This window comes from Amblyomma maculatum, chromosome 5, assembly GCF_055883805.1.
Source record: "Amblyomma maculatum isolate TAMU_Amacu chromosome 5, ASM5588380v1, whole genome shotgun sequence".
NCBI lineage: Eukaryota > Metazoa > Arthropoda > Arachnida > Ixodida > Ixodidae > Amblyomma > Amblyomma maculatum.
The window spans coordinates 59,413,537-59,474,484 of record NC_139348.1 but is presented as its reverse complement, the minus strand read 5'-3'; the positions used below and the strand labels follow the sequence as shown (position 1 = coordinate 59,474,484).

At 46.4% G+C, this 60,948-nt stretch overlaps 1 protein-coding gene and 2 pseudogenes across 1 annotated transcript; 1 reads left to right on the top strand and 2 right to left on the bottom strand.

The window, feature by feature from the left end:
• Positions 1–524: 524 nt before the first annotated feature.
• LOC146188383 (BTB/POZ domain-containing protein 2-like) lies at positions 525–4,705 on the bottom strand. Its single transcript, XM_084603100.1, has 2 exons — positions 4,492–4,705; positions 525–1,276 (listed from the first exon to the last, which is right to left on the bottom strand). Exons 1-2 carry the CDS (start codon positions 4,626–4,628, stop codon positions 685–687), a joined length of 729 nt encoding a protein of 242 aa, XP_084459226.1. The 5' UTR covers positions 4,629–4,705; the 3' UTR covers positions 525–684.
• A 34,796-nt stretch (positions 4,706–39,501) lies between these two features.
• Positions 39,502–41,212, top strand: LOC146188382 (uncharacterized; annotated as a pseudogene).
• Positions 41,213–42,207: 995 nt separating this feature from the next.
• LOC146188381 (uncharacterized) lies at positions 42,208–43,103 on the bottom strand (annotated as a pseudogene).
• Positions 43,104–60,948: the final 17,845 nt, after the last annotated feature.

Here is a 60,948-nt window from a genome sequence, read left to right as displayed (position 1 = left end):
TTAGTAAACGTTATGCCAATGCAGTTTTTTATCATGGCGGCTGTTCTAAAACTGTATCAGGTAAAGAAAAATTGCGTCAGAACTACAAGCTCTGGAGTGCCGGTATTTGTTATTTGTATTGATACGTTTTTAAAGCCAGCCATATATTTTATAACGAGGTCAGTTGGCTCGAAGTTATGTTGTTCCTTCTAAAGAAAGTCTCGTTTTTACTCAGCAATCCAGCTGGCATCAATGCAACTTCCGTTTTCTTAATTTGCTGCAAAACGCTGCAAATTTTTGCAGATTAGCTCGACCATGCAGCACGTTTTCGTGCCAAAGACAAACATTACGTCGTTGAGAACAGTTTTATTTCAAAACTAGACAACAAGAAACACCACACATTTGGCAGTGCTTTTGTTTGGGTGTGAACGAACAAATATATGTCTATTAATAGTGTCTAATAGTGTCAAATATATGTCTATTAATAAGTGGGCAATTAGCTGAAGCCTTCTTTAGATCAGCGAAGAATATAGTGAAATATGGTGATGATAGAAGGTAATAGTGAAGAAGCAGGAATAGACTAACGGCTTGCCGAAAAGGAACAATATCCGATCTGCTTGAAGTACGAGAACATTGGAACGAAGTATCTGTTCGTAGAACAGCAATGCAGCAACTCGGTACCGTTGTCGCATATTGCGGAGGCCTTTACTCACGCGGCTTGTCGACCTTCGAAAAGCCGTCAGGCAGAGGCATTGAGCCTTTCTCCACAATGTTGTTCAGGAGAGCGCGCGCCTCGTGGTCGTTTAGGATACCCCACTGGTTCGGTCCTGACGCGAACTCCTTCGCCGTAATCGCGAGGAAACGCAACTTGGGAAAGAATGGCTGCATTACTTTGCGGATATCCGCATCTTCACCGTTCGATGCTCTGCGAAGGCACTGCTCCTGGGACCAGGCGAACACGGCCCGAAGAACGGAAATCTCGGGCACTCCTACAGCTTTTTTAAGGACGCAATGAATCGTCTCCTCCAAGCACGATTCAAGCCTTTTCGAGGAGAGCACAGATAGACTGTCCTTCCTAAGGAAATCTATAGCTTTGGTGAAAATAGGATTTTTGTGATGTTCACCCATGGTAAAGAAATAATCGATGAGTGGGCACACGTCCATCACCGTCATTCTGAGTTTTGCGTAATCGACACACTTTTTTTCCAGTTCGGGCACCAGGTACTTGTTGGCCGCGCTGCGAGTGTAGACCGCCTGGAGCGCGCTTTCCACTTGGAGGTGGCCGCTGTAGAAGTACCTGCAGTGAATGGCCAATAAATAAGAGTAAAGACGTAGAATATGCACAAATAATATGAATACAGCTATTTATTAAAACGCCACTTTGCATTGCATTTAAGGTAACTTCATTTTCCCGCTGATGGATCTGCAGAGAAAACCATGGGCGCGAGCGGCAAATCTGTTTCACCATATATTTAAGACGGAGTATATGTGACCACCCCTCCGCCCCGTACTTCATGTGAAATATTAGTAACCATTTCAGCTCCTTACGTGAAAAAAGACAAGACAGCGATTTCTGAAGGCTTACTAGCATCTCAGTAACCAATAAACGCCGAACTAAACGCTGTAGAAACCAAGCACCGAGTCGCAGTTAAAACAGCGCGTAGGTAAGCTACAAAAAGATTAGCGGACCGTAGAATATCAGTGGATCAAAATGCAACACCACCTGACGGCAGTGGGCCTTTCGCCGAACTTTTGCATGGACTCAAGGGCCTTATCATCGCTCTTTCTTGAACTTTATTCGAACAGCTAACCTTTTTTCTTTCATTTATTACCCCCTTGATTTTTTTACATATTCCATTATGCCCTGAGGCAAAAAACAACGTTATTAAAAAAATGCAACACAAAATGCAAAATTACAGCAGCATTCCGCTAGAAGCTACTTAGGTGCATGCAGGCTAAGAAGGAAATAGTTAAGTATTCTAATATTTATCCTGTCTTTTAAACAGCCAAAAATTTAAAACGTCCTCTTGATTCTGCTGACGTATATATAACACCACTGGTTCAATTTTGCGCAAGACCTATTTCCTGTTTAAAAGAATGCAGCTTAGAGCAGACGGGCAATTATAAGGGCAATCGTAGAAGACCAGCACTTCAACTGTTTCCTCTAAAATTACGAGTAGACGTCGTCGCAATGCGTGGAGACAGCCAGCTGAGGCACGGCCACCCCCATATATTTCCATCCGCAGAGATAGTTTCTAGCGCAACCTTATGGACGTGAAACCAACAGATAGGTCTAACTTCTCAGGAATGGTTCCCAGGTAGACATCCTGAGGTCCTCCCCTTTGCATCTGTACTTGAGGTCACCAAACCTCCTCCTCTGCCACTCGAACCATTTGCTAACTGTGTTTTACAAGGGGCTTAATTTAACAAACCTAACGTATTCCGTCGACAATGTTACATAAAACGCGCATCGATGCAATTGTTGAAATAGTAGCGATGTCTTAAATAGTGCACGGTTTTTCGCGCTTTGAGGCTGTGAATATGGAAGATCATCAACTCGCCCGACAACTTGCTTTGATATAGGTTAGGCTTCAATGCGAGCATTCAAATTTTGTTCAAAGCAGGGATTTAGATGCAAAACACCGCAACCGACACGTGGCGGATCAAATCCCTGGAGCACATGCAATAATCAGCACTTAACCTTCAACCATAAATATATCATCTGAAATTTTAAACGATCGTCGACAAAGTCATTTATCACCCCCACTATTTCGTTACTCATTGCGCGAATCAGCTAGGACAGACGGCCGTCCCGATGCGTCATGTGTTCGGTAGTATAATATTTTTTTTTTGTAGCGAGAGCTACCACTACGCCCACCGCTTCGCCTTTTCGCCGTTATCGCACTTTAGCCGAGGTCGCACTGTCCTTGAGCCGTTGCTTAGCAACTGCTAGAAGAAGAATAGGTCGGGGAAGCGGTAGCTGGTAGCTGGCATGGCCGAGCACTAACTGGACGTAGGGCTTCTCGACACCAGGTTTGGCCAAATGCCAACTCAAACCCCTGCTTTCATAAATAGGAGGGTGTTATTACAATCCGTCTGCCAAAACTCTTGCCCTCACGCTATCGCTAGGCCACGCAGGCACGTTCATACCGCTCGGTTAAAGCGGGGCTTTATATCCTGGCTGGTAGCTTAGGCTATCGTGTCATCGCGAAGATGGGAATGAGAACAGAAAGAGGTGCCGTAGCGGAGGGCTTCGGACCACCGCGCCTCATTGCACTTTAGTGGTCAAAAGGGCCCTCTATAGCAGTAATAAGCTGAAATTATACAGTAAACTACTATGCGCAAAAGCCATGTCCTAAATTTAAAGCCGAACCTAAGCGTATTCATGCATATAGCTCTCGCATAACTCCGGGTTTATTCACGAGCTAAACTACAGCAAATTCGTTTTGCATAGGTTTTGCCAACCGTATTCAACGAAGGGTGTGATTTCTTTTCATACATTAGAAAAAAAAACACCACATATGGCAGCAATCAAAATTAGGGGCATAATAGTCGTGGTAAGTGCAACATGCCGCGCCATAATGAATAAGGTTGAAGGGGAACATGAGTTAGCAAGACAAACCAAAGATTCGATAAGGGAACTAGTATTCTCCAGCATGGGCAGCGCGATAATCATTGGTAAGTTTCAAGTCTTATTTTGCTTCCGAAGAAGGAAAGCGAGAGGGGAAGTGAAAGAGTGAAAGAGGAATGTACCATTTTACGATTCGCTACCACCGTACGCGACCGCCGACCCGGCTGCAGCGAAATGCACCGAACGAAAGATCCTAAGTCAAAGCAGTGGTTATTTCTGCCATTTCAGCACCGTGCATTCGGACAACCGACGCTTCCTGCTGCTGGTGTGTTCAAGCTCAACGTGTCCTCATGCGTGTGCAATCGCTGGCCGAACCCAGCGCTCTAGGGAGAGACCTGCGCCCTTGGCCGGTACCAGGAGTCATCCACGCCGCCGTGACTGAGTCAGCAAAGCTGTCCTTTTTCCTTTCCCTCTGAACTGCCGAGTGTATCGAAAGCCGTGGCTGCTACCGTCGCAGGAGACGACGCCGAGACACCCGCTTTGTGAGCGTGTCAGTTTTCTCTTCGGGCCTGCCTCTCTGGCCGTCCCTACGTGATGCAGTATTTAACGTTGTTCTTGTGAGCCGACGCCTCGTCATTTGCCGTGTGCTGATGCCTTCCGCTGGAGCCGCAGAGCCAACGCTACCCTTGGGGCTTCGAGCCTCACCTAATAAGGCGGAGCCGAACCTCACCTAATAAGGGGGAGCAGCGTGAGGGGGTAAGAATTGAACAACAAATATTTCGTTGGGTATACAAACCTATGAAACTAAGACCGGTGCTTCCATCACTGAAAAAAGGGCGGCAGCAGCAGTGATTCATAGTGGTGGTAATGTATTCCTCAAGTGCACAAGGATACTCCAGAAATGAATAGATGAGATCTAAAAATCGCATGAGTGAGCTCACCGGAGAAGACCAAGAACTCCCTCCGGGTGTAAGTCGGTGATGACTACACGGTCCTCCTTGGCGAAATCTCCGTAAAACATGGCCTTGAACACTTCGTTGTGCAGTGCTAAGATCACTCGGTGTGCCTTGATTGTCATCCGGGCGTCGGGAAAACGGCCGCTTTCAACGACAATATCCACGTCTGAAAGCTCTGGTGTCTGCAGAAATCTAATCAAAGAGTACTGAAAGTAAAGATAAACGTTCATGCGGTCAATCCAAGTAACGCGGAATTGGCACAAATTTCTTATTCCTTTAAAAATGTCTAATCCTAGAGGACGCCTGTTCAGTTTTGAACCCTGCTTGTTGTGCACACATTCGAAGAGCTTGTAGCGCGACAAATAACCCACAAAGCACGAGCAGAACAGGAAAAGCGTTACTCTCAACTGATTTTATTCACCGAAGAAACATATTTATTAAATATTTCCATGCGCAGAAACCGAAACGCAGACAATCTTTAAAAGACAAAAGCTTTCTGTTATTGCCGTCATTGATGTTTGGAAATTCGTTTTCTTATTTTTCATCTTAATTACCAGTAGGTAGTTCTGTTCAAGAATTGTCCGTACTGCGACTCTTGCAACTCTTGTTTTTCTGGGGATCATGGATTAATCAACCGTCTGAAAGTTTGTGATTTTGACACATATCCCTTTAATGGCCTTCGGGCGCCGCCACTATTCGTAAACATCCAAATTTTGACCAATCAAAACCGCCATTTTTTAATACATGGGCCCGGTGGGAAGTTTCGCAACCGGCAATATTAAACAGCTTTGGTTCCACTGTGTGCGGTAACCCTTTCCAGCGGTCTTACCCGCGCAGAGGATGCGCAACGGAGGATCCGGGTCGGGGTTGCCCTCACACCTGCTGTAACACGAACGTGGTCTCAATACCGACATTTATATCCACCTGCAGGGTATCCTGTTTGCAACTCACGAAATAATGACACAAATATTCACCGCTTGGAGCTGGTTTGCCCGGCAATGAAGCCAAAGAGAACTCGGCACCTCACAGCGGGGGGCCTTTCTCCCTGTTAAACCCATCTTACGTTGATCGGACGCAAGTGCCTTATAATCGTTTCCTGTTGAACTTTAGTAGAACAGCCAACCTTTACTCTTTTGTTTCAACCCCTTTTCAATTTCTTGTCACATATTCATGTATGCCCTGAGGCAATAAACAACGATATTAGAAAAACATGTACGCGGCGTCGAAAACACGTCGGCCTGACAAGAACGTGAGAACTTCTGAAGAGTGTCTACAACGTCCGCGGAAGAGAGAAACGATATGAACTGACGTGAAGCCCAGGGACCAATTTTAATCGAAATGTTCAAAGCGCTTCAAGCTGTTGCCACCTCGACCGTCGGCGTCTGCCAAGCGTTCTGCACGACAGTGTGTGGCACACCGGTGCCATCAGTAAGGGGGGCGCGAAAGCCTGAGAGAGGCATCCTCGCCGGCGCAACGTGTTCACCCGAATGATGGAGAATCGATGCCCGAATGTTGCCTTTCGGTTTTATCTCGACGACCCCTCAGACAACGGGAGCTAGATACATTTCGTGCTTAAACACTCATAACATAAGGGCAGGGTACCGCTAAAGAGGCTTACCTCATGCAGATTCTCAGCCTGAGTAGAAGCACATACCCCAGGGCTGCACTTGGTGCATTGGACGTAGCTGCGGCAGTAATTGCAGTATGCTCTTCGTGCTAAAGGAAATAAACGAGCAGGGATGGAATGATGTGAGGCGCCTGATACAGCGACAGACCATGCACAGTCGCCAGTTTTCAATTCATCTCCCCCTGCAGTTCGGTTTGTTAACACAGATGCAGAACGTTTAAAAGCTTAATGGAGGTTAGTTATTTTCCACACTCTGAATGGGTCTCTCATGTAGCACTGCATAATTTCTCCAAAGATGAGACCACTGGGGGCACATGGGGAGCTTGAGGTTAAGAGCAAAAGCTGCTGTCTTATTTTTGCCGCAGTCTTATCAAAGCACCGCCTTTTATTGCGGCTGGTACGGTCTTTTCCTTCAACATTAAGCCAAATATACATCTAACCCTATTTGATTACGCCTCAAAAATCTATTTGGTACTGCGAATCTACAATTGCAGCCCAAGACTTACGACGCTTTATGATTTAAAAACAGGTCAGACAATCTTCGGAGTTGTGTAGTACCGAGCGCTAACCTAAACTTCTGGGATGATAGGCAATACCTGTGAGGCTCTGCCCCAACATCTCACGCTGGAGAGACGGATAAGAGTCCATATTTAAATGGGAACGCGACGGGTGCCACAATGCTCTAAGGCCTAAGCCATTGGTCCTGAGTGGTCAAGATGTCCAAGCCAATAGGCCTGACATGTCATTTCGGCAGTATAATTCGAATGCAGAGTGAAAAGATGAACCCTGATGACTTAGGACGATAAGGCTGAAAGGAAGAGAAGGGAAGGCAGTTATGTTAACCAGAGAAGCTGAACCCTGGCCAATCACCTGTCGTGTGTATGTGCCATTTACCTTTGAAAGCTGGAAAATGGCGTTTCGCACGGCTACGCTGCGCTGCGGAAGAGGAATTAGAGGATAAGAAGGGCAATAGAAAAGGGATGGGGAACATTGTCGCAATCTGTCACTCAATTCATTATCTTTGAGGAAACTAAGCAGCGAGTTCCATGTCTCTTTTTTTTTAAACAATATTTATTACCTCGGGGCATCAGTAGGGTAAGAGGTGAAGGATGTATATATGATTAAATGAACGAAAAAAAGGTCTCTTCTTCCTCTCTGCTTCACACCGCTGTTAAAGCAGACGAACATGAGCTGTGATTATTAAAGGGCCCCTGATATGGTACTTGCGGTAAAATCTAATGCAAGAGATCCACATAGGTGGTCTTTGTGAGTATTCGAGTGAAGCTTTGCGTGCAGCCAATAATTTACAAATAATTTTCAAAAAGTGCTCCTCGCGGCCGCTCGCAACCGATTTGGGCGACGCATCCTCTACCGCAAGCTCCCCGTTGACATCAGCGGTGCTGCTGTGTGCGCTCGCTCATTGGACGCTCCAAAGCTACGCGGGTCGGATGGGGCTGGACAACACCCCCTTGAGAGGTTTTGGGCTGGTGGGGCACCATCACGACTTTTCTTTTCTTCTGCCTCGCCGGCGCGGTTGGCGTTGAGAGGGGAGAGGAGGCGCACCATTTTTAATGGCCCATATGTTCGGTGCCGATGTGGCTAACTTAAATATTCGCATTGCGGAGATCAAGATGACTGTAGGTAGTGCGCGTTTTTTAATTTTAGTAAATAGCTTTTAATGGGCCCTTTAAGGCAAAAGTTCTTAATAGGTACGCTGGTGAGGCGAAAACTGGTACTGAAAAAGTGGACGCAAAATATGAGGCCGCGAGGGTAGCGCGGGTCAGGTGTTTACAGAGAAAGTGTAACAGATACTGTGACTTTCTTTAATGATATTATGATAGCGGTAAATGAAAACACTAAACTGTAAAACCTAACAAACATAACAATTAAAATAAATAAAATAACAGAACACAATAAACACAAATTAACATAAAAGTAAAATAATATAAAATAAAAATATTATTAAGCGAAAAATTAGAAACATCGCGGCAGCGCCAATTTTTTTATCGCCACACATAATTCAGCGTTATCAGAGACAATGACCTACTGTGCGTAGACGCCATCCCCTGTCCAGAATAAAAAAAAAAGCGACCATAGCTACTGCAGTGGACTACAATTGGAGAGGTGACCAGCTCATCCGTCTTGACGAATAACAATGTAGAAGAGGCCGAGGAAATCGCAATCGCCCTTGCAATTAAACACGTCATCAACAAATGACGGAAACACACAGCAGTGCACATGGATTGAAGTAGGAAAAAAGCCGCAGGAACGATCAAAGAGGGAAAGAAGTGGGAGAGGATACGATAATAGCTAGCATATATGTCGCAAGTGGTGCATATATGTTGGTAGAAAAACTGACCAGGCTGAACATAAGACGTGTTATACGTTAAGGGTAAAAAAAAAAAAAAAAACTGAACGTTAAAAATAAATTAATTTATAGCACATAACATTGATGGCGTTAGAAAGTTTGACATAGCAGCTTACTGTTTGTTGCATACGGCGTCGCAAAAGAAGGTTAGATTGATGCCAAGTTCCATTTATTGCACTATTCCGAAAATACGGAGATGGTCCACTTTCAAATGTTTCCACGCGGAGCCGGAAGAAGCGACGCAGATGCCCAGAAGCCTCCAGAAACGGCGATAAGGTGGTTCAAGCGTTGCATCCCACTGCATGCTCCAGCCTGTTCTCCCACTGGGAACGTGACGAGGCAGCGGACGCTGACTGTGCTAGAAAGCGGGGTACCTTCTGGCAGACCAAGGGCGAGGAACATATGCGCTGCGGTGCTTGAGCTCCTTCTACGCGCCTGTGTCAGTTGGTACAGGCCTATACTTGCATCAGCACTGTGACCTTGGAGATTCAGATTTATCCGCGTGGAGCGGCAGATGCCCGTGTCTATGCTAAGACGGATAGCTGCGAAGTAGTCATCGCCGGCTCAGCCTTTGTTGCAGTCGATTCTCTCTCGTGCCGTCGTCTAGCGGCGTGTGCGGTGGGATGCCATTGCTTTTTCAAACTCCGTTTCTGTTTTCTGCTCGGAGTGTCGAAAGGCAGAGTGAGAAAGCATTGTTGTAAGTTTTTGGCGGGTAATTACTGTGTCGGTGGCTTCCAAGCCACAAATGGTGGAATTAAAAAGAAATTTTCAAGGCACCTTATCATCGTTCAAAGAGGCTAAAATAATGGAAAGTGCTTCAGACCCATCACGGTCCGATGATGCAACTCGTGCAAATTTTTATTCTTCAGCCATTGAGGAATTGAATAGGCTGCCACATGAATTCATGGACGATATCTGCCTTGATATTTTTCTTTCAAAAAGGCAAGTCATTTTTAGACAAGCAAATGGCATAACAAAAAGATAGTTCCTAAGATGTCTCTTTAATCCCTGCGAGTGTTCAGTTTAGGATTTTGTCTTATTAGTACCCGTTAACTAACGAGTTCTTTTATAGTGTCGCTTCGTGGTTCCTTTCAGTGTTTCATATGCGACAAATTTATTGTGTATTATTGTGTCGCAGTGTGCATGTTTTTCTTTTTTTTGTGTGTGTTTCTGATGTTTTGCATTCTGTATAAAAGCCCCTCTAGTTTGCCCACTCCTGTAGGAGCCTAACAAGGCGTACGGTACGCTAAAAGAAATAATAAAAAAAACCTAACATCTCCGCTTCTCGTCTGTGCACTTCGTCAAATTTAATTTGGCATGATTGCACTAATGGCTATTTTCCCCATAAATTGCATATGAGCTTAATAATAGGTAATTCCAGCCAAGATGTGCTCAAAGATATTTGTGTTGGTAGCAGCTATGCTCTTTAATTCTGGGCTCATTAGGTTTTTCCCACACGTATTTGCCCTAAATGTTGGCGTTTGTTCGCATAGCTTGGCGCAAGTCTCAACGGCCCCAACACGACCTTCAGTGTATTCATTTAAAGTTATCAGTGCTTTCTTTTGAGCCCAGAAATGGCGTACTCAACGGAGGGGCTCGGGGTGAGATCCGTTCTGTTCAGTCGAACAGTCATGCCCAACTCTTCGTGACCATATAGATTATATCACGCCAAGCTGTCCGGTCGGCAACTACTTTTCGAATATTTCGCAGATTCAGCTGCAATGCCTCAAATATGCTTTTTCTACTTTGCCCCTCAATCTTTTCTAGCATTAGAGTTTTTTTTTTCTAGTGACTATTCTTTTCGTATGAGCAGGTCACATCGAGCACAAGGAAAAGTGTTAGCATGAATAGGCTAAAAGAAAATGGAAACCTAATTTTGCTTTTGAAATGCAGTTCTTCGTTTGCACTCCGATCATTTTGCCAGTCACGTGTTTACAGAGAACCTCACCACTAGAATCCCCCACTTTTTTATAGCTCCAAATATTTAAGCTTTCGTTAAGATCAGTTCTACCATTGAGTGGTACTACTGCTGCGCCTTAGGGCGCCGTGAAAATTTCCCTGTGCCATCGGGTTCTATATACAACAAATTGCGCCTTGAATAATTTATGGCGTTATTCTGTGCCACGCAGAACTCTGCGCAACATATAAACAAAACCAACTGACAACTTCGGTTTCTGTTAGGCTATCAAGGCTCTGTTCTTTACTGCGACGAATCAGCTACCAGTGACGCCACATCAGCATCTGCAGATGCTGATGTGGCATCACTGGTAGCTCCAAGGTCACAGTGCTGATGCAAGTATAGACCTGTACCAACTGACACACTACGCACTGAAGGAGCGAGCAGCCGACATCGAGAACGCACTTTTCAGAAAGCGAGCGCCAGGCACATGCAAAATGCATCTAACTTAAAGTCCAGGGTACGGAAGCCACAAACACTGGATGGAGATCGAGGCTTCCCCGAAGCGGGATGCCGCAGATAAAGAGAGAAACAGCGCTCAGAATAACGACTCGATATACTGTTAAAAAAAACTGCGTCGAAGTGGACCAAAGAATAAGATATAGGATGGGGAAGAAGGCGCCGATAGGAACACCGCTACAACACGTGCGAGCAGAAAGGCTCGCGAGAAACACTAGGCGAAAGTCCTTAAATAAAGAATATTCCGTAATTGCACGATAGGAGAGTCTGTTGGAAGAAGAACCAAGCGTGCAAAGACATTTGCACGCAGTAGCATGCCTTGCAGCATTGGTTAATCTCCAAACGTTCTGAGAGTCTGCTCGAAGAACCGTTCCAAAAATGGAGGCTGGAACGAAGGCAAGCTAATTATGTAATCGGCAAAAAAAAAAAAAAAAAAAAGATATGGTGTCATGGCGCATGGAACGCGCACACCGATAGTGAACAGGTCCAGCAAAGGCTTATCCAAAGGTGCGCCTCTACGGGACATTCGACGCCACTGACGTCGCGGCGCGAGAACAGCCATGGCGGCGGGCGCTAGCGGCCAGCGCACACCACCGAAGCGTCCGCCCATCAACGACTCGGACAGAAGAATCGTCGAAGCGCGGCTGAGTAACACAAACCGAGCCTGAGAGAACAAAGGGAATTGTACGGCGCGGGTTCGCGTAGCCAGAAATCTCCTGTCCGATCACTAATGAAACCACAGTCATTCTCCGTGCCGAGCCTGAAGCCCTTGTGCAAACGCTGGCGTAAATCGCAAAAGCTCCCTGTGGCGGCGTATAGCTGGCGCTCGGAGCGTTTGGTCTGAAGCTTGCTTGGTCGCTACGACGTTGCATAAAAGCGGCCATACAATGCGGGCTCACAAATGTAATCGCCACTCCAGGGGAGTAGAGAACTCACTTGATCGACTACAACCGCTGATCTAAGCCTTTTTGCGAAGGAATACAGCACGAGAACGACGTGGGTTCAGCAGCGCGTATGGCTCGTACTACACGCACGCAACATGCCATCTTAAATACGCCAGTGCTGGCATACTTAACACAACAACTAAGCTCACGAGAGTAACGGAGAGCAGCTTAAGTAAAGCTAAAATGTTAGAGCACAGAACGTCGAAGTACTCACCCATTTTTAACAACCAAGTCTGTAAAGCACGACGATAGAACACGAACGGCACCTCGTGTAACACACGCTGCGGCAAGCCCGGCGAATGACTGAAGACAGAAGTAGTGAGCGCACAAACTCTCTAAGCTACTCTAAGCTAAAGTCCCTTGATAATTTGAAAGTAGCGACACTCTCCTCCGCGCCCCGCTTTCCTCCTCGATTCTCCTCGCGCGGCGGCGGCGAGCGCTGCGCACGACACGCTTTTTCCTCCTGACGCCCGCCGGCCGGCCGCAGCAGTGAGTGAAGCGCGAGCTTTTGGGCCAGGTCTGCGCTCCAGGAGTGCACAAAATTTTTGAAAAATTGCGAGAAAAGCATTGAGAATGCCGATAGTAAAGTTCATGAATTGATTGGTTTCTTCTTAGAACTGTTTGAATGGGGAATACTTATAAACAAAGCTTTCAGGCGAGTTCTGTGCTACAGACGCTTTTTAAGTCTCATGATAAGGTTTTACTTTGTGCACTTAATCTAGTACTGCCTCTGACTTTGTGTTTGTTTTTTTTAGAGCGTGAAATCTGTCACCGCGGTAAAGCTTCAGAAAACGATCCAGGCTGGTGCTTTGAACTTCAAGATTAGAGAAGGTTAAAGCAGGACTTAGTCTATTTCGCTACTGTCAAGCTATCTCTCTAAGCATAATATATGTCACGTGATCAACCATGAGATTGGATTATGGGTAATTGTACATGTATTTCAATCAATTACTGGGCCAAATTAATTGATATTTAGTAAATTGCAATTAAAATCTAAATTTTAGCTGCAACACAGAACCGTATACCGTTGGAAAGCTTAGGCCAAGCGTAATGGCACTGTGCTAGATAGCGATGCGCGATAATCTGCGTTCATTAGTTAATTTTGTATAAAATCAAATTTTGAGCTGTTCATTGCTGCTTCGAGGCAAGGAACAGGTTTGCCATGGCAGTCTTGATATGATGCTGATGGAGGAATTAAATAATTTTATGAGTACATGGCCCCTCACTGACTTCGCGTGTGGTTAAAAGACAGCAGGGTACACTGGGAGAAGTGGTGGGCCCTATTGCCGATACACTGAAGTTCTGGGGCAAGCATGTTGTGGTCTCATGCGCTCTGTAAAACAGCTTGATTTCATTGAACGCAACAATCAAATAAAAAAATTACAAGGTGCACATAGGTCTTCAACGTGCGGAAATGAGAAAGCATATAACTGCCAATTCATTAACTATCGCTATACTATCTATCACTATATCTACTAATGCCAGAGACCTATCATAACTGTCACTATCCGCAACGAACACTATCACCTCACTATCCGGGCCTATTAATATAATTTACTATTATTATCCGTAACAGTCACCATCATTACTTATCACTATTCATAATCATCACTATTTAATCTGATGCCGTCCCATGACCCATTGATATACTTCAATTTTCATTGACTTACGTTGTCAGTCATATCTCTATTATCTCATAATATCTGACGAGACAACTATACATTGACTTTTAATTCTTATACTTTCTTGTTTTCTCATAAATGGAGGTGGGAAAAGAGCAAGCCGCAGAAATAACTGACTAATATCAGCGCGGGGTTCATGTCTCTGTCGAGGAGGCTTCCTTTACTTCAGGACAGGTCGGTGAGAGAAAATTGATGGAACTGCGTTTGGTCTGTTCTTTTTTTCGAGTTCGTGTAATATTGGCGGCTCAAACTGGTCTTCATGAAATGTAGCTAGAACATAGAGCGATGAGATAATTACTCAGGCTAGGTGAAAAAAAAAATCTTGCATACAATTGAAATGAGCAATATGTTACAGTGTTAAGAATTGTTGCTCGCAAAATGTTCCCCTATTTTTACATAATAACTATAATCATTATTGATTGTTTAAGTTTCGTAAATACAGAAAATTGATGCAATGATTCCGGCTGATTTGACATCGATGGGATAACTTTTCTCGCAATAAATGAATATGCGGAATCGCGCTTTTAGAGCTCCAGCTTTCAAAGCGAAGGTAACCTGCCAACGCCTAGTAGTCATGGTCAAAGTGAAGCGTGTGTGATCATATGAACACCTCCTGCACATTGGCCGTATCCCTGATAAAACGAACGCATATTTTTTAACCCACGCGTGCGTCAAAGCATGGCAAGACACATTCAAGAATTGAAAAAAAAAAAATGCCATACGACCTAACTAGTGCAGATTACCCGCAATACCTCGGGTTTACTTGCCAAAGAGTTTTTCAGGGCCAGCATTCATTGCTCCCGAGTAACCGACGCACACTACAAGTAAAAGCTGGAAAGGCTAGCTCCTCTACAAGCCCGAATTTTGATTTTTAGTGAAGGAGGCCAGGGATCCTAGCATAATCGCGACAAATGCAATCGAGAGACTGTAATTTTCCAGTTATTTCTGACAGCAAAAAGCAGATTATAGCGCCCTGTTTCTGACTGTACAGAAGTCGAAGCGTGTTAAATGATGGAGCCTTGGAGCCTCGCAGAATATTCAGCATGCTGCAGAGGACAACCTTATTTTTATACAATGAACATGCTGCCGCCGCAAAAATATTGAGCAGCAAGCAGGAATAAAAAACGCAGCGTCAGGTGACGCGTTATTACGGGGAGTGAGAAAGGCACTCGACGTCGCAAACAACTCTGTTGTTTCTAGGAATAAACGTCTTTCGACTAATTTTGTGAATCCATTGACTCGTGCGCAAGCCGTCACGCTTGCCTTGAGATATCATGAATACCGCATAACCATCTTCAGGTCGCTTGCTGCAGTTGTACGCGCAACAGCACGGCATAGAGCTTGCACGCTGCAATAAAAGCATAGCGCGCAATATTCGCTCGCCGAGACTAGGGGAAAAATGGCGCGACGGAAAAAGAAAACACAAGGAAAACGCCGGACGCGCGTCGGTTTCTAATGGCAACGGCAGGGAGACCAATCGTCGCTCAGGAAATCGGGCGGAGAGCCGGCCTTCAGCGAAGGGGCGCGCAAGGGGCGAGGGGGAGGCGAGGAGGTAGCGCGGCGGCGTCAAAGTTCAATCGTTGGCGTAACTTTCAAAGTATCAAGGGGTTTTACTCTAAGCAGACTAGGGGCGCCATCTAAGAGACTATTCCTGCACAAGCAGACTCTCAGCATAGCCTCCCAGATCGCCCCCGCTGGGTTGATCTCGGAAGCCATGCTGTCGGACAGCCTTTGGCTATGTAGCGAATGCTATGGCGGTGGAGTGTACTATATAATGGGTAGTGTGTTCAGACGCCGCAGCTCTCCATTCATTCGCCTGAGAAGTAAATCGGGGTAGCTTAGCTGGAAACGCTGATTGCTGGACAAAAAGCGGCCTGGCCTGAGGCTTTTTTGCGTCGCGCTCAATGCTTAACCGGACGTGAAGAAGTCGAATGGTGGCTTTGCTCGTTTTTTTTTTTTTTTCTGCCCAAGAGGCTCAATACTGTGTACTTCGTGTCACAGAATATCTGCAGCTCTGCGAAAGGCAGAGGAGACCTTGCAATCGTCCTCCTCAGTGCCTCTCGCCCCTGCGCACTATACTGGAGAATTGTGCTCCTGCTGTCATCCCCGCTAATTTGGGGGGGGGGGGGGGGGGGGGGCGAGAGGCGCGTAGGAGCACAATTGCCTATTGTAGCGCGCGTGATCCTGATTGGGCCGGAGTGTTTCTGGCTTTCGCAGTTCTGCAAACATCTTGTCAAACGATGTATAGGGAATCGCTAAGCGCCTCCGCTCCAGCAGCGTGCCCGGTTCCAGCCTTCGATTCGTGGATCTCGATGTGGCACGGCTGCGGCGCGCTCGGTCACTGAGGCGCTCGACGATGGCGGGCCAGCGCGTTTTCGCGGATGCGCTTTCGGCACGCCGATCCGTGCTGTACGTTGGGCGGAATGAGGTCGGAGGTCGATTATGGTGACGACCTGCGGGAAATCGCTAGCACCGTCAAGGTAAGAATAAATTGCGCAAAATTGTCTCACATTTCGCTTTATGAGGCTGTGCCGCTTGTCTCGCCCCACGTGCTTCCATGACCTCGTACAGTAGCAGTTCGCGGCACAGACCCTCCTTTCCTCAAAAAAAAAAAAAAAAAAAAAAGAAATACTGCCATGGCTATGAAGACCTCCACGAAAACATTCGCCGTCTGCACTTCACTGCTATGCTGAGTCGCATGCCGTGCGCATTCTCAACCCCTACAAAGGTAAGAACGCAGCTTTCGTTGTTGAAAGGTTTTTCATTTGTTGCGCATTCATCAAATCGCTATGTTCTAAGTCAACTTTTTTTCTGCACACTTTTACAGCATCGTTACTGTATGCTGCGAAGAGGCCGATTCTTTTTTTTATACGCAGCAGCCGATGTAGTGAGGGATCGCGGCTTCGATCAGCTGTCCAAGATCGTCGCGACCCCCGTAAATGTCTACAGTGCAACCATCGTTTCAGCATCTAGGGCAGCAGAAGCAGGCGCTGTGTACGATGTAGTGCACCATTGTTGACTGTGCCAGGTTAAGGGCCGTGGACCGTGCTCGCGCGCCGTAGTTCGCCATGAGGGTTACCGTAGAAGGCATCCCAATTTCTCGAGAAGAATTAGCAGCCAGTGATTGGTTGACTAAAGTAAACAAGCTCCGGGAAGCGCGAACAACATCAGGGCCTGCCGTGCCAGATTTCCCTGGATACAAAGCGGGACCGAACCAAGCGTCCCAAATCGACAATGGGCTACGTGCGAAGACGGAAGCTGAACGCACGCCTCGGCAGCGAGGACGCTTACTAGCCAAAAAATCTGTAGCATCGAACCAGCCTCGCTTACCCAGCAACGCTCTCAAGCTAATTGTGCGCCCACGGGGCGGACTGCTACTCTCTAAGATTACAACCTACCAACTACTGGAAGCGATTTGCACTGCTGCTCACTTCACCAGGGACGCTGTTCGTCACGAAGACCTAATACAAGCTAACCTGATCCAGAATACTTTCGCGCACTGCACCCCAGTCGTTGAAAGAGCTGAACGGGTGATGCAACTCAAAGAGATCGCCATTGACAACAAGGCGTATGAGATATCCGTCTACTGCGCTCCAGATGATAGTTCGAGCCGTGGTGCGATTCGCGGCGTCGACCTCCAACTGGATCGAAATACAATCCAAGCAGAGTTACAAGACAACCGTAACCCACCCATTGTGGACTTTCGGCGGCTCGGGAACACCACCGCAGTACTCATCACATTCGCTCAGCGCCAAGTGCCTACCTGGGTCTACTTTTGCAATAGTCGCCACAGATGCAACTTATTCAAGAAGAAGTACGAGGTGTGCTATCGCTGTGGCGAGCTCGGTCATCGAGCCGATGTTTGTGCACGCACAACTACCAACTGCAGAGGTTGCGGATTATCCAATCCTACCAACGACCACACGTGCAAACCAATCTGCCGCCTGTGCGGCAAAGAACATCTCACGGGCGATAGTCGCTGCAGGGAAATCTTCAGGATTCCTTACGAAGTCAAGCGCAGGAAGTGGGAGAAAATTCGAAATGCTGAGGAAGAGAAACTCAAGACTCAAGAGACCGCCAAGCGGATCACACTCCAGCGCACCAGCCGATGGGACCGGCAACGCTCTGATAGCCAGCAGCGGCAGCTCCGAGACCGCTCGAGATCTTTTCCACCGCTCAAGTCTCCCGCTCCACGGATGGGTTTTCAGGGGACCTCCTGGACTAATCCCGGGCCACCTGCAGTCGTCCAGCAGACAGGGGACTCTCCTCATACTTTGCAGCAGCCATCTGGGCTACCACAATCTCTACCAGATCTACGAGAACGTCAAGAACCGGTGAGTACGCAGGAAGGGACTCCCACTACTCTAGACACACACAAAGCGATTATGGAACTGACAGCAGTCATCCAGCAACTTATACTCAGAGTAGAGGCTCTCGAAAAGCCGACGGATACACTCACTCCGTCTCCCCCGCATCCGCAGGGATCATATGATTCAGTACCTATGGATATTGCTCCTCCCAACCGATCAGCACAAAAACGCAAAGCAACGTCCAACACCGACTCACCCGCGGAGGGTTGGCAGGCGCGTTTTGCCAATGTTGAGGAAAGCTGCAACCTAAGTCAAACTCGCATCAAGGCTTTAGAAGCACACATCGAACGCTCACTCCACACAATCGGCTCACAAGTCACGCAACAATTTGAGATGCTGAGCAAAGCTATAGAAGCACAGGGCAAACTCCTCGCTGCCGTTGTACCCGCGGCCCCTGCGCCGACACCCGTTCAAACCCCACAATTATCCCAGCCTAACCATGGCGAGCAGCTCGGGTAACACCACCATCTGGCAGTGGAACTGTCGTGGGTTCGCGCGTAAGCGTCCGGTCCTCCAGCAGTTCCTCGCCGCGAGTGATCGCCCCGAACTAATAGCTCTCCAGGAATGCGACAAGAACACGAAACTTGCCGGTTACAGTACATACCTATCGGAACGAGTAAAACCTCGAATAGCTACTCTCGTCAAACGTAATCTCACTGTCCTCCAGCACAATTTAGATCCAACTTTACCCGAATACGTCTTCTTAGAAATATTACCTCGACCCTCGCGTAAACGTTGCACTAGTCTGTTTATAATTAATGTCTACAGCCCTCCCCGAGCTCATAAGGATATTTTCGGTCTGCTTTTCCTCACAGCCCAGCAGCTGGCGCAGGGGCAACCCCTCCTCATTCTCGGTGACTTTATTGCGCATCACCGCGCTTGGGGCTACCACTATGGCTCTGCTAAAGGTCGACGCCTTTGGAATGACTGGCATACGCACCAGCTGACACTTATCACGGACGTGTCCTACCCCACTAGACACGGTACGGGCCTACAGCGTGATACAACGCCGGATCTTGCCTTTACGATCTCCGGAGTTAAAGCGACTTGGTGTCACACTCACGAAAACTTTGGGAGTGATCACTTCGTACTCGAAATCGTAGTACACGAGCCCACCAGGCAATATACGCGGCCGGCTCAGGTGATTGACTGGGACTCCTTCCGGACGCACAGGAAACAGCAGGACAAACCTCCCGCTATTACTGATATCAAGGCGTGGACAACCGAAATTGTCAAACAAGTGGCCGACGCCACTCAAACCGTCGAGTTAGAGGACAGTGTTTCACACTGCGACCGCTACTACGCCTATCTGTGGGAGCGCAAGAAGTCGCTCGAAGCTCTACTTGCCACTCGGAAATGGGACCGCAATGTCCGGCGTAGACTGGCGCGCGCACATATGAATATCGAGAACTATGCAATAGAACTCACTCGACAGAGCTGGCACAACATATGTGACCAGATGAACAAGTCTCCAAACGCTCGTAAGACGTGGAACCTCCTTCGACATTTACTCGACCCAGCAGGAGGCAAGCTCCAGACACGCCAACAGCTCGAGCGAATCTTCCACCAGTATCCTGGCACGTCTGATGAGCTCAAACAAGAGCTTATAAATGCTTACATCCGCCCTGAACCAACAACCAACCTCCCCTTCTATCAGGGCGCGGACAATCTCTGTCTAGACGCTCCAATCACTTTTGCGGAGGTTCGAGCAGAACTCAATCGCCTCAAGACGACGTCGGCGGCCGGCCCTGACTGCATTTCAAAAAAATGCTTAGGAATCTAGACGACACGTCCGCTTATGTTCTTATCGACTATTTTCAAGAATGTTGGGCCAGCGGTACCGTCCCTTAAGAGTTGAAATGCGCCAATCTAGTCCTCATCCCCAAGCCTGGCAAACCACCAACCTTGGCCAACCTCCGTCCCATCTCTCTCACGTCCTGCGTTGGGAAGCTGATGGAACACGTTATCCAGACCAGACTCTCACGATACCTTGAAGACCACCATCTTCTACCAGACACAATGTTCGGCTTCCGCCGTCATTTAGCGGCCCCGGACATTATGCTTCTTCTCCATCATCAGGTAGTCATGAGACATACACTAGACACGAAAGTGATCGTCGGCCTCGATGTTGCCAAGGCATTCGACAACGCCCTCCATGAAGCGATTCTTCAACAACTTCAAGCTCTCGGTGTTGGACATCGCATGTATGCGTACATCCGAAACTTTCTCACCGACCGCACAGTGCAACTTAAAGCCGGCACTGGAGATCCTTCCATCATCTCTCCGGGAAACCGTGGCACGCCGCAAGGCGCCGTACTTTCGCCGATGCTTTTTACCGTCGCACTGATAGGCCTGCCGAAGCTACTGGCCGACATCCCCCACCTGCATCACAGCATTTATGCTGACGACCTCACACTTTGGATCAAGCGCGGCAGTGACGGCCAGATTGAAGAGACTTTACAGACCGCGATCGAGCGGATTGGAGATTATCTAAGTACAGTTGGCCTCACTTGCTCGGCGACAAAGTCCGAGTATATCATCATCCCATCCCCGGGACGACGCCCTTCAAATATACTTCCTGACATCAACCTCCAGGTGCAAGGAAACCCGATTCCTCGAACAGACAACATCAGAATCTTGGGCTTGCATCTACAGGCCAACGGCAGCAAACATCATCACGATCCAACGCATCGACCAGTCGGTTGTACAGATCGGACGCCTCCTAAAGCGAATCTCCAACAAACATCATGGCATGCGAGAGTCCAACCTCCTGCGCCTCGTTCAAGCTTTCATCTGCTCCCGCATCACCTACTCTGGACCCTACTTACGTCTCACTCGTGCCGAAAGCTAACGGCTAGAGGCATCACTTCGAAAAGCATACAAGATGGCCCTAGGTCTTCCCATGTCCACAGCTACCCGTAAGCTCATGGCTCTCGGAATCTTCAATACCGTGAGCGAACTGATCGAGGCAACCCTCACCACCCAGTATGAGCGGCTCTCACTCACACACGCTGGCCGAGCAGTACTGCAGCAAGTTGGGATCTCCCCGCCGAGATCGGCCCCAAGTTACGCTAAACTTACACCGGAATATCGCCTAAATCTCCGCATTCCTCCCATTCCCAAACGGATGCACCCGGAACACCACGCCGAGAGACGGGCCGATCGGGCTCGTCAATTCGAGAAACGCTTCAGTATACGGACGCCTCTTACCATCCATCGAGGCCAGCGATGGTGGCGGTAGCTCTCGCCCCTCACCGCAGCTGGTACACAGCCTGCAGCATTCACAATGTAGAAACAGTCACCGCAGCTGAGGAGGTTGCCATTGCGCTAGCGCTAGCCGACCCTAATACCAAAGTCGTCATCAGTGACTCTCAACAGGCTATTCGCAATTACGATGCTGGCCGTATCTCTTGCCAGGCGTTGCACATTCTACGTTCTACAGCACCATCTTCCACATCTCGCTTACTTCTTTGGGCTCCAGCCCACGAGTCGCTCAGCGGAAACGCCCAGGCAAACATTCTCGCTCGAGATCTCAGCTGCCGAGCCGAGAGTATGATCAGCCACCCTGCTTCCGCTGGCACTAATATATCACGCGCTTCTCTACTCACCACTTACACGGACATACTCCAGCACTACCGACTCCAAAGGTGCACATATCCTCCCGCACACCGCGATCTAACAAGACGCGAGGCCATCCAATGGCGCAAATTACAAACTGGCAGCTTTCCACACCCCCTCTTATACAGCAGGATCTTTCCGGATCAGATAGCCCCCATGTGTAAACACTGCTCAACTCCGGCCACACTCATACACATGGTGTGGACTTGTACACATTACAACACAGACAACACAAACACCCCAGAGACGTGGGAGTCTCTCCTGTGTACTTCCGAGCCAGCAGACCAACGCTGGCTTATCCAACGCGCGGTGGAGGCCGCGGCATTCCAAAGGATCCCCGCCGACCTCCTTTAAGTCAGCGCAACCGGCCCTTTGGTCCCCTGTTTCTGGGCGCAATAAAAGGGTTCACCACCACCACCGCGGCGCATCCAAACACAAGCGTGTCGGGGTAGCTCGGCTAGAAACGCTGATTGGCTCAAAATATATGACGTCACTAATGACGTCATAAAACATAATTGATCACGTGATATTCAAGACGTCATGTCCGGATGTACGGCGCATGTGTTTTCCCTAGGCTGTCCCTAGATTCCCCATGCTTTTGAAAGCGCTTGGCCCGGCGGCGAGCCGCGAGACTTAGCTTGCGCCCGGTGTGCGGATACCGCGGAAACGGCAGCGACGTCAAAACACACATTTACGCCTCGAGCCCCGAAGAAGTTTTCGAACCAGCTTGTCACACCGCGCCAATTGTCAGGGAAATAACAGTTTAATTGCTCTTCTTTTGTCTAGATCTGTGTGAGACTTTTAGGCGACACGAACAATCGAAGTTCGCCAACGCGGTTTGACTCGTTCGTAGGTGCCGGCAGGGCGAATTTTCCAGTGAAAACTGTACACCACGTTTGTGGTGATTGACCGCGCATCTGTACATATCCTTGCAATTATATTATTTGCAAAATGTTTCCTTGCAAAATAGCTGTCTCGGTGCGACGTCTTTCAGGCGCGCGGTTTCTCGGCAAAGGTCGCCCGGCCCGCTGCCGCGTGTTCCGATATAATTTGGTCTCTTTCTAATTCATTATAAATTGTTTTAACCAGAGGTGCGTGCGGTGACCGCTCTAAATGGCTAAAACGGCCTAATTTCCTCATTCCAAAGTAACGCGCCGGCGAATGCATATGATGCCGGCCGGCAACCCCGCATCGCCGAATGACTATAGGGGGCTAAAAAAAAGCCTTGAAGACAAAGAGAATGGAGATAGAATGCTAGGCCATTCAACTCTGCAATTCTTTCAGTTCAGAATTGCGATGCTGGATTGATGTTGATTAGGAAAAAAACAAAAAACGAAATAAGCTGTAGTATTAAAGGATGACCTCGCACTGTTTTGGTTACCCTGTTGCCAAAAACAAGTGCCTGATTGATTCCTATTCTCATTTGGGCTATGATTATTACAATACTATGTATAAGTCAATAACGTACATTGATCAGGGCTTGCTTTAGATTAAGATTAATACCATTTTGCACTTAGAGCATAATGCCTTCATATCTCAAATACGATTGGTGAAGCATATCATTGGTTACTGGTTTAGTTGGTTACTAAACCAACTAGAACCACGCCATCTTAATCCAATGTATTAGACCTTATACTAACTAACGCGCCGGATCTTATCTCTTCTATCTCATATTTACCTGGTGTTAGCCATCACTCCTTGCTTCTTTTCAATGTAAAAGTTCATATTCCTAATCGCCGCAGGTATTGCAAGTCTATTAAAGATTACAAACGGGTCGGCTATGATGCCATTAATCATGAACTAGCTCTTTTTTTGAACAATCATTTACCAGAATTTTCACAGCGTTCTTGACACTAACTGGCAGTTGTTTAGGGACACTGTTGAACGTTTCACTAATAAATTTGTGGCGCTAAGACTTTTGCGGAGCAATAACCAATCTCCATGGTTTAGCAACACTTTAAAAAGGTTATCCAGCAAGAAAAAGCATTTGTTTCGCTCTGCCAAATTAACGACCTCCCAACAAGGTTAGAATGCCTACCTTTCTGCGGCCGCTGTGTACAAACTGGCTCTAAAAAACGCTAAGGACTCCTTCTTTAACACTACCTTGCCTAGACATTTTGCCTAGTCCTAGACAGTTTTGGAACACTGTCAACAAGAAAGATACTTCATCAATACTATTAGGTCATCTGACGGTGTTGCATTTTCACCTAACGAATGTGCGAGTGTTCCTAATAGTGTTTTTATTAGTGCTTTTTCTGACAATGTTTCCCCTAGCAATCATGAGTGTCCTGTTCTTGATGTTTTTCCTATGGATCCAATTCTTTTGGATACAACTGGTATTCTGAGAATAATTGAAAAACCTTAAGATTTCCCCCTCTTGTAGCGTTGATAACAGTAATTCCAAATTTCTTGTTAATACAAAGATGTACACTTCAATGATACTTACCAAACTATTTGACCAGCCTTTGGAAACAGGTTGCATTCCCGATGACAGGAAGGTCGGCAAGGTGATTCCGCTGCACAAGTCTGGAGATAAACATTGCCCTGATAACTTTCGCCCTGTATCGCTCACCAGCATTCCGTGTAAAATCGTGGAACATGGCATCTATTCTCATCTTGCTAACTTTTTAGAATCTAATCGCTTTTCAGTAATGGCCAGTACGGTTTCCGTAAATCTTTTTCATGCGAAACACAACTCATACCACATGTTTCACTAATAACTTGCATTGCATTCTGGGTCTCAGGCTGATTGCATATGGATTTTTCAAAAGCATTTGACAAGGTTTCTCATGAGCTTCTTTTTCTTAAACTGAAATGCCTTAACATCGATTCCACATTACTTGCGTGGTTGCATTCCTTCCTTTCTAACCGAAGTCAGTTCGTAACAGCCAATAACGTTAATTCAGATGCTTCGCCTGTTTCCTCTGGTGTGCCTCAGGGTACCGTCCTTGAGCCCCTCCTTTTTCTCATTTATATAAACGACTTACCGACTAATATATTGTCTTCCGTTTGTCTTTTTGCCGAAGACTGTGTTATTTACCGCGAAATAATTGATGATAGCGACTTATCTGTTCTTCAGTCAGATATTAACAAGGTACTGGAATGGTGTCACCTGTGGAATATGAAGCTAAACATTACTAAATGTAAGCATTTGCCCATTACTCGTCTCTCTACTACACAATCTACCTACCACAATAATGGCATCTCTCTTGAAACTGCGTCGTCTCATAAATGTCTGGGGGTTCACGTCTCTTCTAACCTGTTTTGGAAAACCCATGTTGACTACATCCTAAATAATGCCAACCGCATGCTTGGATATCTTCGCAGAAATTTTTCATGTGCTCCAAGTTCATTAAAATTACTGGTTTACAAAACATTGGCCCGCATTGGGTAAATTAGAGTACGCGGCTTCGGTCTGGAACCCCGGTGTCGAATCTCTCATTTGTGACTTAGAATCTGTTCAAAACCGCGGTTGTCGTTTCATACTTTCAAACTATCATCGCACTAGTAGTGTTACTGCCATGAAAGCTAACCTTTCCCTCCCCCTTCTTTCTCATCGCCGGTCAATAGCTTCTTTGTGTACTTTTCACAAGATTTTTCATAACCGTTATCTTAAAGACAAGTTATTAAAAAGACCACCACATCTTCAAGCAAGCATTTATCACCGCCACAAAGTTTGCATTCCGCCTTGTCACACAAAATGTTTTCATGATTCATTCATACCTAGAACTTGTGTCAGCTGGGATCACTTTCCCCATAATAATGCTGAACACACTGATGCTGTTGCCTTTCGAAATGCTGTTATAGATTTTATATAAGTGTGTGCCTGTACTACTTTTAATTTATTAGCTACTGCTTTTTTGTGTCTATTCGTGTATGCTATACCTGCTCCCTTCTGTAAAGCCTAATGGCCCTGAAGATAAAATAAATAAGTAAATAAATAAAGTCACAATAAATCCAGATTTTGGGACATTCAGCCTCAGTATTTCAGTCTAACAAGATGAAATTTACACTGTTACTAAGGCTGTCGAGTTATATTTGGGTAACTATAGGGAATTAGATATGTACTTTCTAAGAAATACAGAACTGTGTGCAGCTTTTAGAATACATGAAAATATTGTAGTGCAAATCACATGAACAGTAATGGCATTGTATGTTTTGTAAGAGAAGAGATGTCTGGGCTAGTCGGTTCGGTGACATGATGAATAAACAGCGCTACAGACTAGGACAGAGGTCAAGAACAAACAGGACGGGCGCTGCAGTGTTAGCATATGTTTGCTGTTGAATTGAGATCCATGTGATGCATGCATCATTTAATGACTTAATGTTTGTTCTAATGCAACGCATGGACCATTTCAGCTTATCATGCCTTCGCATGTCTAATATGTAATAAACAGCGCCTAACGTCTTCTGCATTTCTTTCACAGCAACAAGTTTTGCATCCATCATATGTGTCAAGTGATTGTCGACTGGACTTGTAGCCTGAAAGAGACTGCTGACTACCATCACAAATTTGTTTTTATATAATCAACAAACAATTTTTTTTCATATAAGCATTGAAATGCTTTAATAACTTTCATTGCCTTGTGTAAATGTTTGTCATTCGTTACATTAACTGCTTGAAGTCCAGAAATTCTTCACATTATTTGGCTACCTTACACTCAAAAACACATATATAGTTATATACGTGCTACACTATTTTACTTCTATTTGGTATTCATTTCACACAACCTCAGAGTTTAAAGACAAATATTCATCAAACAGCACTTGTGAATAGTTCCAAGGGGACACTTTTTGCACAATAATTGCATAGAATAAGTTAATGTGATTCACCACTTCAGTTTGCAAAAGACTTTTGAAAGAGAAAGGTAGCTTGTGCTATAGCCAATTTTTAACATCAGTTTTCTGGCCATATGCCATTTTTTTTGTAACTAATATGCTAAGAGCGAAAACAAAAATACTTTCTTAGACATTACTAAGGTGTGGAGGTGAGTAAAATGAGTATTTGCTGAATTTCATGCTGTTCAGAGGTTGTGGAATTGCTTTTTAGGATATAAAAAGGCTTTTCTTTAGGATAAAGCAGGGGTTAGAAAAACTGCTGCCCCTATAGGGAAGTGTGGACCGCACCGGGTGCAGTGCTCAGGAGAGTGCGGCTGGGAAGGGGGGGGGGCTGGTGAAGAGTAGGTACTAATTACTCATTGAAGTTTAAATTACTCTGTGAAAATACAAAGCAAAACGAGTAGGTGTGGATGCTTGTTTAGGAAGTGCATTTAGAGAAATATATGCAAGACGATTCACATGCTGCATTATTGTGGGCCTTAAAGGACCATTGAAATGGGTCACCAAGGAGGGTAAACAACGCCATAACACTGATAGATAGTCATCCACCTATCATTCTCCCGCAAAAATGTTCTATCTAGCTTCTGTAACACCACAGATATCGGTGATTAAAAATGACCCTTCCAATTTTTCCTCTCAACTCGTACGCCGAAGGGAGCCACAAAAAAATAAAAGGATACAAGCAAGTTCAAAGCTCCGCCCAGAAATACGTCACTTCGACGAGCCTCCGGTTGACGCGCGCTCGCTCGCTGGCGTACTCGCGTCAATCCGTCCGGGGCCGCTCGCACACGCCTGAGGAGTTCGCCAGTTCGCGCAGCGACGGTTAGTGTAACCGCGAACCCGTGGTTAGGCCATGTTACACTGCGGACCAAACCATGGTTGCACAACTAAACGCTGTTATTGCAAACCGAGCTTGGCGACCTCGGTTTGCGTCGTTAATCGAGGTTATGATGGCGTCTGTTGACGGAGGCTACTCGTCGGCACCCGAGTGTGCGAAACGTACGAGCGGGTCTGCTTCACAAAGTTATTCATTTGCCACTGTATCACGTTTAAAGATCGATGTATAGACTATGGTGCCGCCCGACGTCTTCGATTACGGCCGACAGAGCACCGACTGCGTACTGAAGCCTTGTCTTGCCTGCAGTATCGTTTCTTATGAGCAGAACGTCAAAAATGCGCGGCCTTAGCTATGAAAGTACACGAGTTTGCAACGCTTGCAGCACGGGATGCCGCGAGCAAGCTGAGGTACGTTACACAATTACCGCGGGAGTGGGGCGTACGAGCGCAGCGAACGACGGCGCCATGCGTGAACATCCGTAGTCGTCGCTAGGCCTAAATTGTTTCGCTTCGAAGCCGCGGCGGGCGGCGCTTTGGAACTGATCAACGCTGTCGTAAATCGTCTACTTATAGTGAACTGCCTTATAGGGAATCCTGTTCTGCCACAGTAAAATAATTATAGGATTAACTCTGCCGATGCATTAATCGCAAATCTAGTACGAGCAGATCGGGTCAGACGAAATGCACCAGCGGCAGCTGGCTTGAGCAGAAACTAGCTTGCATCACGGCTATCGCTCGTACCAGCAATTTGCTGCTGGTCAGCGATCCTTACGAGGGCTTCATACTTGATATTCGCCTCAGTATTCCAGACGCCAACAAATTTTAGCACGCTTTATTTCGGACATCGGTGCTAACGATCCGCCCTGCCTTTCGCATGCGGGAGGAGGGGCCACAGCAGCGGTGTTTTCGGCGGTCGAGGAGGTGCTGCCATCGTGCGGTGCTTGACCGTGCTGTTGACGCCTCGTCGGACGACGCTCCGGTACTCCTGAAACCACGTTATATAAATAAGATATTTGTAAATGCAGCTTCGTTCCGCCGATCACTGCGTCGCTTCGGTTGTTGTACTTGATGGGCAATCGCCACCTAACCGATAAGGGCGGCGAGCTGTGTAACAGCCCGCACAGAGTTCGAGCAGCGCACGAGCAGACGACTTTCGCAGCAACCCGAAGCGTGTCCGTGACGTCATGGCTGCAGTGGCCGCAGCGAATGGCAGCTTCTAGCAAGCCTTGCCAGTCAACTCACCCGTGACGTCATGGGTTAAGGAAATAGTTCCATGCGACACCGCCAAACGATGACTTCTCTGCCCGCGAATTTCAAAAAACGCTGTTTTTAAAAATTAATAATAAATCGCTGGCTTTGTTCCAAGGAGTTATACTTTGGGTCAGTGCTCAAAAATGTATTTGTTCTACACTCTGAACACGTTTATCAGTGGCTTCTTGGTGGCCGTTGCAGTGGACCTTTAAGTTCTTTTTCTTCAAGAGAAGGCTTTCTCACTTTTGTTGTTGAAAGAGAAGGCTATTGTTAAAATGACAGATACAAGTCTATTCACCATGAAATTAAACCTGACAATGCCCACTGTCACTCCGCTGCTGAAGACACTTTGAGACTAATATTATTATTCTGTTAGCAAGGCATCAATGTTTGGTAATTTTTTATTTGCATGGAGGGTACAGTAGTCTGTGACTGATTTTCTATGATGCTTGCACCTATAGCGTGCAGTACCTGAAATAGTAAACTCTGCGCAACTTCATTTCCAGACAAAGCACCTATACTTTGACAAAGTGGCGGCAAAGTTGGAGGCTTTAGAGCTCTTTGTCGAAGATGAGTGTTGCAACAGTGTGTATCGCTATTGCGCAGAAACACGTAAAATCAAACGAGCTCGGAATATCAGTAGACAGGGCCCAGAAGTTAAACAAGAGTGTGGTAGGGGAACGTGTCTGAGGTTCAGGGTTTTCATTGAAGGAGTAAAATAATAGCGGTGATGCTGAACTGCACTGGTAGATTTTATGCCAAGCTCTGCATTAAATCAAAAGCGAGTTTAGAAGCCGCAGAACATATCTGGTCCTCTTGAAGTGAACAAATGTTTTTATTATACTGAGGAGCCACTCAAGCCTCAAATTATGTATTCCGAACTCACATCCTTCTAAGACAAGCTGTCTGATAGAGCACAATTAATCGAAGTTCCTTGGCTGAGGAGACACCTCAAGGGGGCTGGCATTGAACTCGAAGAGGCCAACAGTTGGGCAGCATTTGACTTCACTAGAGTGTGATTTTTTAGAGACCCTCCCCAGCCTGCAGCTATTCCTAATACACTAGTGTCGGTTGTATCCTGTAAGAGGAGGTTTTCCGAACTGAAGCTTATCAAAAAATGCTTTAGACCTATGAGGTGGCAGTGCAAGCTTTCAGATCTTACGTTATCATCTCTCATCTCTCGGAGGGGAAAAGCATCGATTTTGACAAAGCGAATAGCAGCCTTGAATCCTTAAAGACCGAAAAGTGAAAATGTTGGCATTTGTATTTTTTCTTTTTTTTTGCTTTATGCTCCTTGGATTAATATCCGCTTTCAAAGCAAGGTTTATAATATCTGGAATTAGTTTCTGAAAGCAAGTTAACGTCAGTCTTTCTCACATTTTGTACACCGGCCATTTTCTTATTGTTTAATGGATCGATCGAGGGGTACGCTTATTTCGTATGTGTGGCAGACGTAATTATGCGCTTGTCCCTTTGCAAAGTTTGTCTTTTACAGTGTAGCCGTTGAAGGCTTCAGTTATGGCTGCTTGTTTTTTTTTATCACTTCAGTTCTTTTCTGTGTGTTCGAGTTATCATTTCGCTATTAGCATGCTTACTTCTCAAATGGCATTTCTTTGCACGTGAGCACTCAGTCTAACGTTCTAGCCGCTTCACTATTAGTTTATTCTTTACCATTGTGGCCGATGTAAGTGCAGTTGTCTTGCTCGTGTTCAGAGCTTTCTTCAGTCCTTATGAAGAGTTTGCGTAAGCATAAAAAATATGAACTGCAATACAGCATATCTGCCAGTTCTCGAGGTTTATGCTGGCACATGCTATGCCTCATGTAAACGAAATAGTCCACAATGGCACCATGTTATAATCCTGGTGGCATCTGCCACTTTGCCACTTTTAGTTATTGTGCGTGCATCAGACCAAGTATTTCTAGACGCTCATAGCTTGCGATTCTCGTGGTTTTATGTGCCCTTTAATTTTTTTGCTCCCAATCTAGAAATTCATATCTAAAAAAACCTATGCTTAGTTCTTCAAAAACGTGCCCTTCTTCAGAGACGAAAAATATTACATGTACCTCATAATTAACTTGTTTAATTGTGTAAATATCATCCGTTGTGGGGCATGCTTGTTATGATGAAGTCTTAAAGCGAAATGAAGGAGAAAATGCCTCGGCTTGCACCATGTTGTGCGATACGAAAAACGAGCTTCCCTCATCGAAGAAAGGTTTAAGGACAAAGTAGGTGGTGGTATTGCGCTCAGGTGTGCGTGTGAGGAAGGGGGGGGGAGAGGGGGTTTCCCGCGTCATGCACCGGGTGTCGCCGACCCTAGTGACGCCATTGAGGGCTAGAAATGGAGTGCTTTTATGGGACACACAGGAACGAATACAACCGGTCATGGGTACTGCAAATATGTGCATTATCTGCTCTTGTGCCCTCGTTTGTGTGTTCTTTCTGAGTTGTAAACCATCAACAAGTAGTAACACTCACATACAACGAGCAGCTTATGTGCATGGATGTGGTTTCAAAGTAATGTACACATGTCAGTGTTGTTCAAGTACTGCCTGTGAAGCAACACAAGTTTACAAAAAATAACGGTTGTGAGCCGCCCCACGCATTTATTTTTCAGTTTTGAAAATGTTTCAAGCTGGAAAAATTACCATGTCGCCTTGCATAAAAGCAGTTATAGCTTTTTTGCAGCAATGTTTTTTGTCTGCTAAAGAATGAAAGTGTAAAGAAAGATGGAATGGTGACATGTAGCCTCTTTTATGCATGATGTTTTTGTGCAACACACGAAGTGAAAATATATCTTTGTTGGTTAACGGCTTTGCAATCAGTGGATTAGTCATGCACTGTTGCATGTCAGACTACTAAAGGACCGATACGTCCTACAAAAGACCAAAATGAAAACACGGCGATGAAGCTGAAGGCCCGTGATCTTCCAGGAAACGATGGGGTGGCTCTGAGAAGGACTTTTTATTGGAAATAGCAAGGATGGCGGTCCTCTGCTTTCTGGCTCCTCAATTGGCAGGAACGCCAACGCCTACTGTAGTTTTGCCCATGCTGTCAGTTATTCTTAGAGCGGCGGCCGTGACTTTGAAGATTTTATGCATTTATTCAAAAAATGAAAGGGAGCCCAGTTGTGGCCGATTGAGTTTTACAGTTATTCTGAATGGGGGAAAAAAAATGTAAAAGCACGAAACCAATTGACGTTAATTTTTCAGCCTGGTTGGCCACTTCATTTGGCTATTCCATTAACAGACAGTGCCCTTTTAGTTTTCAGGGGCTTATTTGTAAAAGGTGTTCTTTATCCTGCTAGAGAGTCTTGCATTATGTAATTGAATTTTCAGTCTGAATTTACATTTTCTCTTGAAGCCCTCATTCCAATTAGATATCTTTCCATTTTCCAATTTACTTTCGAAATATAATTTTCTGTCTCAATTGAATTTTTATAATAAAATGTTTTCCAGTTTCCATATTACCTCCCAGCTGAAATAAGTACTTAGATCCAACTGCACAGTTTTAGCTTTTTGTAAACAAGCTATTTAATTTTATTATGGGCTGCTAAGTTCTGGTAATCTTACAAGTTAGAATTGATATTTTTACTGAACATCCCACCTGAATGGACAATTATTATGCATGGTGAAACTGGAATTCAAATTACATTTCAATGATGAATTGTGTGTGTGCTGTCAAAGATATTAAAGGAAGCTGATGATCACAGAATATTCCTTAGCTACAACTGGCGCCCTGATAAAAATAGACACAAATATAGCCATTTCAGTAGGCGTTGCAGTTGAAAATTTCGCAACTAATTTCAAAGTCTAATCTAGAGTCAATGATTTCAATTCGAGCATATTAGATAGTCTCTAGAGCTAAATTAAAGGTTTCAGAGAGCAACTCACTTAGGCCTTGGATCCATTTTCAAAGGAGCAGCAGACGTTAGCTGCAGAGCAGGATAAAAAAATTCCGCATTATTCATAAAGAGTGCAAAAATTAGAGACCTTGGAGCTGGTAGATTTATTGCAACAATCAGCATTTCTCATTTTATAACCCTAAAATGTGTACTCATAACTGTTTTGGCAATTTCAGAAACACCTGCTTAATTTCATAGAGTAAGACCGTTAGATGGTGTTTTATTGATTGCAGATTGCACTGATTGTGAAAGTGCGAGAGAAACCAGAGGCCAGAAATCCCAATGCTCCCTGCGCGCTGCAGGTTTCCCTCTCCCCGCTCGTTCGGGGATAACCGGTCCCGCGCGAGGGGGCTATACAGGAAGGCTCGTGCCGCCGTCTCGCCTCTCTTCGCTCCTGCTCTTCGTTCCTGCTTCTTCGCTCCTGGCACTTCTCCACGGAGGCGACCCCCTGCCCTCCCGGACGACGACCCCGCACTGCCTTGGACGACCCCCTGAGAGATTAAAGATATTTTGTTACACGGCCCGGTGTGTATTTGTCGTGCGCATCCCTCGGACGTTCAGAGCAATCGCCTACAACCTGCACCCAACTGGGGCTGAATTAGCACCCATGTGGACGATTTCTCTGCCGACGTGGCAGCGCACGGCAATACGACGGGCCGGTCCTTCGTATGATAGGCGCGACACCATTTTGAGTTTAGGGCTATCGTGTGTGCAGATGACGCGGAGTGTAGTATAGTAGTGTTTGTACAGTGTTGTAATTTTGTTCTGGGTTATGTATGTGTTTTTTAGTGTCGGGCGATTTGTCTTTTATTTTTTTTTGCATATGTTAGTTTTATGAAGGGTTGTCGCCACGATTAGCCTTTGTGACTAGCCTCTTGATGAGGGCTAAGTGGTAGTCGTGCGCGTGCAGTTGTTCTGCGGCTCCCGGCCGGGCTTAGTTGTTGAGTGCAATGCCTCCGAGAAAAGACGTGCCAGATAGGGCCGCCGCTTCGGACGCCAGTGCGTCCGGATGTGAGGTAAGGGACGCGGTAGAGTCTACGCAGGTTACCGATGCGGCCACCCTGATGAAGGAGATGAACGAAATATTGTCGGCGCTCACCCGTCAGCTCGGGTCGGTGGCTAGCGTAAACCAAGCCACAGCTGCGGCGACAGTATCGCGTCCGCGGATAAATGTAGAGGTTCCCTCCTTTTCCGGCTACACGGACGTGAAATCAGTCCACGAGTTCTTGCAAGAACTCGATGATTATCAGACGGCACTGGGTTCCCCAGACAACGTGGTGCTAGCGCAGGTAATTCCCGTAGCACTTGTTGAGAGCGCGGCGCGATGGAGACGCTGGCAGTCGGCCTTCCAGTCGATGGCAGACTTCCCCGATCGCTTCCGAGCCGAGTTCTTGCCGCCCGATTACGAGCGCCGGATGCTTGAGGAGCTAGCGTTGCGCACACAGCACCCAGAGGAGAGCCTCCTTGAGTATGTACGCGCAATGCAGGAGCTCTACAAGAGGGCAGATCCCACGGCAACCGATCTTGAACATGTTACGCGCGTGATCAGGCAATGCCATCCGCGATTCAAGCCCTATTTGCGGGGACGTGGTTTTGCAAACCTCGAGGCCCTAGCACAGGAAGCGAAGGTAGTACAGGCGGATTTACTCGCTGAATTGCGCTACCAGCCACCCCCAGGCCAGCCGAATCGCTAGAGCCGCGATGCGCCTGGGCCGGAGGCCAAGAAAGACTCCGCGCCGCGCGCCACAGGCCCAGACGTAATGATGGTAGGGCAGGAAAGGCCAGCGGAAGGCTCCGCGATTCCTCGCGCTCTTGACCCGTACGCGTTCGAGCAGCGGCGTCGAGCTGGTCTCGCTAGCGACGTCCGCATAGGCGCGGAGAAAGGGGAAAGACGTCCCCAACCGCTTTGAGGAACGCGGCATCCCCCCACCGCGCGGCAGGTGAACGATCGGCTTTGCTGGAATTGCAACTTGTCGGGCCACGTGGCACAAGAGTGTCAGGCAAGGCGTATGCAGGGAAACGCGGACCGCCGGCGGCGATAATTGGTAGAGAGATTTAGCTTACCGTGATCCGCGATCCGCCACCGTGGCTCTCTACCGCGCGTGGGCAGGGTGGTCAAGCTGATTGGTCCCGACGCGGCAGGTCTTTGTGCCGACATCCAGTTTGTGGCGCCATCTGTCGGCGGCAAGGGGGGTCTGGGCATGCGCAGTGGAACGAGCGGTGGCGGATCCCAGTAGCGGATCGCGGATCACGGTAAGCTAAAACTCTCTGGTAACACCAGCCTCCGCCGTCGGCGGGAGAATTTCGTGGAAGCCACGGCGGAAAAAGGGAAATGTACTCCCACGCCGCGACACCGGGCGACCGCACCGGCGGAGCAGAGGCTTTTGTCCCCCTCGCCTATAGAGCGCAAGGAATGTTGTCGCTCTCGAGCCCTTTTATGCTAGTGCGGTTAGCTGGTCAAAGCTACTCGGCACTCATTGACAAGGGCTCAACTCTGTCACTGGTCGGTGATGATGTGTTCGAGGCCTGCCAAAGATGTAACATCTGTGTCAGGCCAGCCGAAACCCCTTTGAGCTTAGCAGCAGCAGGGACGACAAAAGCGGAGGGAGCGGTACGTCTGGTCCTGCGTTTTGACGGCAGGAAGCGGAGGCATCGTTTCGTCTATCTGCCCGGCTTAGCCATACCAGTTATTCTGGGAAGAGATTTTCTTTCGAGCGAAGGCATTGTGCTTGTCATGGCGGAGAACGGCTATCGATACAGCCCCTTCACCCCCCTCATTCCCTTTGTTAGCGCACCCAAACAGGAAATCGTCGCCCAGCGGGCAAGCGTCCACGCTTGTGTGGCAGACGGCTCCCCCGCGACACTGAATGGTAGCCTATTAGAAGCAATTATCGCGTCCTTCTCAGGAACCGGTAGTCAGCGCCGAAGGCTCGTGGAAACTGTACTCCCGTTTTCAGATTGCTTCACACAGAAACCAGGCAGAACCGACTTGCTTCAGCACGAGATCGAAACGGGTGATGCGCGCCCTTTCAGATGTAACCCGCGGCCGTTAAGCGCGCATAAGAGACAGCTTCTCGACAGCGCTCTTGACGCTATGATTGATACTGGCGCGGTGAGACCCTCACAATGTCCCTGGGAGTCACCAGTGGTTCTAGCGCCAAAGAAAGATGGTTCGGTCAGGCTGTGTGTTGATTATCGAAAGCTCAACTCACTGACGCCTACGGTTGCGTACCCTTTCCAGTCGATCGAGGCTGTGATGTACGCGTTAGGGAACGTAAGGTTCTTCACAGTCCTGGATGCAAGCAGAGGGTACCTGCAGATTGAGGTGGCGGAAGGTGACATTCAGAAAACCGCATTCACCTGTCACCGCGGGCTCTTCGAATTTACTAGACTCCCGGTTGGTTTGTCTAATGCATCGAGCACGTATATGCGATTGATGGACATCGTGCTGGGCGATGCAAGGTTCAACTACGCGATGGCATACCTCGATGACGTCGTGATATTCTCACAGTCGTTCGAAGAGCATCTCATTCACCTGAATTCCGTTCTTGAAAGGATGAGACGTGCGGGTATAACGATCAACCCAAAGAAAGTGCAGTTGGCATCAAAGAGAGTAAACCTCTTGGGATTTGGGGTTGATGATGGCACTTTGAGACCGAACGATGACAAACTGCAGGCAATTCTGAACTACCTCTGCCCGACGGACGTGAAAAGCTTGCAGAGGTTTTTGGGAATGGTTGCCTTCTACAGACAATTCATCCCTAGTTGTTCAGAGCTCGCTAGGCCGTTGAACCAGCTGTTGCGGAAAGGCTCGAAGTGGGTCTGGGGCAAGGAACAGAACGACGCTTTTGTTGCCTTGGCTCGCGCGATAGAGAACACCGCTAGGTTGCGCCTCCCCGACCTGAACAAGCCGTTTGTCTTGCAGACAGATGCTAGTGATGCGGGTGTAGGAGCGGTTTTGTTGCAGGAACACGAGGGCAAGCTGCGCCCTGTCGCGTTCGCTAGCCGCACGCTCACATCGGCGGAGCGGAATTACTCCGTGACCGAAAAGGAATGCCTGGCGATAATGTTCGCATTGTCAAAGTTCGACATGTACCTAGACGGAGCGGGTTTCACCGTGCAGACAGATCACCAGGCACTTTCGTGGTTAAAGAGGCTGAAAAACCCCGCAGGCAGACTTGCGAGATGGGCGCTGACGTTGCAACTTTACGCGTACACCATTGAGTACCGCCGGTGCAGCATGAATAATGTGTCCGATGCTTTTTCGCGCGCACCGTTGAAGGCTGGCAGAAGCGCAGAAGAGGCGAAGACCAGCATTGCTGAAAGCGGCGTCGCCGCTAGTGGAGAGGAGGACAGGGCGGACGCGAGTGTCGCGCCCTGCGTAGTTAGAGAGAGAAAGGAGGTGGACAGAGTTGCCATGCTGTGCTGCGAGAGAGAGAAGGCCCAGCAGCTGGTGGCGGCGACTACTCACCTGCCATGAAGCGAGGCAGATAGAGTAGCGGTCAGCAGGGAAGAGCTATTTGAGGCCCAGAAAGCAGACGGTTTATGCCAGCGGGTGCTGACAGAGCTTGCGAGTAGTGCATCTAGCACCGGGAACGCTGAGGGCAAGTACGACGCGTATCTGCTGGGCGATGATGGCTTACTGCTCCGCTACATCCCCCAACTAGACGAGGAAGAGGCGATTGCATCCCCCTTCCGAGTCGTGGTCCCGAGGAAGTTGCGGAAACGATTCCTCCAGTACGTCCATGACTCAGCGCTGGCAGGCCATGGCAGCGGCAGTAAGACTTATGACAAGTTATGCCTTGTCGCGACCTGGCCAGGTATGAGAAATGATGTGCTGGGTTACGCCCGCCCAGAAGCTACAACTGGCGCCCTGGTAAAAATAGATACAAATATAGTCATTTCAATAGGCGTTGCAGTTGAAAATTTTGCAACTAATTTCAAAGTCTAATCTAGAGTCGATAATTTCAATTCGAGCATATTAGATAGTCTCGAGAGCTAAATTAAAGGTTTCAGAGAGCAACTCACTTAGGCCTTGAATCCATTTTCAAAGGAGCAGCAGACGTTAGCTGCAGAGAAGGATAAAAAAAATTATACATTATTCATAAAAAGTGCAAAAATTAGATACCTTGGAGCTGGTAGACTTACTGCAACAATCAGTATTTCTCATTTTATAACCCTAAAATGTGTATTCATAACTGTTTTGGGAATTTCAGGAACACCTGCTTAATTTCATTCAGCTTACTGAATGAAACACAATCTAACGGTCTTAACCGTTAGATTGTGTTTTATTGATTGCAGATTGCCCTGAGTGTGAAAGTGCGAGAGAAACCAGAGGCCAGAAATTTGAGGTAAAAATAGAGTGGCTTTAAATTCCAGTAGTGCCATCGAGTGAAGAAAACTTTGACAGTCCTGTGGAGAAAAAATAGTTAACACGCAATAAGCGTTGCTCATAGACAAAGGTACTTATATTGTATTCTGCAAGGAGGTGTCTTGTCAATTGGCGGTCAATATTGGTTATGTAAGAAATACACATTTACTGAAGAACTATCATTATATTAATACTTGCTCTTGTGGTGCTTGCCCTCACAAAACTGCAATACCTTATGCGCGGGGCCTTGTATAATTAAAGTTTAACCTTTTAGGCAAGGACAGTACTACACAGCAAGATAAAACTCAGTCATTGAAGAAATTTTTTTGCATTGTTGTTTACATTAATGTCCCAACTGAAGCAAAAACAATTCACACTAAGGTTTATGTGAGTTTCTACAAAGTCAATATATTTATCGCAGATCGTTAGCCATTTGAGACCAATTTCTTATTTCAGGCTCAAAACAAAATAGTTTTTTCTGTGTTTATTTCTTTATGAAATTGGAGCAGACAGACGAGTTTTCAAGTAAATCATTTCAATGTAAACCATTCTGATTGAGATCAAAGCCAGTAACAACCACACTATTATCATCAGCACACATGATGAGCTGAGCACTGTTATCTATATTATGTATGCCATTTTTGTACAAATTCAACTAAAGGTTGATGTTCTTCCTTGAGGTACTCGACAAAATGTATAAGGATCATTGTTTTTGTTATTGTTCGTCTCATTCCTTGAATGGGACTTGAATATATCTCATCAAACACAAGACAGTGAACTTTAGATCTATTTTATGAAGATCTGCTCAATTGTTTCAATCATTTTCAATACCTTTGGGAGTGTGCGTAATTCAAGCAAATGTCCATGAACGCGTGCTCCATGCTCTAGCAGGATATTCCAGAGTGCTCCCAGACTAAATATTGAGCTTTTATGTTATTAGCATTGCGTGACATGGCGTTCATTTGATGTGAAGCATGTTTGTTCGATTTTCACAAATGCCTGCCATTCCCAGAACTTCGACTGCCTTGTAAACAATGTTGGCAGAGAGCTTAAGAGAACTCCAACTATTGTCGTTAAACCGGACTCCAAATTGTTGATTGGGGGCCAATATCCAAGTTGGAAATGTACATTTCTGAATTTCATTTGGCCTGAACTATTTTGTTAAACCTGGAACAAAGCTATACTGTTGCGGTGCAATCCCCCGTTACGTGGTTCGGCCAGAGCGGCTCTTTAGACAAAGAGAAAGGCACAGATATATCGATGGAAATATAACATTTATTTAAGAAACAGCCAAAAAAAGCGAACTAAAAACATGGCCCCGCTCACACAAAGGCACACTGCACTTGAACCTTGTCTAGGACGCCTAGCGCATCGAATGCTTTTGTAAAAAAAAAAAAAAAGAAACATCCATGGCGCCGTACATGGGATCAAAAACAGCCGCGTTCACTTCTGCCTTTTCCCATGCTCTCGAATTAGGTGGTCTTTGGATGGCGACGATAACCTTCAGAATGTGCTGCATTTATAAAAAAATACACAATGAAACAAAGCCGCGCTATATATATATAGTAGGCATTCACATGACGTCACACGCTAGGGTCGCTGCAGTTGATCGCAGTCGCCTCGATATTCGTGCTCGTTCCAGTCTTTCGCTTCCTCCGGCCTCCGCTGTTAAACGACTGTGCTGGAGCTGTGTAGTGTCGAATCGAGTTTTGCAGAGAAAACAGCGCAGAGCGGCATTCGGGAGATTTACTTCTAGTGTATCGCTCAGAATGCGGCTAAGCGCGTGCGCACGTGAGTTGAAAGAGCCTGAAAAGCCGCGCTATGTGGATAAAGTTCGATTGTGCGGTGGTGTCGACCCCCTTGATTTGAATCAAGCAGACGTCAAGTGCGACGTTAATCATTTGCCAGGTCTGGACTTTACCGACAGAAATGATTACCTCATCCATGCCGCCAACCTGGTAACTAGAGAGCAGCTGAATTGCTTCAGGGCATTGGAAGCCCACAATTATCTCATCGCGCCTCAAAGTTATCGCTGACATCCGAATTGCCATCGTAGGCAAGGTAAGCTCGTTTGTTTTCTTGCTGCGCTCTTACGCGTTGCTTCACGGGTTTAATTGTTGTGATCGCGTGGTGTCGAGCATTGGTGATTTTTTTAGTCGCGTTTACGAGAACGATTTAATGGTTTCGGAGTCATCGGCAGTGGCTGAAATGTGCAGACTGTTCGATCAAATAGCACGAAATTTGTAAGCGTTCTGTCCCTGATTTAAGCGCTGTGTACGACAGCGATCGCGGGCTGTCGAGGAGTTTTTTTTTTTTTTTTTGCGTTCCGCGAACACCTTTTGACTGCGCGTCTCACATCGGCAGCACCGTATAGTCGGTCTGCTGTTCGATTGCAAAAGAAGTAATGTTTTACCATAATATTCAGCTGCCGAGACACTGTTATTCATATGTTTTCTGCTAGATCTTCATTGCAGCTTTTTGGTGCACGCAGGTACACTGACGGGTTGCTAATTATTGCTCGTGAGCTAATTGCTAGTCAGAATTCTGTGGCACCATCGCATAGTTACGCGTAAGCATCGTTTGCATTTTTGTAAAGCCTTGCGAGGTAACAATCCTTAGGGCTTTTGTGGATTTTGCTTTTTCGACAGCTTATTCTCGCTTTTATGCACGTTCTACACTCTCAGTCAGTCAGTGACAAACCACTGTACCCCTGACTCCTCGTACACCAAGATGGCAATGTGCAAGCTGCCCATTGCACATGTAAGGCAGGTTTAGGGGAAGCCTGTTTTCATATTGGTTCAGTTTTGTTCTGAATACAGGCGGTCGTGCGAAGACAGGATGGACAAGCTTGCACTGATAAAGATAATGCCTGACTTCTTCCACCAGTACTGTTCATTGAACCTAAACCTGCATTACATGTGAGCTTTACATCCTCAAAAATGAAGAAGAGTATAATACATGGAGAAGCACCATGTCGTTTGAAACGGCGCTCAATGAACATTCAATCGAGTACAGATGAGCAGTGGTCATAGTTTTTAGCAACATGTCACCGGAGTGGGAGCAGACCAGCCCTGTTGTCTCTAGAACCAGAGTATGCGCATGATTTTATCCCTGTTGTGACCCAGTTTCCAAGTGCCATCCTCACAAACATGCAGCAGGGCTATCAACCTACCACATGGAGTTCCGTGATGGAGAGATGTTTCCAGATAGCTGAAAACATCACAGTGATGCCACAGGTACAGTATGGCTGGCCTTTGTACATACAATTTTTTTTTTATCTAGCCTTGTTTACTTGGCTAGAGCATTAAAAAAAGCAAGCGAGTGTGTCTAAGCTTTAACAGTTTGTTTTGTATTTCAGCTTGCAGACAATATCGAGAAGAGTGCAAGAGAACAAGCCAAATGCACTAAGTGGTTTGCTTTCAGGGCTGGCCGCATCACTGCATCTAATGCAAAAGCAGTCTGTCGAACATCACTGACTGATCCTGTAATGTCACTACTCAGAAAAATTTGTTACCCTGAAACCACAAGCATTTAGTCGTCGCAGACTGCTTGGGGGAAAGAAAAAGAATCAAAAGCAAGAGGTGCCTACAAGGCTGTATCAGAAAATATACACTTAAATTTTACATGCAAAGATTCAGGGCTGCACATCTCAACCGAGCGGCCATATTTAGCCGCCTCTCCCGAGGACATCATAAATTGCACCTGTTGCAAAGAAGGCGTCCTGGAAATAAAATGCCCGTATAATGGCAGAGAAGAACATGTTCGGGAGCTCACCAAACAGAACTCCTCCTGCATAACTCTTGTGGATGGGGCTCTCAAGCTCAAGAGCAACTACCCCTATTACTACCAGCTCCAGTTGCAAATGTTTGTGTGCAAAGTAAACTACTGTGACTGTGCTGCGGACACTAAAGGACTTTATTGTGATCCGTGCTTGCAAAGATACACAGTTTGCGATACAATGGTCAAGCGCTGTGAACAGTATTTCAAGACTATTCTTCTGCCCGAACTTTGCTTCCACTACTGGACAGGAAAAAGCAGTCGTGATCTTCAAGACACTGCTGAAAACAATAAGAGCAGTGAAAATTTGCCAGAAACTACTGGAGACACTGAGAGGAGTGACGAAAATTAACAAGGCCCTGTTAAAGACACTGAGACCTCACAAGAGCAGGTTTATTGTTTTTGTCAAGAACCTGAATCAGGTAAGATGGTGATGTGTGACAATTCTTCATGCAATTATGTGTGGTTTCACTTCAAATGCTTGAAGCTGAAAGCAGCCCCAAAAGGAAATTGGTACTACCATGAGTGCAAAAAGGTGTAGCACATGTAGTGCAGTAACTGTTGCTTTTCCCCCACAGTAGTAGCATAGTGAATCAAAAACATTTACAAAAGCGGAAAAGTCTATCTCATCTTTCTCCGCAGTCACCCAAATAAAACCGTGGAGTTACTCAAATTGCATAGTGTTGCACATACAAAGGCTATCCTATCAAGCACAGTGGGACCGTTTTCTTCAGATGTGCAAGCACCTCCACAGGCAGTGTGTACTTTAAAATTCGCTACTTATTGCGGAGCAGTTCAATGACTGTCCCGACGCGAATCCTAACATTTACAAGCCTTCGAGTTTTTTCCATTTCACGCGCCGAAAGTTGGGGCTTGCCTCTGGTGAAAGCAGGGATTACAAGCTTTGCAAAGTGAAGTCCGATACTGTCCTCAATAGTAAAGCCCCTGTCTGCCAAAACATAATTTGCAGGCTGGAGGTTATTCAGTACACCACATGTGTCTGTAATGACTTTGTCACTTGTGCGTCCACACCATCCACGAGAAATAAATGTGACAACGCCCTCTGGGGTAATCCCGATCAGATACTTGATTGTATTGTGGTATTTGCAGTTCGAATCTGTGTGTGATCTTGGCAGGAGAGATGAAGGCCGTTCTATAAACACTTCAAAACAGTTGAGTATGACGGCTACCTTTGTCCCAAAAGACTGCCGAAAAGCCATAGGCATTGTTGCCTGCAACTCTACAGAACCTGGCCATCTCACAGCATAAGAGAGGCGAGCAAAGGCAGCATCAATCTGCTTATTGACGACTCTTGACAAAGTTGGCTTGGATATGTTAAACCTGCAAGTGACAAAAGATTTTTTATATACAGCACTTATGAACTCAGTGTAAGAGGCGATTACCTGTATGCCAAATCCTGAAATGGCACGTTTAAACGAAGCCGGTTGAGGAATACGAGCATCTCCTGAAATAGGGTGAGACTATTCCGGCTTGTGTGTGCTATACCTTCCTTAAGGACTTTAAGGAGGCCAATCAGAATGGTGAAATTTGGCAGCCCTGTGTAAAACTGCAACAGGTCTTCATTCTCCTTCATTCAGCCTTCGGTAAGACACTGCTTGTTCAGTTTGTTTCGCACTTTCCCAGCTCTGCAAGCAAGTGCTGATTTTCATTTTCAATGTGCTCACTTCGCTTCATTGTCAGGTCTGTGACTTGTGAAAAGTCTGCCTTCCCTGAAAAGATACTGCCGCAAACAATATGCAACCAGCAAATCAAGTCACTGCAAGGAGAGCATGATCAATTGAAAAAAAAAAATTGACTTGCTTTCATTTCAAGCCTTATGAAAACGTACCATCCTTAAACATGCATAAACTCGAATAAAGCAGTACCTTTGTCACCCTCATGGGAACATGCGTCTCCGTCGGTGCATTCTTGATTAGGTGTCTTTTTAATATCGGAACAATCGCTAGAATGTGTTCGCCGCCTTCCTGGGGCACTGGCGAATCTCTTCCTGCATTGCTTCTATTCTGTAAATCGATATCCTGCTGCTTCAAAGGACTGTGTGATCGCCCAGCTTGTCGCCTTTTCCTCGTGTACCTGAAAGGAAGTCTTATATTCAGCTACCTGAGAAATGCAAAACCATCAGGTTTCATTTGAGTGAAGATGTTAAAAGCCTGTCGGAAGTAGCCAGGGGTAGCATTTATGAGCGCGTAATTATATGCATCCAAACCGCAGACGGTCGTACCGAGAAAACGCGGCGGTGCTGTTCCCTTCGGTCCCGTGCCCAAGATGAAGGGAGGGCGCCCAGTCCGGGTTGGACTCATCATTATATATGCTGAACAACCTGCGTAAAGGGAATTCTGTTAAATCGCTTACAAGCTATCTCCCGATGAGACGTGCAGCTGCTTTACGGCGATAAACTGCATGCAGTCGTTAACAACACGGATTTTTTCCGGACGCAATAGTACTGTGGAACGCCCTGCCAAACAACATCGTATCATGCACTGATCGCAAATCATTCAGGATAAAATTAAACGACCATCTTTCGTAAAGAAATCGCTGATGACGTCGGCTGAATTGTGGGCGCGCGGGGGAGGCAGCGCTTACCTTGTCTTGACTTCTTTTACGTGTGTGTGTAGTTGTGCTGACGTTGCCATCGATGACGTACCAACCGGCTCAAGTTTCGCCAGTTTCGTGAAAGCGTTTTTCTCTTGTATAACATATTCGGCGCCATTTACTTACGGTATTTTGTGCTTTTTGTTTTTTAAAAAATTACTTCGTCTAACCCTTGCATTATTTCTCTTGTTTCTGTTTTCTTTTCTTTTCTTGTTATTTTTATGTTTTCCTGTTCTTGTTCGCATTGTATATTGAGTTTGCTCCCCCCTTATGTAATGCCCTCGGGCCTTTAAGGGAAAAAATAAATGAAATGAAATGAAATGAAACGCGGAACCGCGATCTGCAGACTTCGAGTGCTTATCTGAAACGAAATGCCTCCCACACATTTTGTAGTGGTTCGCATCGCGGTCCATATCTTTGTGATTGATAAGGCGAAACCATTCCGCCCTCTCCGTGCCGAGATTTCGTTGGTCCGTGCGCACTGATGAGTGATCACTTTCGATATGGGGAAAAAATCGACGTTTGCCACATTCTCATCGTTCGCACTCTTCCGCGAGTGGGCACTGCACCTGTACACTGCACAGTTCCCCATGGCGGTAAGTAGGAAAGCAGTTGGAAGAAAACAAAAACACCCACACGAACAAGCAGCCACCGTCCGTCGCGTACGCCGAATGAACCCGACCACCGATATGGCCGGCTAGCCGTGACGATGCTCGCACCACCTGGCAGCGCGGTCTCAGTAAATACCTCCTATAGATATGCTTATCGCCAGGCCTAGTTTGTCATCCCTGCAGAACTGGAGAGAATGACGCAGCTGTAGAATGCACGAGGTAAGTGGGAATTAAGCAGTAGAGTACTTTATGAACCGATATTCGAGACGATTATGCAATTGTTATACAAAATCTCGATGCTTCTATTATAAACATCATTGAACAAAGCCGCACCACACTGAGAGTACTCTGTTAACCCTGTTGCATAGGCTTAGCGTTCGTCGCGGCAGCAAATGACACTTGCATTATGTTTTGCAGCTGCTGTACGAAGCCTCAGAAGAATACGTGAGGGAAGAAGGTAATGAGCAGTGTAGCACTTCATGAAACGAAATTTGACACGATTATGCATGCGTGCATTATACGTATAACCTGATAAAGAGGCCTAGAGGGCAAGTTCTGGTGGCCGCGTCGATTATATGGAGCATGACGTAAGTATATACGATACCACGTGCAACATAATAGAGGGAAGAGGAGTAGGGATCATCATGCCTGCGGTCTGCCAGGAAACATTGGGGCGGCCCTGAAAAGGGCCGTTCGCATGCGCCGCGGTCTATCGGCGGCTTGCAGCGACGTGGCGGCGTGGTGAACAGAACGCCCTGCACTCGTCCGTGACCCTTTGCCGTGGTCAACAGTGGCGCTCTACGTTGTACACAGCACCTGGTTCTGCAGCCCTGGATGCTGTAATGATGCTTCCACTGTAGACGATTACGAGGGTTGCGATGATGATCTTGGAGAGCGGATCGATGCCGCGATCCTTCACCGCAGAGGCTGTTGCGTGCAAAGAAAATCCTCGGTTTCTTCGCAGCATACAGGAAACGGTGCTCTAAAAGAGTGCCACAGATAGCAGTCAGGCGGCTGTTCAGTTGCCAACGGCGGATGTTTTCGTGGAGGTGTTTCATACCCGTGGCCTAATTCTTTTTTTTTTTTAGTACGAGGAGCGTCCATGCCACGAGCTGCTGCTGCACGAGGTCCTGGAAGCACGTGGGGCAATTCAAGTGGCACAGCGCTTATAAAGCAAATAGTCAGACAATTTTGCGCAATTTATACTTATCTTGTGCTAACCATTTCCACCAGGTCGTCATCATTATCGACGTCATTCCACCCAACGTACAGCACGGATTGACGTGCCGAAAACGCATCCATGTGAACGCGCAGGCCCGCCAGCGTCGAGCACCTTGGTGACCGAACGCGCCGCAGCCGCCATGCCGCAGCGAGATCCACGAACCGAGTGCCAGAATTGCGCGCGCTGCCAGAGCGCGGGGAACCCAGCGATTCCCTAGAGCATCTAGGGGCGGAAAAAACAAAAAAAAAACAAAAAAAACAAGCAAGCGCAGTTAGATCTATGTCACGTTTGGTTAAGCATCGAGCGCGACGCGAAAAACGTCACGCCAGGCCGCTGCATGTGCACCAATCAGCGTTTCCAGCCGAGCTATAAGTTAAATTGGTTCACAGGAAAGGAAAGGCGCAGTAACTGTCACACTTGCCCTGTGGACACCCGAACCGCGCCGTAAGGGAAGGGAGGAAGGTGGGAATGAAAGTGGAAAGAGAGAAAGAGGAGCCGTAGTGGAGGGCTACGGAGTAATTTCGACCACCTGGGGATCTTTAACGTGCGCTGACATCGCACAGCACACGGACGCCACTTCGTTTCGCCTCCATCGAAACGCAGCCGCCGAGGCCGGGATTCGATCCCGGGAACTCCGGCACAGTAGTCGGGCGTCTTACCACTGCACCACCCCGGCGGGGCCAGCCGAGCTATCCCGAAAAGCTTCTCCGGCGCCGGGAGCTTTAAAAGCATGGGGAATCCGCGGACAGTCTAGGGAAAACACGTGCGCCCACAGCCGGACATGACGGCAAAAAATATCACGTGACCTATGACGTGATTTGTGATGTCATTTTTGACGTCACAGAGTTTGGGCCAATCAGCGCTTCCTGCCGAGCCACCCCGAAACGCTTGTTTCACCTGAGGTGTCGCGTGTCGAAAGAAACCGGTTCCATGCCATGGCGCTATGCTATGTGGGATAATAGAGAATTTTAGTTTAGTGCTACCGTCTACCGCGCGAGCGTCAGTACGCATGCGCAGATAACCCCGAGGTCAAAAGATGGCGCCACGTTCCTGTCAAAACTTGAAGTTGGGCTAGATAGTGCATTGTAAATTGACTGAAGATAAAGCGCACGGGAAGACACACACAAGAGAAGAAGACACAGGACACGCGCTAAATCCTGTGTGTCCTGTGTAGCGCGTGTCCTGTGTCTTCTTCTCTTGTGTGTGTCTTCCCGTGCGCTTTATCTTCAGTTCCTGTCAAATTGACAAGAACGTGGCGCTATCTGTCTTGACGGTTGACAGTTGACAGCCGTATGGTGCGGACGCGTGTTCTATCGCTCCTCCGATTGCACGTGGCTACCGGAAACGGACGGATGGCGACAGCGGGAGCTTCCGAAGCGTCAAATAGATGAGTTCTTTCTTTTATTAAATTTATTTTGTTTTCAACTTGTTAGGTTAGGTGCAGCTTAAAGAATAGATTTTAGCTCTTTGTCCTAGCAGCCCGGTTTTTCGTGCCGGCAGCTAGGTTTTCTTGGCGTTCATGCTTTAACTATCTTGTTTAGATAAATACTTTTTTTCTAGGCTATTGGCATTCGCAGAATTGGTTTTTAACGCGTGTTTGCTAGTCGTTTCTTCTGTCTTCTTTAGGCAATTTGTATATTCTGATAATTCGTAATAGATATAGTTCAGTCGATGCATGCTTAAGATGTGCAATCAAAAGAAGGTAAAGCGTACTCACTGTGAGGCGCAGGTTAATCTCAAGGAAACGCGTTTTGAGTCTGTAGGTGAAGCGGAAGGCACCGACTTTTAGTGTCGGTGTTGCGTGCTGAGTGCGCGTCTAGACAGATTTGATCAAGAAATGGGCAGTTTAGTGCCTCGTGTGGATGATTTAGAAAATGAAGTACGTTTGTTAAGGGCGGAAAATCAGAAACTGCTTGGACAGCTTCCTAAAACTGGAAAAAAGTGGCCGACTTTATCCTTGGAACCAACGAGGACGAACATTACAGTGCGGGCCACGTGGCTGAGGCCAGCACTGGCATGGAAGGCATAAGCAAAGTAGGTCAGGCGGATCCGAACCGTCAGAGTTATTTAGAAGCAGCTGCTAAGAAGCCGGAAAAAAAGGAAGAATTAAGGAAGAATGAAAATCCCAGAGATAAGGACACAGATAACCGAAAGCAGGAGCCAACAGTTGGGAGAGGGAGAGAGAAGGCCCAGGTGCTTATCGCCGGAGATTCTAACATGAGCAGGTGCAAGCGAGATATTTTGGAACGTTTAAAGGGTGATAAGAGAGTGTTAGGTGGAGCCTTCCCAGAGAGCACACTGAGGGCAGTGCTGAAAGAGAGTAAAAATAGGCTGTTGAAGAATTCCGCAGAGCGCAGTATGGTAATAGTAGCCGCGGGGCTAATCGATGTCTTAAATGGTGACGCTGCAGGAGTGGTGGAAAGTTAGCTAAGGGAGTTGACGAGATCAGGGAGATAGCACAGCAGACGCAGATAGTTGTATGCACAGTACCATAGGTGCTAGGATTGAACGGAAAGCTGGAAAAGGACGTGGTGATAGTTAATCAGGACATAAGAAAGTTAAGCCTGGAGAAGCGTTTCGAAGTGGTTGAGGTAAACAGGGAGGTGCATAAAGTAGGTTTTGGTAGGGCTTTTCAGCGAGATGGCATTCATTTTAACAGAAGGGTGGGAGCAGAGATCGGCTGGCGCCTGGCAGGCAGCGTTGTAGCTTTTTTAGGGGGTCCGCGAGGACTCCGTGCACAGAGGTAGTTAGAAGTGAAGCAGAAGAAAGAGTAATAATGGAGGCTGAGCCCCCAAAAATGGCAAAGAGTAGGTCGAGAAAGAAAAGTACAAAAAAGAAATTTAACACTAGTATCAGCTACATAAACATGCAAGGAGGTAGAAAAAGAGCGAAATGGCTAGAGATAGAACAGCAGATGAAGGATGACAAAATAGGTGTGTACGCTCTTTGCGAGACTCATCTCAGTGATCTAGAAGATCCGCCGTTTATAGAAGGCTACGTCTGGGAAGGGTGCAACAGAACGAGAACGGAAAGAAAGGGTGGAGGGGTAGGTATGTTGATACACCAGGGAACAAATTGGCAAAGAATTAAATCATCTTGTAAAGAATATATCTGGGTTTCAGGAACAATTGCCGGCATAAGGATATGGCTAGGGGTAGTTTATTTAGCAACAGGACATCAATGCAGGCAAGAAAACAAGGATCTTGTTGAATATCTCAGTGACGATATAAGCCAGTTTGGTAACGGGGCCAATATTGTTCTACTGGGGGACATGAACGGCCACATCGACGATCTGGATGAATACACGGATTGTAAACGGAAGCTAATGCTAGATTTCTGTGAGCGACACGATCTAGTTATAGTAAATAGGGAAACAAAATGTGAAGGCCAAATACGTGGGAATTCCGCAACAGGTAGACGACCATTGACTACTTTCTAATGTCGCAGGAAATTTATAGCAAGGCCACAAAAATGGAAATAGACGAAGAAGGGGAGTCTAGTCTGGGAAGTGATCATAAACGTATTAGTCTGCAGATGGGGCCCTTGATGAATAGAGAAATGGAACTTAGACAAAACGTAAACGCAAAATAAAACGACGATCAAATAGCGCAGATAGCAGCAGACATAGAGGAAGCAATAGAGAAAAGCCCCATGGAAGACTGGGATTATGAACAGGTAGAACTACTCGTAAGGAGGAAAATCAAGGAGGTTAAAGTAGCAAACCGCTGGAATTCAAAGAGGAAGCCACGGAGCTGGTGGAATAAGGAAATCAGAGAAGCTATTGAATGACGACGGGCTGCTTCAAGGGAACACCGAGTGGCAAAGAAAGCACAGGTATCTCAGGAGGAAATCGACCAATATTGGAATCATATCGACAAAAGAAACTTGAGGTGCAGGCCCTCGTCCAAAGTAAAATAAGGCAGTCCACCGATCGCTGGATGGCTGACATACACGATGCCTCTAGAGGCGGAGCAAGAAAATTCTGGAACCATATAAGCTGGCTAGGGAAGAAGAATCAAAGAAAGCAGGATCGGATTCAAGATAGGAGGATTCAAGGGAAATTGTTTAAAGGGAGACAACGCAATGAACTACATTACATCAGTTATAGCCGAGTCATTTAAGAGCGACGATAGGGTAATCTCCGCAAATCAGGAAGCAACACAAGGTAGCAGAATACAAAGCAGCTTAGAACTGACCAATCTGAACTGGAAAAAAGGCAGAAAAAAATATTCCTAAAAACACATCTACTGGAATAGATGGAATTCCGATCAAGCTGATTAATGAACTCGGTCCAAAAAGTAAGAAAACGTTGTTAAAAGCTCTGGAAACAGTCATAACAAATAAGCAAATTCCGGACAGCTGGCGGCAGAGTAAAATGAATTTGATTTATAAAGGGAAAGGAGACAGGATGCACATAAAATCCTACAGGCAGATTACCATAACATCTGTTAAGTACAGGTTAGCCATGCAGGCGGTGAAATTAAAGGTGCAAGCTTTGGTAGAAAGTAACAAGATACTCGGAGAACTTCAGAACGGCTTTAAAAATGGTAGGCGCTTAGATGATAGCCTGTTCGTGCTTACCAAATGCATCGAAATATCTAGAGTGGAAAATAGACCTTTGTATTTGGCCTTCCTGGACATAAACGGGGCGTACGACAACGTAAGCAGGGAACTCCTGTGGAACATATCAAAGTATCGGTTATGAGATAATAGTTTTCCTACAGGAAATATACCGGGATAACAAAGTAGAAATTACGTGGGAAGGGATAAGAAGTACGGAAGATGTCAAAGTATGCAAATGATTAAGACAAGGCTGTCCTATTTCACCGGTGCTGTTCATGCTTTATAAATTATATGATAAACCTGGAACGGAGCATACAAGACAGTAACCTAGGTTTTAACCTGTCATATAGATTAGGTGGAAAGATGGTAGAGCAGCGCCTGCCCGGTTTGATGTATGCAGACGACATTGTACTGCTAGCTGAGAGTCTGGAAGAATTGCAAACTCTAGTTAAGTATTGCGGAGACGAAGGGGACGCTCTAGGCTTCAGTTTCAGCGCAGTTAAGTCTGGTCTGATGATTTTCAACGGCTCAACTGATCAGGGTCTTAAAATACAAGACCATGAAATACCTAGAGTAGCAGAATATAAATATCTGGTGGTATGGATAAACGAAGGATTGGCATACATTGGAAAGCATGAGCAATAACTTAAGGCCAAAGGGCAAAGGAATGCCGGGATAATGAAGCATAAGGCATTGTTGGGATACAATAGGTATGAGGTTTTGAGGGGTATTTGGAAAGGATTTATGGTGCCCAGACTTACTTTCGGAAATGCGGTATTGTGCCTAAAATCACAGGTACAGTTGACATTAGAAATAAATCAGAGATCCGTTGGACGATTAGCACTAGATGCCCAATGCAAAACTACAAATTAGGCGGTACAGGGAGATATGGGCTGGGCTTCTTTCGAAGTACGGGAAGCTCAGAGTGAAATATTATATGAGGAACGCCTGAGGAAATTGGCCAGTAACAGATGGGTAGCTAAAGTATTTAAATACCTGTACCGAAAAAGCGTTGACTCACAATGGAGGAAAAGAACTAGGAAACTAACTAGTAAGTATGCTAGTCACAAGGACGGAGAAATAAAGAGCATTAAGCAACAGGTGAAAAACAGAGAAGGTAAAAATTGGATAAATTCGATGGAAAAGAAACAGAGTGTAGAATCATACCGAAAGTGAAAAATGCAGATCAGGAAGAAAGATTTCTTTGATAACTCAAGAGGCAGTGCCCTACTTTTTGAAGCTAGATCAGGGTGCCTTAGAACACGCAGCTACAAAAAGAAATTTAACAATGGAGATGACGCATGTGCTGTATGTGATAACTCCAGTGAAACAATTGACCATATTATACTCGAATGTAATGGTGTCCATCCGGAAGTTGATGCAGGCGCAATCACTGTTCCTGAAGCTCTGGGGTTTAGAGATACCAGTGGCTGGGTGTATAAACCGGCTGTTGAAACTAGCAAAAAACGACTGGAAGACTGGTGGCTTAAAAGCAGAGATGTGATATAATGTTAGCATTATAGGAACAAAAATTTAATAAATAGAACGATAGTTTAGTTAACCAATCTAAATCAATAATTAAGGAATAGGGAGAAAAATGAGCATGATAGCTACTGCTACCACCCCGTTTCAAAGGGGACGCTCCTATATTCCATCCATTCTATCCATTCATTCCGCCAGACTTCGCACGCAGAGACCATTCAGCGCGTGCTGTGCTGACGGCTCTCGGTAGTGGTAGACGGCCGCGATAAGCGGCAGCGGTAAACTAAAAGTCTCTAATGAGGTTGGTCAGCGGCTTCAGTATTCTTGACCACTGCGCAACGACTGTTTCTCGTAATCTCGTGCTCTTAACTAAAGTTATGATTGCGACTCTTTTCTGATGCGGTATTAGATGCTGGCCAGTCGACAGTGAAGCGATAGCAAATGCTCAGCAGAAAGTGCGCTGCTGCACACCAGGTGTAAAATAGTTTATCAGTGGGCTGAGTAGCTCTTATTTCTCGCTGTTCCGAATGACGGTGCGCACAGGAAGCTTTGGCAGAGGAGTTTACATTGCAAGGACAAGTGCCTGGTACAGAATTTCAAGTACCTAATGACGGCAAAGCTGAGATGGGTTCCACAATAGAACTTCCTCGGAATAGTTAGGCTGTCATGTGTGGCTCATTACATCATCTAACAACTACACAATTTCTGATTGTTATAAACTTTGATTTTATATGACTCCAGAGAAGCAGCGAGCTCTGACATCACTGAGCTTGCTGAATAATAAATTACCTCTTTTGTTGAACCTTGTTATGTACATCCATAACTCATATGAATTGTAGAATGCCATCGAAGCTGGAAACCTGAACTTGGCAAAATGGATTCTCCAAATTATTCGATTTGATCATAAACGATGCGTGGGGCGGAAAAATGATGAACAGCTCGTATATCACATGGTGGGCTAAGTTATCAGAGTCTTCCTGAAGTAAAATTTATTGCATGTACAGGAAGAATCTGGGATGTTGAAAGAGGTCGGCATCCTTACGCGACCTTTTGGGCTGTAAAAAAGGCTTGAGAACATATTTATCACCTTTTTCAGCAAGGAAGACCTTTTCAGCAGCAGTTCATATGTTGCTGCTCGCAACGAAACACTTTAATGACATGTATACTCCAGGCTACAGCACACATCTACGTGTACTGACGGCGGAATTGGTAGATTGCTGCGCTCTCAGGTTTTAATTGTCAAGGGTATCATCTGACGAGAAAGAAAGCTACTAGCGGAAAAATAAGTAAGTACATACAACAAAAACCGGTTGAGCATGAACAGTTAAAATCTATTCGGTGTGGTTTGAGATCATCGCTTATTTATTTTTTATTTGTTTTTCTGGGGAGGGGGGGTGGAGGGGGAGGGGGGGGAGAGAAGACTTCGCGTCAATTACATCGTGACGGGATTCCAAAAAGTGTGAACTTGCTTTAGCAACACTCCTATTGGCTTGTATATCCACCGTTCATTGCAGTATGCGCGCTTGTAAATGAACAGTTTGCTCGGTAAAAACAGGGACATCGTGCATTAGCGGTTCTGCAGCATCGCAGTCTGGACGAAAATAAACAGTTTGCTCATCCTTCTTTTAACCGTTTATTCCACAACATACCGACAGTAATACCCACTTCAGTGTTCTAGCGCCTATTTGCTACAGTCATTGGTAAAGCCCGAGTACCGAGCAGCGCCCGGACCAAACACAAAACCAGAAGCAGTAAGGCGGTGACCGATTATAGCAGCATTTTCATAAGATATGGATCCTTCAGGTTTTCTAGGTGCTCTTTTACTGCTTACATAAATTATGTTGCCTCTCACGGGCCTTGTTAAAAAGAAATTAGATGAAATTTACTTTCCGTAATTTGGGCTTTCTTTCTATGTCTTCTGCAGTCCCTAACACTTTCTTATGGACAGTGCGTGAATTCCCTTACTGAGGCGAAAGCCTTTAATGGCTCATCGTTGTCAGAAAAAGTGTCATGCTTTTGCGGCGGCTCTGATACTTAAAAAAAAAAAAAAACGAACCTTCCCTCCCACCGGGGAATCGAACCTCCATCATTTGGATCCCCAGCCCAGCGCTTTACCACCGCGCCATGACCCCCCCCCTCCCCCCCTTTTTTTTTCTTGATTGCCTGGGCTTGAAACATTGCATTTCACGAGAACAAAATCGAGAAAAATCACTCAAATACTATTTACATGCGTTATTTATAAATAACACACTAAAATTCATGCCTACACAACAAAGGCTCTAGCCCTGCTAGCCACTCGGGAGGTTCTGCTGCAGCTTTCTGGATTGCCAAACACCTGTCCATGCTTTCCCGAAAACAAATTCTGGGAGGCCGTGCATCTTTATCGCAATGGTAACCCGCCATTCTTGAGCGCCATATACAGTGGAGGCAAATGAGCATAATTAAATCAAATGGTACCCCATCTTCACTTTCTACGCATAAGTACCGAATGCCATGCGGGTCTAGCGGAAAATCTTTCATTAGCGTTCTTTGCAATACGTCCCAAAAATATACTCCTTCCCAACAGGGTAAAAAAATATGGTGTATGGTTTCTGGCTTCCTGCATATTAAATAGTGTGATCGCTTGGGTATGAATAACCCCTTTCCTTCAAAAATGTTTTTACCGGCAAGGTCATCATCATCATCATTATCATCAGCCTGACTATACCCACTGCAGGGCGAAGGCCTCTCCCATATTTCTCCACTTAACCCGGTTCTGTGCTAGCTGCATCCACTTGACCCCTGCGAACTTCTTAATCTCATCCACCTACCTAACTTTCTGCCGCCCCCTGCTGCGCTTTCCTTCCCTTGGAATCCAGTTTGTTACCCTAAGCGACCATCGGTTATCCTGTCTTTGCACTACATGTCCTGCCCATGTCCATTTCTTCTTCTTAATTTCCACTAGAATGTCGGTAACTTGAGTTATTTCTCTGACCCACTCTGCACGCTTCCTATCTCTTAATGTTACCCCTACCATTTTTCGTTCCATAGCCCTCTGGGTTGTCCTCAACTTAAGTAGAACTCTCTTGGTTAGCCTCCACGTTTCAGTGCCATAGGTGAGTACAGGTAAGATGCAACTGTTATATACTTTCCTCTTTAGCGATACCGGTAAGCTGCTAGACATAATCTGCGAATGCCTGCCAAATGCGCTCCATACCAATCTTATTCTTCTTGTTATTTCCTTTTCATGGTCCGGATCTGCGGTTACTACCTGTCCTAAGTAGACATATTCGCTTACTACTTCCAGTACTTCGCTACCTAATGTAAACTGCTGTTCCTTCCCGAGGCTGTTGAACATTACCTTAGTCTTCTGCATATTGATTTTCAAGCCTACCTTTCTACTTTTCCTGTCTAGGTCATCAATCATTATTTGTAGTTCATCCCCCGAGTTGCTTAGCAAGGCAATGTCATCAGCAAATCGCAGATTACTGAGGTATTCTCCATCTACCCTTATCCCTAACTGCTCCCATTCCCAGTCTCTGAATACTTCCTCTAAGCAAGCTGTGAATAGTACTGGGGAGATTGTGTCTCCTTGCCTAACACCTTTCTTTATGGGAATTTTGTTACTTTCTTTATGCAGAACTATGGTTGCTGTGCAGCCACTGTATATATCTTCCAGCACTTTCACGTACGGCTCGTCTACCCCCTGATTTCGCAATGCCTGCATCACCGCCGAGGTTTCAACTGAGTCAAATGCTTTTTCGTAATCAATGAATGATATGTATAAGGGCTGGTTATATTCCGAGCATTTTTCTATCACCTGATTGATGGTATGGATATGATCGATAGTAGAGTACCGTTTCCGAAACCCTGCTTGATCCTTTGCTTGATTGAAGTCTAAGGTTGTCCTGATTCTATTAGCGATTACTTTAGTAAATACCTTATACGTAACAGACAGTAAGCTGATTGGTCTGTAATTTTTAAGGTCCTTAGAGTCCCCTTTCTTATGAATGAGGATAATGTTTGCATTCTTCCATGGTTCTGGTGCCGTCGATGACACCAGGCACTGCTTATACAAGGTGGCCAGTTTTTCTAACACGATATCCCCCCCGTCCTTCAGCAAATCCGTAGTTATCTGATCCTCTAGAGCTAATGCTTTCTTGACCTCGTCCTTCGTCACTGGTGGAACGCCTGAATGTTTTTCCCTACCGCCAATCTCATTACGGTCCTGACTACTTTGGCTACTGTAGAGATTTGTATAGAATTCCTCGGCAACCTTGACTATCTTATCCATATTCGTGATGACGTTGCCCGCCTTGTCCCTTATCGCATACATCTGGTTTTTGCCTATGCCCAATTTCTTCTGTACCGCTTTAAGGCTTCCCCCGTTCTTTACAGCATGCTCAATTTTCTCCATGTTATACTTCCTTATATCGGCCATCTTGCGCTTATTGATTAGCTTTGATATCTCGGCCAATTCCATCCGGTCTGTTGGATTGGAAGCTTTCATTCTCTGGCGTTTCTTAATCAAATCTTTCGTCTCCTTAGACAGCTTACCGGTATCCTCTCTAACTTTCCTACCGCCTACTTCTATCGCGCACTCAGTAATGATATTTCTGAAACTATTGTTCCTTGCCTCAAGGGTAATGTCGCCATCCTCAGTTAGAGCTGAATACCTATTCTGTAGCGAGATCCTGAACTCTTCTGCCCCCCCCCCCCCCCCCCCCCTCACCGCTAATTCGTTGATGGGTTTCTTTCTTACTAATCTGTTGCGTTCCTTCTTCAGATTTAGGCTAATTTGGGACCTCACCATACTGTGGACACTGCATCTCACTTTCCCGATTACCTCTACATCTTGCATAATGGCGGGGGTTGAACACATTATGAAGTCTATTTGATTTTTAGTCTCCCCGTTCGGACTTTTCCATGTCCATTTCCGGTTCTTTCGTTTGCTGAAGAAGGTATTCATGATTCGTAAGTTATTGCGCTCTGCAAACTCAACTAGTAACTCCCCCCTGCTTCCTAGAACAAATGCCATAGTCCCCGACTGCCTTGTCTCCTGCCTGCTTTTTCCCTACCTTGGCATTGAAGTCGCCCATTAGTACAGTATATTGCGTCTTTACTTTTCGCATTGCCGATTCTACATCTTCGTAGAAGCTTTCAACTGCCTGGTCATCATAACTACATGTAGGTGCATAGGCCTGTACAGCCTTCAGTTTATACCGCTTATTAAGCCTAATTACGATGACTGCCACCCTCTCATTAATACTATAGAATTCATCGATATTACCCGCTATATACTTATTGACAAGGAAACTACTCCTAGTTCTCGCTTCGCCGGTAAGCCTCGATAACACAATACATGCCCATCTTTCAGTACAGCATATGCCCCATTCGGCTTCCTAACCTCACTAAGTCCTATGACATCCCATTTCATACCTTCTAGTTCCTGTAAGAGCACTGCTAAACTAGCTTCACTAGCTAGGGTTCTAGCATTAAACGTTGCCAGGGTCAGTTTCCAATGGTGGCCTGTCCAGCGGAGCCAGGCTTTCTTAGCACCCCCTGCTGCGTCACAGGTCTGACCGCCGCCGTGGTCAGTTGTTCCGCAGCCGCTGGTGACTGAGGACCGGGGTTTTGTGGAGCTTATCATGAGAGGTTGCGGCCAATTACTGCACCAGGGTGGCCAACTCCTGTTCTGGTGAGGGAGTGCGTTGCCGGAGGTGTTCACCGGCATCAGGTCGCACCCCAAACCTGTTTATGCAATTCCATCGACACGCGGATTTTCCTTTTTTTCTTTTTTTTAATCCGGTGGAGAATTGCGCGGCACCGGGATTTGAACCCCGGTCCTCTTGCATGCGAGGCGGATGTTCTACCGCTACGCCACCGCTGCCGTCACCGGCAAGGTTCCGGTGTGCAATTTAAGAAAGGTTTTTACTCCTGGCATCACCTGCATTCTTTTTACCTTTTTTAAAACATCTGCACCTGGGCGTCCATCGTACAAGGCCCTTTACAAAGGAGCAGGGAACATAATGTCACACAATGCAGGGTACAATTTCTTTCATTTTACTGTAGACAAATAATCACTTGAAAACAGCGCTGAAACGAACCGAGCACTTGCTACGACTTCTCTATAAAAGCCCTTAATCCCTGCGGAAAAATCTTCAGTTGAAACATCGTACTCCGGTAGCAGCCACCTCAGTCTGACTTGGCATACGGTGAGTAAGAAAGGGTTAGTCGTGTCTAAAAAACAAAACAAAAAAACGACTGACCAGTTGTCGCAAAAACAGGTGGCTCAATTCTAGCCCACTATCTTTTACTCCTCTGAACAAGTTAGTCCGGCTGCAGCGCTCCCATTCAGACGCCCAGACAAATACGGCGAAATTCCTGTGCAGCTTCTGAATATTTAACCGTGAACAGTGCAACACCTGCATAACATACCAGGGGGGGAATTCTGTAACGCTCTCAATTTCGCTCTCAAGTTGTAGAGCGTGACGTCAAATTGACGCGGCTTTCACGCGATCTTACGACGTCAATCGTGACGGATTACGACATCGACCAGTTGCCAGTGACTCGTAGCATGACTCCGCCCCTGATGTCCCCGTTCCGCGGTCGTGCCTACCGATACACATTTGTCGTAACGCTAGCCGAGGCCAACGAGGGACCGTCTCCTAAGTTTTTATGAAACGGCGCAGTTAATACGCAGTAAGTAAAATTAATAAATATGTATTCTGCTGAGGAACTGTATTTACAACTAACTAATATCAAGCATAAGGAGATACGTTTTAGGCTTCACAATTAAATTTGCTCTTCAGTAACGTTTTGTCTCCGCGAGGGCACGCTGACGGTGTCAAAGAGTGCACATGGCGGCTTGGTAGAAAACAGCTGATTCTCCGGCTGGTTGTTTCGTTTCACGTTTCGTCTAAAATCGAGGTCCTGCGCGGATGCCGTTTCTAGCCGCAGGAATTAGACTGAAGGCAGTGAAGGCAGTGGGCCCGCATCGGTCAACTTGCAAATGGCTTTGGGCTGAAACTCAAAGGAAATAGCATGCTAAGGTAAGTGCGTGTTGTCGTTCAGCGCTTACCATCCACGGTATTAGCGGTGAACGGTTGACACTCGACTGGTGCGCAGTGTGGGATTATGTTTACTTTTCTATGGGGAACACAATATGACCGGGAAGCACATAGTGCAGGAAAAGGTAAAGTTCTCTGGCTGCATGATCGTCTTCGTATGCAGTTGGGGCACATAAATTACAGGTTTGCTAGGATAACGATCGCGGGAAGAAGGACGAGCAGACGTCTAGTTCTTAATATGTGCTGTAAGTTGTTGCGGTGCGCTGAAACTGCATGTATATGCGGTGCACATAGGGTCAACTGAACGAGAGGTGGAGATTCCCTACTATTCCCTGACTGTATAAATAAATTCCCTGGTCGCTACGAAAATATCGTCCAGAAAAAATCCGTTATATGCTATTATCATTCGAAATGGCGAGTGCAAAAAAGAAGCCACGCATGTCTTTCAAGCAAGAAGAGATGCTTGTGGAGCTGCTGGAGCAGCAGCCGGCGTTGGCGCGCGCAGCACCCGAGCTGACGCCCAGTTTGACGGCGGCTCACCGGCGCGAGCTATGGGAGGTGATCGCCACTGCGCTGAACAACGAGGGTCCGGTTGTTAAGACACTGGACCAGTGGCGACACACCTGGCACGTGCTGGCGAGCCGGCGACGAGCTGAGGCGGCACGGCTTCGTCACGTGTGCGGGCAAGCCTGTCAGCATCGCTCTGTGAGTGTGTGTGCCGCTTGAACTTTCCTTTCGTATTCTATTGCAGTGGCACCGGTGGCGGCGAGCTCCCGGGCCTGGGCGGCCGTGTGCTGTCGCTGGTCGGCGTGGTCAGTGCGACAGGCACTGGACTAACCATGTTCCGGAAGCAGGTGCGTAAACTCCCAATAAAAAAAAAAAGTTTAATTGGGACGACCAGTCAGATTAAATTGGTTCTGCCAATTTCAAATGGTTTGTCCAATGGATCCTGTCCAATCCAACTGGTTTCTTCACTCCCAATTGGGAACGCCAATAGATTTCTTCAATCGCACTTGGGATCCCCAGTTGGTTTCTTCCCTCCCAATCGGGACGCCCATAATGCACTCCCAATTAAGAGTCACGAAGGTAATTGGGCTTCCAAATTGGGAGTGAAAACAAATTGGGCTTCCCATTGGTTCTAATTGGTCCAAAGGAAACATTCCCAATTTGGAAAGTCAAGTCAGTGATATCCTATGCACATCTATACATATCTCTTTAAAGAGGTATGTTAGGCCTAAATAAATAACTCTGCATAACAGAGATGTGTCACTGCTGTACTTGATAGTCATAGTGCCGTTTTTGACAAGTGAAAAGTTTACTGCTTGCTGATACTTAAGTAATGCGCTGTAAACACCCCCAGGGGTGAACTTCATGTTAGCGCCTGCGGCGCCAGCCAGGAACGAGCAGCCTGCCTGCGGAGACAAGTTCGCCTGGCGGTAGGTGGACTATTTAACCGTTTGATGTTTGACGTATACTTGGGAACTTGTGTGCACTATTGACCTCATCCTAGTGTAGTGTTTCTGCACCCTCTGCTGCTTTGTGGACTGCGTAAACAAATAGCAATACCACTAATTCACAGCAATATATCAGAATAGTGAGAGGTCGCACAATCTTGATGTGCATTTTTTTATGAGTATTACTATTATTTTTTTACAGTCTATTACAGTGCGGGTTTGCTCCTGTACCAGGTATAAGTTCGTCTGTGTGTATATAGTTTAGTTTGAATACACGTTGGCACGAGCTAATCTGCACCAATGTCCGGTTGGGCGTCTTCTTCATGTTCAGTTTTTTTTGTATGGATGCATAATGCATATTGTAATTACTGCAAAAGTAACCTGAAGATCTGCATGTGTTCCAAAATTTTTGTTGGTGTCTCTTCTGTCTGTATTATTCCTTAGT

Excerpts from the sequence above, each read along its gene's own strand:
- LOC146188383 (XM_084603100.1), bottom strand. The coding sequence starts at position 4,628 with ATGACAATCAAGGCACACCGAGTGATCTTAGCACTGCACAACGAAGTG. Across the intron at positions 1,277-4,491 it reads GGAGTTCTTGGTCTTCTCCG|GTACTTCTACAGCGGCCACC; the intron begins GTGAGCTCACTC and ends CATTCACTGCAG.